Here is a 72,089-nt window from a genome sequence, read left to right as displayed (position 1 = left end):
GAATCACATGTAGTGCCCATGGATATCGATGAAGGAAACCCGGGGACTGCACCGGCAAGCTCGGGGGCTGTTGCAGCTATACCGGAAGAGACAATGCTGGTGGATAACATGGAGATAGACACACCGGTGTTTCTAGTTCGGGAAGCACCATCGTGGGTTAAACCTATTAAGGAATTCCTGATCAACGGCACCTTGCCGGTTGACGAAAATGAATCCAGAAGGATCCAGAGGAGGTCGAAAGCATACACCATCATCAATGGCGAGGTGTACAAGAGAAGTGTTACCGGTGTCCTTCAAAGATGTGTGGAGCCGGCAGAGGGAAAAGAAATGCTTGAAGAAATTCACCAAGGGGAATGCGGGCATCACGCTTCATCAAGGGCGCTGGCAGCAAAAGTGTTCCGGCATGGGTTCTATTGGCCCACTGCTTTGGAAAATGCTGAGGATTTGGTAAGAAAATGCAATGGGTGCCAGAGGTACGCCAAGCAAAATCATACCCCAGCGTCCGGTTTAAAAACCATACCGCTAACATGGCCATTCGCTGTTTGGTGCCTTGATATGGTTGGCCCGTTCAAGACTGCAAGGAGCAGCATGTCTCACATTTTGGTCATGGTAGACAAGTTTACCAAGTGTCTCGAAGTGAAACCTATCGCAAAGTGTGATGGGCACACAACGGTGAAATTGTTAAAAGATGTCATCTTGCGGTATGGCTACCCGCATAGCATCATCACAGACAATGGAACCAATTTTGCTCAAGGTGAATTCAAAAGATTTTGTGAGGACAACAATATCCGGTTGGATTTGTGCTCGGTAGCACACCCACAAGGCAATGGCCAGGTGGAAAGAACAAACGCGTTGATACTTTCCGGTATCAAACCAAGACTCATCGAAGCGGTGGAAAAGTCACCAGGGTGTTGGCTCGATGAGCTACCATTAGTGCTATGGAGTATAAGAACAACTCCAAACCGGTCCACCGGATACACTCCATTCTTCATGGTTTACGGAGCAGAAGCAGTCATACCAACCGACATCATCCATGACTCACCAAGAGTGCAGCTCTATACCGAGCAAGAGGTCAAAGAGGCTAGAGAAAACGATGTGGACTTGCTAGAAGAAGCAAGATAATTGGCATTGGCAAGAACGGCCATTTACCAGCAAAACCTCAGACGCTATCATAGCCGGAAGGTTAACCCGAGAGTATTCCGGGAAGGAGATCTGGTGCTACGCCTGGTGCAGCGCACTGAAGGCCGGCATAAGCTTTCACCCCCATGGGAAGGTCCCTTCGTGGTGAGCAAGGCTCTCCACAACGATGCTTATTACTTGATCGATGCACAGGAGTGGAAAAAAGGAAAGGCGGACAGGTCCGGAGAGGAGAGCAAGCGTCCATGGAACGTAGCTCTGTTGCGTCCTTTCTACTCTTGAAGTTGTGGAGTAAGAAGTTCCTTTTTTGTACCTTATGTGCTATGAATAAAAAGATGTCAGAACCTCGAATGAATCTCGGGGACTACCCCTAAAGTTGCATGCAATATGTTTATTTTTTCAGTTCACCGGTTGCTTAGTGAACATTTTCTCTTTCCGGTTTAGTAGCGTGCTAAACCTACCGGAGTCTTCGACTCTGCTGCTGTCCGCAAACCGGCTTCATGGCAAGCAAGATAAACCGGTAGCAATTAAGCACGTGAACTGCGAAAAGAGAGAGTGGGAACAAACAATCCGGAAAAGCTTAACTAACCCCGGTTAAACCGGTTTTTTGCAAAAATTTCGAGTTATTTCTAAGTTCAAGAAAATGCTTGTTTGGCAAAAGAACCTTGTGCTCATACGCCAAAGAATGCCCAGAGAAGGCAGGCAGAGCCAAGGCAAAAGAGCCAAGTGTGCATCGAATTGGATGCAGAAACAATTTTGAAATCTTTGCAGTGCAGGATAAAATCAAAACGATAGGCAAATATGCTAAGGCAAACATAAGATAATTAACTACCGGTATAGCATACCGGCATGAACTGTTGTGCCACAACCAAAAGGGAGTTTAAAGTTTTACATCACGAACCCCGGCATACCGGGGTAGAATTTAACCAACAATGTTTTGAGTCAGACAGGACCAACAAGCATTTCATAAGTAAACAGATAACGGTAGAGGCTCATGCAGCAGGGGCTTCCGGAGGAGCGTCGCCAGCACCAGGACCATCCAGAGGCTCGTCGTCGGCTCCGGCCTCCTCGTCGCCTTCACCTTCCTCCTCGTCGCTCAGATAATCTTTGACGTCTGGAGGAGGGGGGATGAAGGTGCGCACGTCGGCGTACTCCGCGATGTGGTATGCACGATCGTGCCGCTTAGCGGTGAGGACCGGGTCCATATCGGTTTCAGCATCTTCGCGCACTCCGACAAGGGCGTCCAGGTCCAGCTCCGGGTACCAGGAGCAGGCGACGCGAAGCGCAGAGTCTGCCCCGGCGCGGGCAGCAGAGCACTGCCACTCCCGAATCCTTCTGCCGGCACCCTTCAGGCGGTCGCTGATGAGGGAGAAGGTGTCTGGCACCACTTCTCCAGGCCAGAGAGTCCTGAAGAGCTGGGTAGCCACGTCAGGGATGTCGGAAAGGTTCCGATCTATGGCGCGCATATGGGAAACCCGCGCATTCAGCGCAACCAGATGGTCATAGGGGTCCCATGGCGCACCAAGATTCTCATGGGCCTGGGCGACACGGTGCTCTACAACCCTCTTCATGGCAAACACCTGGGAGTCCGGGAAGAGACCTACCCAAAGAAGGAAAGAAGCTAAGAAAATGCAACCGGAAGAGACAAGCTTATAAGCAGAAACCGGAAAAGAAAAAGGAAGAAACTTACGGAAGGCAAGCGCATCAGTCTGCGTGATCAGGAGGTCATGCTGCTTCCGCTCCGCCTCCAGCCGCGCGGCCTTGTCCTCAGCAGCCTTCCGCGCCTTGGCAAGCTCCTCCAGCTCAGCCTACAACACCGCATTGGCATTGCCGGCATCCTCCAGCGCTTCGTGCAGCTTGGTCGCCGCATCGGCTTCGGCAGCCTTCAACGCCTTGGCATGGTCAAGACCAAGCTGGATGAGCTGACCCTTGAGCTCCTGGTAGCTGGTTCTCTGGGCGCTCAGCTCCTCTTGATGCTGCCAGATGAGCTGGTCCTTCTCCTCTCGAACCCGGAAAGAAAATGTTAGCAAAAGTTGCACTGGTATAAAGAACAAGGAACAAGCCAACCGGAAAACAGGAAGCCGTACTTTGGGCGGTGGCAAGCTGCGTCCTGAGGGCCTCAATAGAAGCTTCCGGGATAGCTGTTAAAGCAGAAAATCATAAGTGTTAAGACAAAGAAAGCTTTCCGGTAAGAAGATGCCGGAGATACAAAAAGTTTACCTTGGCACTTGTCATGTGCCTCAGCAAGATCCCGGTGCTCCCAGAGAAGCTCCTCAAAGAGGACCTTCCGAGCATCAGCCGTGGTCTGTTCAAGAAAAAGAGATTAGTTAAAGATTCGCGCTAAGAGCAAAGATCTTAACCCGAAACTCGGGGACTGGCTATGCCAGTTTCGCGCGTTTCTAAGTTAAAGTTTTGCGCTAAGAGCAAAGATCTTAACCCGAAACTCGGGGACTGGCTATGCCGGTTTCGCGTGTTTCTAAGTTAAGTTTCGTGCTAAGAGCTACGCTCTCAACACGAAACTCGGGGACTGGGAAGATAGACAAGATTCAGCAAAAAGAGAAACCGGCATGAAGCTAAAAGTTGAAGAGAAGATACAAAAGATCCGGAAGGAGAGAAACCGGCAAGAGTTGAGAAAAGTTGGTGGAACTTACCATCAGATTGTTCGTGGCATCATACCACACGCTGTCCAGCTCTTTGACAGCCCGCCGCAGCCGCATGAAGTGCTCCTCGGCAGACCGGTCTCCAACAGGGTTAGGCGCCGGCAGCCTGTCCTTGCCCATGCCGCGCGTCGCCGGGGACATGTCCGCGGCGTTCCACTTCTGTGCGTAGGGCAGCAGGTGCCCCAGCTCCCGGCTTTCGCGCTTGAATTCGGTGATCCGGCCAAGCAGGCCGGTGGCCTTCTCGCCGACAGTGCTAGCGGCGCGGGAAACATGCAGCACCAAGGGCTGCTGGCTGCCGGAGGGGGCGCTAGAGCCTGCAGCCTTTCCCTTGACAAGCTTCGAGGTCTTGGGCGGCGGTGGAGTTGGAGTGGCGCCGGCTGGCTCGGTGCGAGGAGCTTCCGGCGGCGGCGTTGGAGCAGTTTTTGGAGAAGGGGGAGCGCTAGGCGCGTCACCCAAGTTGGAGCTTTCCGGCACGGAAGTTTCCGGCACGGAAGTCTTCTTCTTCTTCTTCTTCTTTTCAAGGACGGGAGGAACCAGAGGTTCCGCCCGCCCGGCAGCTTCTTCCTCGGCGCCGATGTTGCTGGTGCCGGTGTCTTGATTTTCAGGAGGGGAGACAAAGTCCTCCTCCGCGTGGTGTTCTGGCGGTGTAGGGGCCGCGCGCCCCGAATTTGAAGTGCCCCCAGAGGGGAGGCAGAGATGTTGCCGGCACCAGATGGTGCCGGGCTTGAGTGAGGGGGAGGGGTTGAGGTCCTCGCGGTACCCTCAGAGCCCTCAGGCCTTGGGCCAAGCTTGAGCGCAGGGCTAAACGAAAGAAAAAGAAAAGAGTTGGAAAAAAGCAACCGGCAAAAGAACTTGGTAAAAAGAAACAAGCAAGAAAACGTGAGCTTACCCAGAGGAGGTCGGCATCTGCTTGCGCTATTAGCGCCTCACACCTACTTCCTTCTTCGCCAAAGGCTCCGTCCGGAAGCGCTTCGGGGGAGGGGCCTGGCTGGAACCGGCGTCAGATGCCGGCACCTTGTTCTTCTGGCCCTAGGCCATGAGCTTGTCCACGAACTCTCGACCGGCCTCGGCTCGCAGGGGCGGCGCATGCTCGTGGATCTGCGGGTTCGAGCTAGCTAAGAGAACATCTACTAAGGAGCAATAATGAAAAAAGTATAAGAAGTTGAAAAAGAAAAGTACCTCGAGCAAGGTCAGGTCGTCCGAGGAACCGGATGGTTCCGGCACGGACCCGCCAAGGCGCGAAGCTTTGGTCTTGCCCATCTTCAGGTCCTGCCAACGGATGAAAGGATCCGGGTCAACAGAATCTAGGGCACGCTTCACGCAGGGGCCTCGTCGCTCTGCGTGAATAGAGGGGAAGCGGTCCTTGGCCTGAAACAAGTAAAAAGAAGGTTAACAACAGCATAAAAGTTACCGGTAAGCCGACCCGAGTTGCGTAATCTCTTACTTCTTGGGACGGAGGGTTAGTAGTACTGAGAGGCTGGAGGCCCCATTCCCAATCATCCGGCATGGCAGTCTGGCAGATCTGCCTAGCCTTGCGGACGACGTCCTTCTTGCTGAGAGGAAGGCCGGTGATCTTGGTGGGATCACCAGGACCATACATCTCGCTCATCTTGTGCTGCCGGCTCTTGAGAGGAAGCACCCGGCGCGAGATGAAGGTGCGGATAATATCATCGGAGCAGATGTTAGTCTCCTTCATCAGGTTCGCCATGAAGCGTACCACCCGGTTGGTTTCGATATGATCCGACTTCGGGTTGTAGCTCCAGTTGGCTCTACTGGGCGACGCCGGGTTGAAAGGCGGCAGATCGATGAGATTTGCGGCGCCGTTGTTCTTCACGTAGAAGAAGGTCCCTTGCCATAGCCGGTATGACTCGAGACCGGAAAACTTGAAGAAAGGGCTCCCTTGGCGGGAGCCGATGATACAAGACCCGCATTGAATGGGGGGTTTGGGCTTAGGGATTTACTTGCCCTGAACGGAATTGATCCGTAGAGCAAAGAAGCGGGCAAATGTCTCGCGAGTGGGACGAATGCCGATATAAGCCTCCATGAAGGTGGCAAAGCAAGAAAGGTAAAAAACGGCGTTGCCGGGAAGATGATGAGGTTGAAGTTTGTAAAAGTCGAGGAAACTCCGGAAGAAAGGAGAGGCGGGAAGGCCGAAGCCGCGCTCAAAGTGAGCGAGAAAAACGACATGTTCACCGGGCTGAAGCACCGGTTCAATCTCGTCGCCAGGAAGCTGGCAGGTTACTCCCTCCGGAATCCTTCGAGATCGGTAAAGCCAGTCAATCTCATACTCGGTAACATTGGAGCCCATCCAGGCTCCGCGTGTGGTACCGGCAGGATCTACACCGGAAGCTTGGCTAGAGCTACCGGATTCTTGGTGGCTACCAGAGTCGGTATCCATCGGAACAAGATCGGCGGTTGATCTATCAGAGGATTGGCTATGCCGGCTATCGGAGGAGCAGGCAGAGGAAGATGAAGCGGAAGAGGACTCTTCGCTAGACATGAGTGTGGGTGCGGAAAAACAAGAATCCCAAGATCTACCCCCGCGTGAGGATCTACGAGTAAGAGAAAAAGCAAAAGAAAGGAGAAGTAAATACACTACCGACCCAAGATCTGGAAAGCAAGCAAAAGAGGAGCAAACTCAGATTAAACCTAACCTGAGGCGGTGCAGTCGCTGCAGAAGGGGTTCGCCGGTGAAGTAGCGAGCCTGCGGTCGCCGGGGAGTTCCGTCGATGGCGGAGCGGAGAAGAGCTCGAAGAAGAGTGAATGCAGCGGTCGCGAGAGGAGCGCTGCGAAGAATCTCCGCGCGGAGAAGTCCGGCGAAGAAGTGGAGCAAGTTCACCGGGCGGCGGGGCTCGAGCGGAGAACGGCGGACGGAGAGCAGCGGAGGCGCAGAGAGCAAATGGCACTGTGCGCGAGAGAGCGGAGAATGCGAGAAGAGGAAGAAGAGGGGGCGGTTCTGCCTTATAAAGGAAGAAAGAGATGGGCCGAAAACCGTCGGGCCGCAGCGGTTCACTCCGCGGGCCGCGACGGTTCGCACCACGGGCTGCCACGTGGCGCGGTGATACACGCGCAGAAGGGGGAAAGCCACAGGGAGGCGCACACGGATCCGGAATGGCGACTGGGATCCGCTGTGGAGCAGTTAATGAGCGCGCGGAAGTCGAAGGGAAGTGACCCCTGACACTGGCGCGTCAGTCACAGTGCGCATGTCACTGACAGGCGCGGGGCCCGAGAAATTCTCGACTTCGCCGAGGAGGTAGTTAATGACTAAGATGCCGGAAGATAAGATACCGGAGAATACTCTGCAGAGAAAGAAAGAGTGAGTCCGGGCAAAGATGCCGGATCTAAGCTGAGCGACGGAGAGATTAAACCGGTATCCTAAAAACAAGAGAACCTGGCATGGTCTGTTGGATAGAATCCACCAGACTATACCAGCTTCGGGGACTAATGTTGGGGGGATGACTGATACGTCTCCGACGTATCGATAATTTCTTGTGTTCCATGCCACATTATTGATGATATCTACATGTTTTATGCACACTTTATGTCATATTCGTGCATTTTCTGGAACTAACCTATTAACAAGATGCCGAAGTGCCAGGTGCTGTTTTCTGCTGTTTTTGGTTTCAGAAATCCTAGTAACGAAATATTCTCGGAATTGGACGAAATCAACGCCCAGGGTCCTATTTTGCCACGAAGCTTCCAGAAGACCGAAGAGGAGACGAAGTGGGGCCACGAGGCGGCCAAACCCTAGGGCGGCGCGGCCTGGCCCTTGGCCGCGCCGACCTGTGGTGTGGGGCCCTCGTGTGGCCCCCTGACCTGCCCTTCCGCCTACTTAAAGCCTCCGTCGCGAACCCCCCCGTACCGAGAGCCACGATACGGAAAACCTTCCAGAGACGCCGCCGCCGCCAATCCCATCTCGGGGGATTCAGGAGATCGCCTCCGGCACCCTGCCGGAGAGGGGATTCATCTCCCGGAGGACTCTTCACCGCCATGGTCGCCTCCGGAGTGATGAGTGAGTAGTCTACCCCTGGACTATGGGTCCATAGCAGTAGCTAGATGGTTGTCTTCTCCCCATTGTGTTTAATTGTCGGGTCTTGTGAGCTGCCGAACATGATCAAGATCATCTATCTGTAATTCTATATGTTGTGTTTGTTGGGATCCGATGAATAGAGAATACTTGTTATGTTGATTATCAATTTATATCTATGTGTTGTTTATGATCTTGCATGCTCTCCGTTACTAGTAGATGCTCTGGCCAAGTAGATGCTTGTAACTCCAAGAGGGAGTATTTATGCTCGATAGTGGGTTCATGTCTCCGTGAATCTGGGGAAGTGACAGAAATCTCTAAGATTATGGATGTGCTGTTGCCACTAGGGATAAAACATTGGTGCTATGTTCGAGGATGTAGTTACTGATTACATTACGCGCAATACTTAATGCAATTGTCTGTTGTTAGCAACTTAATACTGGAGGGGGTTCGGACGATAACCTGAAGGTGGACTTTTTAGGCATAGATGCATGCTGGATAGCGGTCTATGTACTTTGTCGTAATGCCCAATTAAATCTCACAGTACTCATCATAATATGTATGTGCATTGTTATGCCCTCTTTATTTGTCAATTGCCCAACTGTAATTTATTCACCCAACATGCTGTTTATCTTATGGGAGAGACACCTCTAGTGAACTGTGGACCCCGGTCCTATTCTTTACATCGCATACAATCTACTGCAATACTTGCTTACTATTTTCTGCAAACAATCATCTTCCACACAATACGGTTAATCCTTTGTTACAGCAAGCCGGTGAGATTGACAACCTCACTGTTTCGTTGGGGCAAAGTACTTTGGTTGTGTTGTGCAGGTTCCACGTTGGCGCCGGAATCTCTGGTGTTGCGCCGCACTACATCCCGCCGCCATCAACCTTCAACGTGCTTCTTGACTCCTACTGGTTCGATTAAACCTTGGTTTCTTACTGAGGGAAACTTGCCGCTGTGCGCATCACACCTTCCTCTTGGGGTTCCCAACGGACGTGTCAACTACACGCATCAAGCAAATTTCTGGCGCCGTTGCCGGGGAGATCAAGACACGCTGCAAGGGGAGTCTCCACATCCCAATCTCTTTACTTTGTTTTTGTCTTGCTTAGTTTATTTACTACTTTGTTTGCTGCACTAAATCAAAATACAAAAAAAATTAGTTGCTAGTTTTACTTTATTTGCTATCTTGTTTGCTATATCAAAAACACAAAAAAATTAGTTACTTGCATTTACTTTATCTAGTTTGCTTTATTTACTGTCTTGCACTCTATATTAAAAATACAAAAAAAATTTTTTTGTTACCATGTCTAGCTCTGAACCTGTTACTTCTTCGCCTGAAGAATTAGTCTTCACTTTTAAACAAGGGGATGAGGAGAGTTTTAAGGATGCTTGGTCTAGAATTTTTACTTCTTATCGTAAAATTGAACCTCAAATGACTCTAAGTTTGTTCCTTAGTAATTTTTATTTTGGTCTTATGATTCGCTATAGATATGCTTTGGATACTTTAGTGGGAGGAGATTTCCTTCATTGCAATGGGGATCAAGCTTTTAATGCCATAAAGAAGTTGGTTGCATCACATGATTCAGCTAATAACTTTGATTCAGCCCTTATTAGCATTTATAATAGATTAAACAATCTCGAGATAAGTACATCTCGCTTGGATGACAACTATCACCATGTTCGTAATCGTCTTGAACAAGTTTTAGTGAACTCTAAACCTTCATTATGGGATCCTACTGTTAAAATTGTTATCGGTGATCAAACTCTTCGTGCCAACTGTGATATTATGTCTGAATTTTGCCTTATACCTGAGAGCATTTATAAATCTTTGAAACTTTGGGGAGTTGATGAAGGAGGAGAAGAAATAACTCTCATTGATAACTCTGTTATAATTCCTAAGGGAATAGCCGCAGGTGTGCATACAACCATTCTTGGAAGAACAATATCCATGGATTATCTTGTTATTGAATGTGTAGGGACAGGAAAAATCACACTCGGAAGATCCCTGCTGAAACTATTGGGAGCAGTCATAGATGTGGGAGAAGGCACCCTGGAATTCACCTCTACACCGGGGGGGAATCATATATTTCCTAAGTCAAAGAGAAAGAAAAACAACAAGAAAGGTAAGGGTAAAGCCCAAGGTAAGGTTGATGCACCACCCTCCGATAATACTTGATATAAACTTTCTGCGCCTAGCTGAAAGGCGTTAAAGAAAAGCGCTTATGGGAGACAACCCATGTTTTTACTACAGTACTTGGTTTTTATTTTGTGTCTTGGAAGTTGTTTACTACTGTAGCAACCTCTCCTTATCTTATTTTAGTGTTTTATTGTGCCAAGTAAAGTCGTTGATAGTAAAGTTCATACTAGATTTGGATTACTGCGCAGAAACAGATTTCTTTGCTGTCACGAATCTGGGCTGTTTTCTCTGTAGGTAACTCAGAAAATTATGCCAATTTACGTGAGTGATCCACAGATATGTACGCAACTTTCATTCAATTTGAGCATTTTCATTTGAGCAAGTCTGGTGCCTCGATAAAATTTGTCAATACGAACTGTTCTGTTTTTGACAGATTCTGCCTTTTATTTCGCATTGCCTCTTTTGCTATGTTGGATGAATTTCTTTGATCCATTAATGTCCAGTAGCTTTATGCAATGTTCAGAAGTGTTAAGAATGATTGTGTCACCTCTGAACATGTTAATTTTTATTGTACACTAACCCTCTAATGAGTTGTTTCGAGTTTGGTGTGGAGGAAGTTTTCAAGGATCAAGAGAGGAGTATGATGCAATATGATCAAGAAGAGTGAAAGCTCTAAGCTTGGGGATGCCCCGGTGGTTCACCCCTGCATATTGTAAGAAGACTCAAGCGTCTAAGCTTGGGGATGCCCAAGGCATCCCCTTCTTCATCGACAACATTATCAGGTTCCTCCCCTGAAACTATATTTTTATTCCATCACATCTTATGTGCTTTGCTTGGAGCGTCGGTTTGTTTTTGTTTTTGTTTTTGTTTGAATAAAATGGATCCTAGCATTCACTGTATGGGAGAGAGACACGCTCCGCTGTTGCATATGGACAAGTATGTCCTTAGGCTCTACTCATAGTATTCATGGCGAAGTTTCTTCTTCGTTAAATTGTTATATGGTTGGAATTGGAAAATGATACATGTAGTAATTGCTATAATGTCTTGGATAATGTGATACTTGGCAATTGTTGTGCTCATGTTTAAGCTCTTGCATCATATACTTTGCACCCATTAATGAAGAAATACATAGAGCATGCTAAAATTTGGTTTGCATAATTGGTCTCTCTAAAGTCTAGATAATATCTAGTATTGAGTTTTGAACAACAAGGAAGACGGTGTAGATTCTTATAATGTTTACAATATGTCTTTTATGTGAGTTTTGCTGCACCGCTTCATCCTTGTGTTTGTTTCAAATAGCCTTGCTAGCCTAAACCTTGTATCGAGAGGTATTACTTCTCATGCATCCAAAATACTTGAGCCAACCACTATGCCATTTGTGTCCACCATACCTACCTACTACATGGTATTTCTCCGCCATTCCAAAGTAAATTGCTTGAGTGCTACCTTTAAAATTCCATCATTCACCTTTGCAAAATATAGCTCATGGGACAAATAGCTTAAAAACTATTGTGGTATTGAATATGTACTTATGCACTTTATCTCTTATTAAGTTGCTTGTTGTGCGATAACCATGTTTCTGGGGACGCCATCAACTATTCTTTGTTGAATATCATGTGAGTTGCTATGCATGTCCGTCTTGTCTGAAGTAAGAGAGATCTACCACCTTAATGGTTGGAGCATGCATATTGTTAGAGAAGAACATTGGGCCGCTAACTAAAGCCATGATTCATGGTGGAAGTTTCAGTTTTGGACATATATCCTCAATCTCATATGAGAATAATAATTGTTGCCACATGCTTATGCATTAAAGAGGAGTCCATTATCTGTTGTCCATGTTGTCCCGGTATGGATGTCTAAGTTGAGAATAATCAAAAGCGAGAAATCCAAAATGCGAGCTTTCTCCTTAGACCTTTGTACAGGCGGCATGGAGGTACCCCATTGTGACACTTGGTTAAAACATGTGTATTGCGATGATCCCAGTAGTCCAAGCTAATTAGGACAAGGTGCGGGCACTATTAGTATACTATGCATGAGGCTTGCAACTTGTAAGATATAATTTACATAACTCATATGCTTTATTACTACCGTTGACAAAATTGTTTCATGTTTTCAAAATCAAAGCTCTAGCACAAATATAGCAATCGATGCTTTCCTCTTTGAAGGACCATTCTTTTACTTTTATTGTTGAGTCAGTTCACCTATTTCTCTCCACCTCAAGAAGCAAACACTTGTGTGAACTGTGCATTGATTCCTACATACTTGCATATTGCACTTATTATATTACTCTATGTTGACAATATCCATGAGATATACATGTTACAAGTTGAAAGCAACCGCTGAAACTTAATCTTCCTTTGTGTTGCTTCAATGCTTTTACTTTGAATTATTGCTTTATGAGTTAACTCTTATGCAAGACTTATTGATGCTTGTCTTGAAGTACTATTCATGAAAAGTCTTTGCTTTATGATTCACTTGTTTACTCATGTCATATACATTGTTTTGATCGCTGCATTCATTACATATGTTTACAAATAGTATGATCAAGGTTATGATGGCATGTCACTCCAGAAATAATCTTTGTTATCGTTTTACCTGCTCGGGACGAGCAGAACTAAGCTTGGGGATGCTGATACGTCTCCGACGTATCGATAATTTCTTGTGTTCCATGCCACATTATTGATGATATCTACATGTTTTATGCACACTTTATGTCATATTCGTGCATTTTCTGGAACTAACCTATTAATAAGATGCCGAAGTGCCGATTCTTTGTTTTCTGCTGTTTTTGATTTCAGAAATCCTAGTAACGAAATATTCTCGGAATTGGACGAAATCAACGCCCAGGGTCCTATTTTGCCACGAAGCTTCCAGAAGACCGAAGAGGAGACGAAGTGGGGCCACGAGGCGGCCAAACCCTAGGGCGGCGCGGCTTGGCCCTTGGCCGCGCCGACCTGTGGTGTGGGGCCCTCGTGTGGCCCCCTGACCTGCCCTTCCGCCTACTTAAAGCCTCCGTCGCGAAACCCCCAGTACTGAGAGCCACGATATGGAAAACCTTCCAGAGACGCCGCCGCCGCCAATCCCATCTCGGGGGATTCAGGAGATCACCTCCGGCACCCTGCCGGAGAGGGGATTCATCTCCCGGAGGACTCTTCACCGCCATGGTCGCCTCCGGAGTGATGAGTGAGTAGTCTACCCCTGGACTATGGGTCCATAGCAGTAGCTAGATGGTTGTCTTCTCCCCATTGTGTTTAATTGTCGGGTCTTGTGAGCTGCCGAACATGATCAAGATCATCTATCTGTAATTCTATATGTTGTGTTTGTTGGGATCCGATGAATAGAGAATACTTGTTATGTTGATTATCAATTTATATCTATGTGTTGTTTATGATCTTGCATGCTCTCCGTTACTAGTAGATGCTCTGGCCAAGTAGATGCTTGTAACTCCAAGAGGGAGTATTTATGCTCGATAGTGGGTTCATGTCTCCGTGAATCTGGGGAAGTGACAGAAATCTCTAAGATTATGGATGTGCTGTTGCCACTAGGGATAAAACATTGGTGCTATTTTCGAGGATGTAGTTACTGATTACATTACGCGCAATACTTAATGCAATTGTCTGTTGTTAGCAACTTAATACTGGAGGGGGTTCGGATGATAACCTGAAGGTGGACTTTTTAGGCATAGATGCATGCTGGATAGCGGTCTATGTACTTTGTCGTAATGCCCAATTAAATCTCACAGTACTCATCATAATATGTATGTGCATTGTTATGCCCTCTTTATTTGTCAATTGCCCAACTGTAATTTGTTCACCCAACATGCTGTTTATCTTATGGGAGAGACACCTCTAGTGAACTGTGGACCCCGGTCCTATTCTTTACATCACATACAATCTACTGCAATACTTGTTTTACTGTTTTCTGCAAACAATCATCTTCCACACAATACGGTTAATCCTTTGTTACAGCAAGCCGGTGAGATTGACAACCTCACTGTTTCGTTGGGGCAAAGTACTTTGGTTGTGTTGTGCAGGTTCCACGTTGGCGCCGGAATCTCTGGTGTTGCGCCGCACTACATCCCGCCGCCATCAACCTTCAACGTGCTTCTTGACTCCTACTGGTTCGATTAAACCTTGGTTTCTTACTGAGGGAAACTTGCCGCTGTGCGCATCACACCTTCCTCTTGGGGTTTCCAACGGACGTGTCAACTACACGCATCAATGACCCCCGGTATGCCAAAGGCATGCCAAACCGGATGGTTTGGGCCATCAAGATACCGGTTTAATGTTTATACCGGAGCATAAAGATAAAAGTTTGGCTAAGTAAAGCTAAGCCGGTATCCCCAAGAGGGGTATACCGGAACCGGATAAAGAAGATACCGGGCTACCGGAAAGAAGAGCATGTCAGCAAGACTGGTCAAAGATTCTCTTCAGAGCTAGAAGACAAGGATGAGCTAAGCAAAGCAACTTTAATCGGAGCCCTGGCGCCAAAGAGAGGGGTGACGCTGAAAGAAGCCGGAGGACGTCAGCGTCCCTGATTAAAGAAGACCCCGGCGTCATCCATGATTAAAGTAGCTTTGTAAAGTAGTTTGTCCAGTCAAAGATGCCATTAGGGTGTCTTGTTTCGTAGTTTTCACCCTCTCCCCTATATAAGGAGAGGGGGCACCCCTGTATCGAGAGGTTGGATAACGCTCATGTACGCCCAGAAACCTGTAACCATGTTGAGATCAATGAAGCTAGCGATCTAGAGCAGAGTTCTTCCTCTTGTCTTTCTTCTTGCATACCTGCCTTTGGTTGTGTTCTTGAGGAAAGCATCCGGAAGTTCATCCCATCTAATCGCAAACCCTCCCCCGAATCCTCTAGCGCCCATTCGGCCCCAACTTAAGCCATCCCATGGCATCTGCTCGTTCACCACGACGATAGTATTCCTAAGAATTCTACCTTGCAGTCTTCTGTAGCTTGTTCTTCAAGAATTCTGATAAACCTGCCTCTTGTGGCATGCCTCCACCTCGTAGCTGCTTCATCTTGATCCTAACTATTTTATGGAGAGGCTCAATGTGTTGGTTTTCTTGCATCATGGTGCAAGATGATGAAATGGATGAAGTGTGAGGCTCCCTTTTATAGGCTTGAGCAAGCTCTAGTATCATGACACATAGGTGGGTGACTCTTGTTTTGATTTGATGAGTAAGGTGCTTGGTTGTCATGCTCTCATCCATAGCAATCCTTTAAGCATGAGGTGGCATAGCTTAGGATTCAAGCTATGTAGATATTTTTGTCCTATGTGGCATGGATATTATCCTCTCATGTGATTTGTTTTTGAATAGCCAAGTGGCTTTTGTTACTAAATATCTTGGGAATGATTTTATGCTTGTGGGTGAGTCACTATATCATATGTGATTGTATTTATAATCTAATTGGGATAAAAATGTCAAAGACAAGGATTATACCCCAATTTTGAATGGTGATGTTTGATTTCAACAAGGCATGATCATATGAGTTTCAAAATACTCACAGTTTATTTTATTCAAATAGTTTGAACTATAATTCGTAATGTAAATGAATTTAGTTTTGTGATATTTCACATATTTAATAAGTTATGCTTAAAATAAGAATGTGTGGCTTTTATGCACTTAGGTCCTTGTGTTTTACCATATTTGGTAATTAGTTTTAAAGTGAATTAAATTGTACCTCAATTGTAGTTTCTTAACTTTTAAGTGTTAATAACTTAGAGTTTGATTATTATCTATTTGATGGTTATAGGCCTCTCCCATCTCTGGGGTTTAATGATAAGCTTGTGTTGGTGTTAAACTCCAAAGTTTAGCTCAAGAAATAACATGGGTTTCATGGTATGACTATTTATTTGTTAAAGACATGGAAAAGATAAGTCAAGAATGGTTTCTCCATTTTATTATTTCTTGATATCCAATTGAATAGATGTTCATATGTTATGGCAAGGAATATCATGTTATGATCTTTCATAAGATCAAGCAATTGATCATTGATTAAAGTGTTCTCTACCCAAAACAAGGTTTTAAACAAAGGTCACATTGAGGTTTATAACACTGGACTTGATGAGTTACTTCAATTCCACCAAGGTCAAGTGAAACTTCAGTTACTGTGACTGTTTTACTTTAAAGAGCGAAAATTCCCCGGATTTTCTATGCATGAATGCGGTGCACACATCTATTTCATGTATTTTTGTAACCCCAAATCCTGGGATATTACACAGGGGTAGGGGGCAACCCATTGGACATGAAAATCAAGGAAGCACAAGTGTAGATTCTGCTGAGGAGAATCAATCTCAGGCTGAGTCCAATAATAGCCTAGACTTGCCAATTGCAATAAGGAAAGGGATAAGGAAAGTTGGGCCCCAAAGCGACTGAGTTATGATGACTATGACGTAGGAAATTATATTTCTTACGAGGCATTGTCACCCTCTTTTCGGGCTTTTGTTGCTTCACTGCAAACTGTATATGTTCCTAAGGATTGGAAGGCAGCTAGGTTGGATCCGAGATGGTGCAATGCTATGATGGAAGAATTAGAGGCCTTGAAGAAGAATAAAACATGGGAGTTGACAGATCTCCCTAAATGAAAGAATACAGTAGGCTGTAAGGGGATCTATTCTGTAAAACAAAATGCAGAAGGAAAAGTGGAGAGATATAAGGCAAGACTTGTGGCAAGAGGATATAGTCAGACTTATGGCATTGACTATGATGAGACGTTTGCACCAGTGGAAAAAATGAGCACTGTCAGAATATTGACCTCTTGTGCAGCAAATTTCGGATGGGCCTTGCATCAACTTGATGTCAAAAATGCATTTCTGCATGGTGATCTTCAAGAGAAGGTGTATATGGAGATGCCACCAGGATTTGTCAGACCTGAAACTAAAGGGAAGGTATGTAGACTGAAGAAATCTCTATATGGTCTCAAACAATCTCCACGGGCCTGGTTTGATAGGTTTAGACAAGTGGTGTGTGGCATGGGATATGGTCAATGCAATGGAGACCATACCGTATTTTACAGACATTCTGAGCAGAAAATCACTATCCTTGCTGTGTATGTTGATGATATTATTATCACGGGAGATGATGATGCGGAAATCGCAAGACTGAAAGGATGCTTGAGTCAAGCCTTTGAGGTGAAAAATTTGGGAAAACTTAAATACTTCCTTGGAATAGAAGTTGCAAGATCGTCAAAAGGGATATCACTATCTCAAAGAAAGTATACATTGGATCTCTTAGATGATATGGGCATGCTAGGGTGCAGAGTGGCTTCAACACCTATTGACCAAAATAATAAAATCACAACAGAGTCTGGAGAACCCATAGACAAGGAGAAATACCAAAGACTTGTTGGAAGACTAATATACTTATGCCACACGAGACCAGATATATCATTTGCAGTGAGTGTAGTGAGTCGCTATATGCATGATCCGAGGGATGGACACTTGGAAGCTGCTCAAAGAATCTTGAGATACTTGAAGGGCACTCTAGGAAAATGATTGTGGTTTAAAAGTAATGGACACCTAAATGTAGATGGATATTGTGATGCAGATTGGGCTAGCTGCTTAGATGATCGAAGATCCACCTCAGGGTATTGTGTTTTTGTTGGAGGAAATTTGGTGTCATGGAGAAGTAAGAAACAATATGTTGTCTCGAAATCAACAGCCGAAGCAGAGTACAGAGCTCTGTCACAGGGCCTGGGTGAAATGTTGTGGGTACGAAACCTTCTAAGAGAGCTGAAAGTTTTAAGGCAAGGAAGACAACCCATCTTGAGGGGGAGTGTTGGATAACTGTTGGTGTATCTGTTGGGTTGTCTTCTTGTTCTCTGTTGTGGCCCATCTGGCCCAGCCCAGTCCTGACCTATATAAGGTGCTTCTATCTCTGTAACCCTAAGCTGAGAGAGATCCTCCCTGCAGCCTCCTTCTACCTCAGGTTAGGCCCTCACCTCTGTCCGCACGGTTCGTGCGTGTTGTTTATTTGGTCGCGGTAGTAGTGAGATGGACGCGCAATCACCGTACAATGCAGCGTGAGATGGACACGCAATCAGCGGTCAATGCGGTTCCGCAGTCTCACCATCTCCACCGCCTAGAATTAACGCGAAGTGTGGTGCTCTCTTGCTTCCCAACCCCATCGTTCATGATGAAAAAAGTTCTCCATTGGTTCACATATTCCCCAACCTGGTACCAGTGTCCCCCTCTATCCCCACGTCCCCACCCGGCCACCCCACTCCCTGGGCCGAGCTTCTCTGTGGCTGCCGACTGCATCTCCTTAGTACCTCGCCAGCTGGCTGATACGTCTCCGACGTATCGATAATTTCTTATGTTCCATGCCACATTATTGATGATTTCTACATGTTATATGCACATTTTATGTCATATTTATGCTTTTTCCGGAAGTAACCTATTGACGAGATGCCGAAGGGCCAGTTCCTGTTTTCTGCTGTTTTTGGTTTCAGAAATCCTAGTAAGGAAATATTCTCGGAATTGGACGAAATCAATGCCCAGGGTCCTATTTTGCCCGGAAGCATCCAGAACACCCGAGAGTCGCCAGAGGGGGGCCACAGGGGCCCCAGATGATAGGCTGGCGCGGCCCAGGCCCTGGCCGCGCGGCCCTATGGTGTCGTCGCCTCGTTGACCTTCTGACGCCGCCTCTTCGCCTATTTAAGCCCCCTCGACCTAAAACCTCGACACGAAAAAGCCACGGTACGAGAAACCTTCCAGAGCCGCCGCCATCGCGAAGCCAAGATCTGGGGGACAGGAGTCTCTGTTCCGGCACACCGCCGGGACGGGGAAGTGCCCCCGGAAGGCTTCTCCATCGACACCACCGCCATCTTCATCAACGCTGCTGTCTCCCATGAGGAGGGAGTAGTTCTCCATCGAGGCTCGGGGCTGTACCGGTAGCTATGTGGTTAATCTCTCTCCTATGTACTTCAATACAATAATCTCATGAGCTGCCTTACATGATTGAGATTCATATGATGATGCTTGTAATCTAGATGTCGTTATGCTAGTCAAGTGAATTTTACTTATGTGATCTCCGGAGACTCCTTGTCCCACGTGTGTAAAGGTGACAGTGTGTGCACCGTGTGGGTCTCTTAGGCTATATTTCACAGAATACTTATTCACTGTTATGGATGGCATAGTGAAGTGCTTATTTATATCTCTTTATGATTGCAATGTGTTTTGTATCACAATTTATCTATGTGCTACTCTAGTGATGTTATTAAAGTAGTTTATTCCTCCTGCACGGTGTAATGGTGACAGTGTGTGCATCCGTGTTAGTACTTGGCGTAGGCTATGATTATGATCTCTTGTAGATTATGAAGTTAACTATTGCTATGATGGTATTGATGTGATCTATTCCTCCTACATAGTGTGAAGGTGACAGTGTGCATGCTATGTTAGTACTTGGTTTAGTCGTGTTGATCTTTCATGCACTCTAAGGTTATTTAAATATGAACATTGAATTGTGGAGCTTGTTAACTCCGGCATTGAGGGTTCGTGTAATCCTACTCAATGGTGTTCATCATCCAACAAGAGTGTAGAGTATGCATTTATCTATTCTGTTATGTGATCAATGTTGAGAGTGTCCACTAGTGAAAGTATGATCCCTAGGCCTTGTTCCTAAATACTGCTATCGCTGCTTGTTTCTTGTTTCTTTGCGTTACTGCTGCGTTACTACTGCTTGTTTACTGTCCTGGGCAAAGCACTTTTCTGGTGCCGTTGGTACTACTTATTTATACCACCTGTATTTCACTATCTCTTCGCCGAACTAGTGCACCTATTAGGTGTGTTGGGGACACAAGAGACTTCTTGCTTTGTGGTTGCAGGGTTGCATGAGAGGGATATCTTTGACCTCTTCCTCCCTGAGTTCGATAAACCTTGGGTGATCCACTTCAGGGAAAACTTGCTGCTGTTCTACAAACCTCTGCTCTTGGAGGCCCAACACTGTCTACAGGAAAAGGAGGGGGGCGTAGACATCAAGCTATTTTCTGGCCCCGTTGCCGGGGAGGAAAGGTAAAAGGCACTCATACTCCGGTTCCAGGTAACAGTACTTTTCTGGCGCCGTTGTGTTTGTGCTCGAAGCTTTTTCCTTTAGATCCTGCAATTGCATCTTTTTGTTTCTTGTTTACACTAGTTAGGCATAATGGAAAACAACAAAAATATGAGAGATCTTTATGAACTTTATCTTGAATTAGGACATGATGTGTTTGAAGAGAGAATTAAAAAACCCATGGAACTTTATATGCATGCTAATGGGAATGTTATTAATATGAATGCTTTGAACACTATTGTTGCTAATGCTATGGAAAATTCTAAGCTTGGGGAAGCTGGTTTTGATGAGCATGATATTTTTAGTCACCCAAGCATTGAGGAGAAAATTTACTTTCATGATACTTTGCCTCCTATTTATGATGATTATAATGATAGTAGTCTTTTGGTGCCACCTACTATGGAGAGTAAATTTGATTATGATTACAATATGCCTCCTATATTTGATGATAGCTACTTTGTTGAATTTGCTCCCACTATTACTAATAAAATTTATTATGCTTATGTGGAGAGTAATAATTTTATGCATGAGACTCATGATAAGAATGCTTTATGTGATAGTTATATTGTTGAGTTTGCTCATGTTGCTACTGAAAGTTATTATGAGAGAGGAAAATATGGGTTTAGAAATTTTCATGTTACTAAAACACCTCTCTATGTGCTGAAATTTTTGAAGCTACACTTGTTTTATCTTCCTATGCTTGTCACTTTGCTCTTCATGAACTTGTTTATTTACAAGATTCCTATGCATAGGAAGCATGTTAGACTTAAATGTGTTTTGAATTTGCCTCTTGATGCTCTCTTTTGCTTCAAATACTATTTCTTGCGAGTGCATCATTAAAACTGCTGAGCCCATCTTAATGGCTATAAAGAAAAGAACTTCTTGGGAGATAACCCATGTGCTTATTTGGCTACAGTACTTTTATTTTATTTTGTGTCTTGGAAGTTGTTTACTACTGTAGCAACCTCTCCTTATCTTAGTTTTTTGCATTGTTGTGCCAAGTAAAGTCGTTGATAGTAAGGTTCATACTAGATTTGGATTACTGCGCAGAAACAGATTTCTTTGCTGTCACGAATCTGGGCAAAATTCTCTGTAGGTAACTCAGAAAATTATGCCAATTTACGTGAGTGATCCTCAGATATGTACGCAACTTTCATTCAATTTGAGCATTTTCATTTGAGCAAGTCTGGTGCCTCAATAAAATTCGTCAATACGAACTGTTCTGTTTTGACAGATTCTGCCTTTTATTTCGCATTGCCTGTTTTGTTTTGTTCGATGGATATTTCGATTCCATTGACTTTCAGTAGCTTTGTGCAATGTCCAGAAGTGTTAAGAATGATTATGTCACCTCTGAACATGTATATTTTGATTGTGCACTAACTCTCTAATGAGTTGTTTTGAGTTTGGTGTGGAGGAAGTTTTCAAGGATCAAGAGAGGGAGATGATACAACATGATCAAGGAGAGTGAAAGCTCTAAGCTTGGGGATGCCCCGGTGGTTCACCCCTGCATATATCAAGAAGACTCAAGCGTCTAAGCTTGGGGATGCCCAAGGCATCCCCTTCTTCATCGACAACATTATCAGGTTCCTCCCCTGAAACTATATTTTTATTCCATCACATCTTATGTGCTTTGCTTGGAGCGTCGGTTTGTTTTTGTTTTTGTTTTGTTTGAATAAAATGGATCCTAGCATTCTTTGTGTGGGAGAGAGACACGCTCCGCTGTAGCATATGGACAAGTATGTCCTTAGGCTTTACTCATAGTATTCATGGCGAAGTTTCTTCTTCGTTAAATTGTTATATGGTTGGAATTGGAAAATGATACATGTAGTAGTTGCTAAAATGTCTTGGATAATGTGATACTTGGCAATTGTTGTGCTCATGTTTAAGCTCTTGCATCATATACTTGGCACCTATTAATGAAGAAATACATAGAGCATGCTAAAATTTGGTTTGCATATTTGGTCTCTCTAAGGTCTAGATAATTTCTAGTATTGAGTTTGAACAACAAGGAAGACGGTGTAGAGTCTTATAATGTTTTCAATATGTCTTTTATATGAGTTTTGCTGCACCGCTTCATCCTTGTGTTTGTTTCAAATAGCCTTGCTAGCCTAAACCTTGTATCGAGAGGGAATACTTCTCATGCATCCAAAATACTTGAGCCAACCACTATGCCATTTGTGTCCACCATACCTACCTACTACATGGTATTTCTCCGCCATTCCAAAGTAAATTGCTTGAAGTGCTACCTTTAAAATTCTGTCCTCTACCTTTGCAATATATAGCTCATGGGACAAATAGCTTAAAAACTATTGTGGTATTGAATATGTACTTATGCACTTTATCTCTTATTAAATTGCTTGTTGTGCGATAACCATGTTCCTGGGGACGCCATCAACTACTCTTTGTTGAATATCATGTGAGTTGCTATGCATGTTCGTCTTGTCTGAAGTAAGAGCGATCTACCACCTTATGGTTAGAGCGTGCATATTGTTAGAGAAGAACATTGGGCCGCTAACTAAAACCATGAATCATGGTTGAAGTTTCAGTTTTGGACATATATCCTCAATCTCATATGAGAACATTAATTGTTGCTACATGCTTATGCATTAAAGAGGAGTCCATTATCTGTTGTCTATGTTGTCCCGGTATGGATGTCTAAGTTGAGAATAATCAATAGCGAGAAATCCAATGCGAGCTTTCTCCTTAGACCTTTGTACAGGCGGCATAGAGGTACCCCTTTGTGACACTTGGTTAAAACATGTGCATTGCGATAATCCCGGTAATCCAAGCTAATTAGGACAAGGTGCGGGCACTATTAGTATACTATGCATGAGACTTGCAACTTGTAGGATATAATTTACATGATGCATATGCTTTATTACTACCGTTGACAAAATTGTTTCTTGTTTTCAAAATCAAAGCTCTAGCACAAATATAGCAATCGATGCTTTCCTCTTTGAAGGACCATTCTTTTACTTTTATTGTTGAGTCAGTTCACCTATTTCTCTCCACCTCAAGAAGCAAACACTTGTGTGAACTGTGCATTGATTCCTACATACTTGCATATTGCATTTGTTATATTGCTTTGCATTGACAACTATCCATGAGATATACATGTTACAAGTTGAAAGCAACCGCTGAAACTTAATCTTCCATTGTGTTGCTTCAATGCCTTTACTATGAATTTATTGCTTTATGAGTTAACTCTTATGCAAGACTTATTGATGCTTGTCTTGAAAGTACTATTCATGAAAAGTCTTTGCTTTATGATTAAGTTGTTTACTCATGTCATTACCATTGTTTTGGATTGCTGCATTCATTACATGTGTTTACAATAGTATGATCAAGGTTATGATAGCATGTCACTCCAGAAATTATCTTTGCTTATCGTTTACCTGCTCGGGACGAGCAGAAACTAAGCTTGGGGATGCTGATACGTCTCCGACGTATCGATAATTTCTTATGTTCCATGCCACATTATTGATGATTTCTACATGTTATATGCACATTTTATGTCATATTTATGCTTTTTCCGGAACTAACCTATTGACGAGATGCCGAAGGGCCAGTTCCTGTTTTCTGCTGTTTTTGGTTTCAGAAATCCTAGTAAGGAAATATTCTCGGAATTGGACGAAATCAACGCCCAGGGTCCTATTTTGCCCGGAAGCATCCAGAACACCCGAGAGTCGCCAGAGGGGGGCCACAGGGGCCCCAGATGATAGGCCGGCGCGGCCCAGGCCCTGGCCGCGCGGCCCTATGGTGTCGTCGCCTCGTTGACCTTCTGACGCCGCCTCTTCGCCTATTTAAGCCCCCTCGACCTAAAACCTCGACACGAAAAAGCCACGGTACGAGAAACCTTCCAGAGCCGCCGCCATCGCGAAGCCAAGATCTGGGGGACAGGAGTCTCTGTTCCGGCACGCCGCCGGGACGGGGAAGTGCCCCCGGAAGGCTTCTCCATCGACACCACCGCCATCTTCATCAACGCCGCTGTCTCCCATGAGGAGGGAGTAGTTCTCCATCGAGGCTCGGGGCTGTACCGGTAGCTATGTGGTTAATCTCTCTCCTATGTACTTCAATACAATAATCTCATGAGCTGCCTTACATGATTGAGATTCATATGATGATGCTTGTAATCTAGATGTCGTTATGCTAGTCAAGTGAATTTTACTTATGTGATCTCCGGAGACTCCTTGTCCCACGTGTGTAAAGGTGACAGTGTGTGCACCGTGTGGGTCTCTTAGGCTATATTTCACAGAATACTTATTCACTGTTATGGATGGCATAGTGAAGTGCTTATTTATATCTCTTTATGATTGCAATGTGTTTTGTATCACAATTTATCTATGTGCTACTCTAGTGATGTTATTAAAGTAGTTTATTCCTCCTGCACGGTGTAATGGTGACAGTGTGTGCATCCGTGTTAGTACTTGGCGTAGGCTATGATTATGATCTCTTGTAGATTATGAAGTTAACTATTGCTATGATGGTATTGATGTGATCTATTCCTCCTACATAGTGTGAAGGTGACAGTGTGCATGCTATGTTAGTACTTGGTTTAGTCGTGTTGATCTTTCATGCACTCTAAGGTTATTTAAATATGAACATTGAATTGTGGAGCTTGTTAACTCCGGCATTGAGGGTTCGTGTAATCCTACTCAATGGTGTTCATCATCCAACAAGAGTGTAGAGTATGCATTTATCTATTCTGTTATGTGATCAATGTTGAGAGTGTCCACTAGTGAAAGTATGACCCCTAGGCCTTGTTCCTAAATACTGCTATCGCTGCTTGTTTACTGTTTTACTGCGTTACTACTGCTGCGTTACTACTGCTTGTTTACTGTCCTGGGCAAAGCACTTTTCTGGTGCCGTTGCTACTACTTATTTATACCACCTGTATTTCACTATCTCTTCGCCGAACTAGTGCACCTATTAGGTGTGTTGGGGACACAAGAGACTTCTTGCTTTGTGGTTGCAGGGTTGCATGAGAGGGATATCTTTGACCTCTTCCTCCCTGAGTTCGATAAACCTTGGGTGATCCACTTAAGGGAAAACTTGCTGCTGTTCGACAAACTTCTGCTCTTGGAGGCCCAACACTGTCTACAGGAAAAGGAGGGGGGCGTAGACATCACTGGTCCGACGTGTGGCTGCTCCACGGGCAGCAGCGCCGCCTTCTTTTATCTCACAGATGGTGACAACGGCGGGATCCTCGATCCCCCCTCCCCCTTCCATTCGGAGGAAGCAGCAAGTAGGTGCCGACGTGCTAGACGGGGGCGTGGTCAGGGGAACGACAGCAGGCTCGATTCGGCGGGAGAGGATTGTGGCGATGTTCAGGGACAGAGCTAGGAATTATCTATAAGGGAGGCCAACTGAGCATTTCTTTTACATAGAGGGGGCCATATGGGTAATTTGGAGAATATTCTACATTTTTCACATAATTTATAGGGGTGTTTTAACAAAATTTCCATTGTTAGGGGGGGGCCATGGCCCTGGCTGGCACCCCCTGGCTCCGTCCCTGGCGTTGTTCGGTTTCTGTTGGTACCCATCTAGGGCGGGGCCGGTCTCCGGGTCGTAGTCGTGGCGACGGCCGGTTGGCTTCATCTGCTACCATGTCGCCCTACGCGCCACGGCTCCAAGAAAGACTTCATCAGCAAGGCAAGTTTTCTTCTGGTTGATCTATGTGTTTTCTGCTCTGTTTATCTCTTTTCTCCTTCTGTCGTTCCTTTTCTCCCCCTATTTTCAGATCTTCTTTGTTTTATCTCTTTTGTTTGTGCATTTTCTGCACCGAATCAAATCTCCCTCTAAACTTGAATTCTCACTTTTCATCTGTGTCGTTACGCTTTTCGTCTGATGCTGAAAAATTCCTCTTCTATGTAGATCAAGGGGAAGGCAACATGCAGACTTCACCGCTGAAAAAGGACGCGTCGCTGAAATCTTTTCAATGGAAATCCTTGCATGCATTTGGGAGGAGAAATCAGCAAACACGATACAATATATGAGCTAGGCTTCATTGTGGACCGTGAGGTAATCTCTAAAAAAAATCCTAAATGTTTTCCATAAAAAACATTGGGTCCTCTGTACATTGTATTTTATCTTGGAAATTTATGTATATTGCAACCGGTCTGTTCTGTTTTTCCCTCATCTTGACTGTTTTTTGGTTAAACTGTACCAACAATAAAACAACATTTCACTTGTGTCAAAACTTCTTGTGTGTTCAGGTCCAATCATGGAAAACAGAGATAGAGAGACTGGATAAATTGTATATTGATTATGTTTCGCCATGGTACATCGACAGGTACAGATTATACAGGGCATGTTTAATTCGATTTTCCTTCTTAAGAACAACTTTTTTTCATTGATGCCACTATTGGTAACGAATAAATTGGACTTTATAGTACACATTACTTTCTGATAAACCAATTGATTGGAAAGCATTATCATATATCCATGTGCATTTAATTTCCCTGCTCTCCCTGAAAATAGTCAGTTCAGCAACCAATACCATTTGTCTGGGAGAACACATAGGTCTTGGATTGATGTGTTCACAATACTTGGCCAAGGCTGATCCAAGGTGATCTTTTTATAAATTATTCTTTCATGAGTTTGTCGATTGTTGTTTCTAAATTTATTGAAATTTTCTTTCTAGCTGAGTTTTTTTCTTCATTTTGGCAGATCATTGACTCATACAATCACCCGCTATACTTGTACCGTATATCAATTAACCAATGTTCCTAGGGAGACAATCTGGTGGAGGTCTACTACGCCGCCAAGCCGGGGCTGATGATGTCGAGTGTCAATACCCTCTCTGCGCTACATCCAGCAGTTTATCGTCAGCTGATTCATTACCTTCACCATGCACATCTCCTGCTTTGTTGTAGTTCATTCACCGCCATGGCTGTTTCTTCTTCTACAGCTGTATCAGTTAGTTCACCATGAATTCGTCAATTGGTTCAGTAACCTGAAAAGTTTCAAACGGTGATGCAGAGTATAGATGCCAGCGCGCTGTTCAGACATGGAAGGCCTAATATATCATTTGAATGGTGGATCATGTGTCACAAGCAGTGCTGCTGTTGTACAGTCCATCATCGTGCGGTTACGTCACAGGCATGTGGTGCATGTGAAGGTCAGGATCCTCCCCCAAAGCACTAGATTAAGGTTGAAACAGGTGCCTACACATCTGATTTGACTGCAGTGTTTGCATTGATGTGAAACGTTATTTTTTGTTGTTGTTGTTCTCTTTCGTTCTCAACAAAACAATCGTCTGGTGCCATCACCACCATGAGTCATGGCCCAAATATAAGAATATCTCTTTAGTACCTCATTGGTCTGCCTATGTATTGGGCATCGATAGAGCGCTTCGTCTCGTGGATATACCTACTACTGTGTATCTACACTCCGTAGAAAGTACTGCAACAGAGCATTAATTAAAGCATTTTGTGACAGGCGTATAATGATTCCTTAATTTGTTGCCCATGCATGAGAATATCAAAAGAAGTGATTTCACATTCCACTGGATTCATTTTTCCTCTATTTGGGCCACACGAAAATGAATATTATACCTACCATGTACAAATTTAGAGCTTACGGAATAACTGTTCTATATCTAACGTGTCACTTGGATATCTTTCTAATTGTGGGCTTAGCAAGTTTCCTATCTAACTGTTTGTTTGCTACAATGATATTTCCTTGCAGCACATTGAAGAGGATGAGATACAAGAGGCAGATGATAGTGAGATGGATGGGTAAGTAGCACAAGAGCATGCTTATATTTTGTTCCTATGGAATTATATTTGTTGCACAGATCTTCAGTTGCTTTGCTAAGATTTCTGAGCAGTTATTTACTGACTCTCCTTTTCCGTTGTTGCTGTGAGAGAGGAACTTCCAGTATCAGATGAGCATTGTTGATTTGTTCCTTTTGCACTTCTTATGATGTATAATTAATTTGTGCAATAATTATAGGTGGCATTGAACAGTTTAACAATGAATTATTATATAATAATTACCATGATTTAGTTTTTTGTACGAAAGAAAGCATCCCTTATTTGTATGTGATGATCTGCTAATGAGAAGTGCCATCGAGTTGATGATGACTTGCAAATACACATCCTATATGTGTTAGGTTACATCCACTTGCTCTGTGAGCATATGTTACAATTACCCGTCAATTTTGGTTGACAAATCAGTGGTGTTTTCGTTAGTGTGATGTACAAACATGAATTGATTGCAGGAGGTTTAGTTGATGTGGCTGTGCCCGTCTAGGGGACTGGTGAGGTGGCAGCACATATTGGAGATAATACTCTTCTTTCAGGGTACTTATCAAAAACACGTACCATTTATCATCTATTTCATTTCCATTCTTTGATTACTACACTATTTTATTCCCATTTTTCGATCGTTTCTCCTCACTATATAAATAACCATGTTTGCAAAGTCGGGCTAGCAGCTCAATGTACACTCATTGTCTAAAGTGCAACAAATAAGAAGTTTTCCCACGGAACTATTGCCAGGTAAAATTTTACGACAGATTTCAACTAAATGGTATAGGTTGCAGTACATCAAATAAAATTAATTTCTGACTCTTTTTCCTGCAGCTAATATAATTAATCTACAACGAGTGAACTCCAGCTAAAGGTCAAACGAGCAAGAGCCCAGATTGATGAGCCAAGTAGTTTATGTGCAAAATTATATTTTGTCTCCAGGCACGCCATGAAGTCTTGGTCACCCATCTTCCGCTATAGCCAGTGTGAATTGCACGCAGCTAATGTAATATTGAGTGCCTATGCATAATTATGAAACTGTAATATAATGTATAACGCTAAGTAGACGTATGACCATGACAAGTGCCATCACGTGAGGTAATTTGTCCATCTGGGATGGGAGTTCCCTTTCCCAAACTGAAATACTGGCACATCATCTCTATTTCCAATTTTCTGTGGTATCTTTTCTTCTACACCGAGGAATAAACTGCCGCGCCAACCTTCCTAGTATGGATAATATTCATCTGCGTTTACCAGCTTACAAATTTTCAGTACCATAAACTTGGCCGGAGGCCGAAGCTAAGGTAGACATTGGCAAGACGGTAATCACACCTTCTTAAGGCCTAAGCAACTAGCCTATATACATTGTCACAAGCATAATAGTAGGTTCAGCAGCTACCCAGAACCCTAGAAGAACAACAGAACAACAACACGTCAGATACAACGTAAACAGAGAGTAAAGCCTCTAAGAACCGGCTTCTTAATCCATGACGCCTTGTTCCTGTCTCTCCTGCTAGTTTCCTTCGCTGCTGCATAAGAAAACAAGGTTTGAGTTGGATCGGTGTTGCCTTTGATATCGAAGAATTGCACAAGACGTACAACAACATGATCCCTCCGGAACTGAATAGTAACATATAAGACTGAATGAACCCTTCCACAATAGTATTAGCACGTTATCTTCATTTTAGCTATTAGATTGTATGTATCTGCCATCCAGCTGACACGTACCTTGCAATTTAGGAAGTTGATGAGCGCATGTTAATTCGGGAAACTAGTTGTCCTCGCCTCCAGGTGCTCGCCGGCGAAGGAAGACATGGGTGAGCACGGTCTTGGACTGCAGCGACGCCTTCAGTATCTCTGTACACTGCAGTTGCAAAGTCCAATAGAGGAATCAATCAGTTGCATTTGATAGTTTTGAAGTGTAAAGTGTAAACACCATGATAAATTTGCCCTATATGTTCTCCCAACCTCGGTGAGCCCAAGCTGCACTTCCAACTCCTGGAGCGCGTCGACGTTCCCCGCACCGAGGGCCGTCAACAATGCTATATGCTCACCAGCCGTCGTCGGCCCGGGCATGACGCGGAGGTCGTCCGTGACGACATACCTGGACCCTTGTCCGCCCCGAACGAACCCCACGTCGCCCGCCGCCGACGACCCGGGCGGCACGTACCGCGCCGACGCCGTCAGCGGTTTGCCGCAGGACGGGCAGATTGTGCCTGTGTCGTCCGTTACGTTCCTGGAGCTGCAGGTGAAGCGGTAGATGGAGTTGGAGCAGGTGTAGAGCTTCCTCTGCTGGTGGAAGCTGAGCTTGGCGCTCGCCGCTGGCGGGGAGAGAACGGTGGGCTGGAGAAGGGTCTCCCTGGCCGCCGCGCCGGTGTGGACGTGCGCCGGGTCCAGCTGCTCCACGCCACGCTGACGTAGAGGTTGCCGACGCAGCCGCCCGTGCCGCCGAGCGCGGCGAGCAGCCTGTCCGCCCTGCCGAGGGGCAGGGCGAGGAGGGAGAAGAAGAAGTCGACCACGTCCTTGCCGGCCTCCGCGAACACCACGCGCCCCGCGCCGACGTCCACGAAGAGCTTCATGCTCGCCGGCGAGCTTGTTACCATTGTGGTGTCGCTGGGGACTTGGGTCGACCTCGCACTGTCGTGCTCTGGCCTGTGGGCATCCTCGGTGCTCCCTGTGTTTCCCGTTTGCGAGGTGGAGCTTGGCATGGAGAGGACCATTCGTGCGTGCGACACGTGGGCAGCATGTAGTTCCAGGTGGCGAGTTACCTGTGAGTGGGATGGCAGTTAAATTCCCAGCGTGCGGTTCACGCGACAGACCAGTAAATGCGGAACTGCAAAATCGACAGTCAGGTTCATCCCTGCACCGTGCCTCGAACTCGGGCACATTCAGGACGCGTTTGGTAGGACGCGGTCTTTTCTTAGCTCAATTTAGAGAAAGTACAAGTAAGTTCTAATTAGCTAATTATAAGGATTAAAATAATTCTAGCAAAGATGTCCGTTCTTTGCAACGGTTTTAAAATAAAATAAAAAACTCACGGATCTAGAAAATATTATGGTGTAATTTTAGTACGAGTACTAATTTTTTTTTCATTTTGATTTTGTGTTTGTCCCATTTTAATATATTTTAACTTTTTTTTTGATTTTAAATCGTAGTAATTTTAAAATTGAAGTGAAAGATGAGAAGCACGTGCAGAACCCCACCTCTCATAAACAGATTTTTGTACCTGAAACAACTCGCTCTAGTCCAGCTCTCACTCATAAGATGCACACACATAGGCAGTCTTGGAGTGCCTGACGGGAACAACGTCCCCGCTCAAAGATGATCAAATCTGTCGCTGCAGAGCACCTTCCCTGGAAGTAGGTGTGACCTCGTGAGATTAACGGTGCAGCGTGCTTGGCACTGAAGAACATCGAGGCCTAACCTTCAGCATAAACATCGGGACCTGCTAGTCCAAGCTGGCCTCTCCCAATGCAGGGCCTCTGGGACGTTGACCATGCTATCGTCCAACGCGCATCAACAGCTGGTGGAAGTCCTCCATTGCGACCTGCTACGCCACGTGCTCTACCATCCCCAACACTGGTTGCCAAGTGCCAACACAATCGCACGTACTGACGCCGCTGAACCTGAAGATTCGGGTAGACACCAACCCGCGACGGGTCCTGTTTGTGCAGCGGCCAAGGTCGGCGAAGGTTCATCTTCTCCCTCCTGGCCCTTGCCGTCGGTACCACCGTGAGCTAGAAGCTGTTCAGGGTGGCCTCCATGGTCGACAGCGTCTGCGAGGCTGCGAAAACTCGCCGCCACTAACGTCCTTGCTCGAAGAATTCATCCAACGCACTCACGCTTAAGGCCAGCAGCCTCGACCTCTCGCATGGTCCGTGTTATTGTCTCAACAGCTTTTTGGTGATGGGATCTGGACGGTGTTCGACGATTTGTTGGTGTACACGGTGGCGGCTCTACCGTTCTGGACAGCGTCGTGCAGGAAATCGCCTCCGCCAATTCAGCGCCTGCCGTGCCCTCCACCAATTCATGCAGCTGCTACATGCACGATAGCTAGTTGAGAACAAGCAAGTGCGTGTGGGTGGGGCGGGCTCTGGGGCTGTCCACGATAGCGCGTTACGCGCGTGGGTTCGCTGCTTGATTTGTCTCCTGGCGAGAAGAAAAAATGTCCCCGCGAGGAGAAAAAGGGCCCAACCCTACCACGGGAACCGCACCGCCTCCCTATTCCCCTTCCTCTCGTCCTCCTCAGTCCTCAGAGCATCTCCACTCGTCTCCCCGACGAGGTCCCCAGGACCGCGTTTTGTCATCCGGACGGCGAAATTCGGCCTAGTCGCGCCCCCGGTTCCTCGATTTCGTCCGGATTTGGGCCTAAATTCATCCGGCGATCCCACGCCATCCCCGGCCCCCCGGGGAGCGCTCGGGGAATCCGGACGAAACGAAAGCGCGGGAAACACCGAGGAAACTTCCCGCGCATCTGGTGGCCCCAACTTGTCGGCGAGAGAAACTGATCGTCGTCCTCATCGCATCGTCTTCCGCGCGCTGTAAAAGCCTGCCGCCGGTCAGCATTCGCCGGCCGCGTAGCTTCCACGCGGCGAGTTAATGTCGTCGCATCGTCTTTCGCGCACACATCGTCTTCCGCGCGCAGTAAAGGCTGCCGCCGGTCAGCTCGCCACGGACGCGTCGCATTCCACGCGGCATTAATCCCCCGCGCCAGCCGCGCCTATATAGGCCGCTCCGCTCGCCGCGACGCGCACCCCTGCTCTCATCTCCCTCCACTCTCCGTCCACTTTCCCGATGGCGTTCTCCGACGACGACGGTGCAGCCAACAATGGCTTCCCCCGCCGCTCGCTCCACGCGTGGGAGGGGCACCTCCTCCACCAGGCGGGGTACTGATAACCCACAAGTATAGGGGATCGCAGCAGTCTTCGAGGGTAGTATAACCCAATTTATTGATTCGACACAAGGGGAGACAAAGAACACTTGGAAGCCTTAACAGCGGAGTTGTCAATTCAGCTGCACCTGGAAACAGACTTGCTCGCAAGAGTTTATCAGTAGTAACAGTTTTATAGCAGTAGCAGTAGTGAAATAACAGCAGCAGAGTAACAAAGACAGCAGTAGTGATTATAGTAAACAGCAGGATTAAAATACTGTAGGCACGGGGACGGATGACGGGCGTTGCATGGATGAGAGAAACTCATGTAACAATCATAGCAGGGCATTTGCAGATAATAATAATACGGTGTCCAAGTACAAAGCAATCAATAGGCATGTGTTCCAATTATAGTCGTACGTGCTCGCAATGAGAAACTTGCACAACATCTTTTGTCCTACCAGCCGGTGGCAGCCGGGCCTCAAGGGAAACTACTGGATATTAAGCTTTTAATAGAGTACCGGAGCAAAGCATTAACACTCCGTGAACACATGTGATCCTCACGTCACTACCATTCCCTCCGGTTGTCCCGATTTCTGTCACTTCGGGGCCATCGGTTCCGGACAGCGACATGTGTATACAACTTGCAGGTAAGACCATAAACAATGAATATCATGATGAAATAATAACATGTTCAGATCTGAGATCATGGCACTCGGGCCCTAGTGACAAGCATTAAGCATAACAAGTTGCAACAATATCATCAAAGTACCAATTACGGACACTAGGCACTATGCCCTAACAATCTTATGCTATTACATGACCAATCTCATCCAATCCCTACCATCCCCTTCGGCCTACAGCGGGGGAATTACTCACACATGGATGGGGGAAACATGGCTGGTTGATGGAGAGGCGTCGGTGGTGATGATGGCGATGATCTCCTCCAATTCCCCGTCCGGCGGAGTGCCGGAAACGAGAGACTTCGGCTCCCGCGACGGAGTTTCGCGATGTGGCGGCGTTACGGAGGCTTTACCGCGACTTCGACTTCTCCCCGTGCGTTTTTAGGTCGAAGGCAATTTATAGTCCGAAGGAGGGCGTCGGAGGCCGGCCGAGGGGGCCACACCATAGGGCCGCGCGGCCCCCCCCCTAGGCCGCGCCGCCTTATGGTGTGGGGCCCTCGGGCCTCCACCTTACTTGTCCTTCTGGCTCCGTCAGTATTCTGGGAAAATAGGGCCTTCTGCATAAATTCCGAGGATTTTCCCGAAAGTTGGATTTCTGCACAAAAACGAGACACCAGAACAGTTCTGCTGAAAACAGCGTTAGTCCGTGTTAGTTGTATCCAAAATACACAAATTAGAGGCAAAACAATAGCAAAAGTGTTCGGGAAAGTAGATACGTTTTGGACGTATCAACTCCCCCCAAGCTTAGCTTATTGCTTGTCCTCAAGCAATTCAGTTAACAACTGAGCGATAAAAGAACTTTCACGAACACATTTGCTCATATGATGTATATATTCTCATGCTATGGCTAATACTTAAGCAGTTCATAATGAGATACATGCAAATAAGATCATCTAACAGCTATGTCAATCATGGAGAGGTACCAAAATATAATAATAAGCATCATGAATCATGTATATAAGCAGGATTGCAATGTTCATAAGAGAGTATGATAAAGTGGTATCTCGCTTGCCCGTATTTGATCGGCAAAACATAAATGCCCAGGCACCTCTTGAGTTCATAGAAAGACTAGAAATAGTGATTGTCAAAGATAAAAGCATCAAAGTTATACCACAATCAAACATATTTTGGGACAAGCATATTATACTAAGAATGACAGTTGTGCTCTCAAGATAGTGCTCAAAGAAATAATGGAGACACAACATAAAAGTAAAAGATTGACCCTTCGCAGAGGGAAGCAGGGATTAACATGCGCTAGAGCTTTTCATTTTTGAAATCAGGAGTAAAATTATTTTGAGAGGTGTTTGTTGTTGTCAACGAATGGTAATGGGTACACTAACTACCTCGCCAACCGGACTCCCAAGAGCGGCTCCCATGAATTATTTGCATATTTATGTGGCACTCCTTCCAACCTTTCTTTCACAAACCATGGCTAACCGAATCCTCGGGTGCCTGCCAACAATCACATGCCATGAAGGAGTGCCTTTTTATTTTAGTTTTATTATGATGATGACACCCCCCCCAACCTTTGCTTACACAAGCCATGGCTAACCGAATCCTTCGGGTGCCGTCCATCAATCACAAACCATGGAGGAGTGTCTATTTAAGTTAATTAATTCGGGACTGGGAATCCCATTGCTAGCTCTTTTTGCAAAATTATTGGATAAGCGGATGTGCCACTAGTCCATATGAGAGTCCGTCAAAAGTAAATGACAAGGTTGAAAGCTAAACACCACATACTTCCTCATGAGCTATGAAACATAAACACAAATTGAGAAGCATTTTGAAGGTTTTAAAGGTAGCGCATGAGAATTTACTTGGAATGGTTTGAAATGCCATGCATAGGTATTTATGGTGGACACTTTGGAACAACTTGGTTTTCAGGTGTTTGGAAGCACGAGCAGCGTTCCCGCTCAGTACAAGTGAAGGCTAGCAAAAGACTAGGGAGCGACAAATCAAGAGAGCAGTAATTGTCATAATCATGCTTGCGGCAAAATAAATTAACGGAGGCATAAAAGTGATACTGGAACTCTGAAGCAATATAAATCATTGAGGCTTAATTGACTTTGGTTCAGTCATATGCATGCGTGAGCATGTGCCAAGTCGATATAAATGAATTATTCAGAGGAGGATACCACAATGCCATACTTACTTATGAATAAAACAATGCAAGCAAACATCCATGACATGCTACTCATATTAATAAATTGGAGCTAAACATGAGAGATCATAAACTACTAGACTTTCTCAAATAACATATACCTCACATGAACCAACTAAGCATGCTCACATGGATGAGTATATGTACAAAAATGAAAACAAATAGAGTTCATACCAGCCTCTCACCACAATCCAATTGTCGTAGATCGTCATTATTGCCTTTCACTTGTGTAGCTTGGATAATATGAAATGAAAATCACGCTCCAGCCACCGAAGACCATTGAACTCATAATGAACTTTACAAACCAAAGAAGAACAGCAAATATTTTTGGTGTTTTCGAATTGGAAACAAGAACAAAGAGAAACAAGCAAACAAAGCAAAATCTTTTTGGGTTTTCCTATAGCAAACTAGTAATAGCAAATAAAGCGAAACAAATGCAAGAAACCAAAGAAAACAAATGGTGAAGAGAAACAACAGAAATATTTTTGGTCTTTTTGTGTTTTGGAAAGGAAACAAAGCAAGAACAAGAAATAGCAAACTAGAAAACTCACATAAACACAAAGCAGCAGAAATTCGTCAAATTTGACAGCAGTACAGTACCCGATTTTTAATAAATTCTTCCACTGCTCAAATCGAAAAGTGTTCAACTAATGAAAGTTAGATAATAACCTGGGGAACATGCACAAAAATTGGCTTCGCCAAATACTGTTCTGGCTATTTTTGAGAATTTTTTTCGGTAACAGTCCAGAATCTGTTTTCAGGCAGCACTTCCCCAAATATCATCTTCCTCTCATTAGAAAACCACTCAAACAAACAAAACAAGTATATACAAGTATCCAGCAATCATAATATGCAAAGAATGAGTGATGCCGGTATACCTCCCCCCAAGCTTAGGCTTTTGGCCTAAGTGGAGTTCAACCCCAACGAGGGTCGCTGTTTCTTGCCGGTGGATAATGCATGGCGTAATCATAGTAAGGTTCCTGTGCAGAAGAAAAGCGTGGAGGCTCCACATGCCCAACATGATGATGCGAGGAACTTGCTGCATCGAATGATGAGTCGAGGTGTTCCTCGGCCTCCTCCGTGTTGTCTCTTGCATGATGGCCTCCTCCCTCTATGTGTGCATTCAGTGCACCTTCTGTGACCGACCAATCTTCCCTGGAATCAAGGTTAAACAGAACAGGCGTAGGCAATCTTACTAGTTTCTCAGTTTTCTTAGTTATTCTCCAGACTTTCTTATAAAATGTCATCTTGTAAAACAGGTTACCCAAGTTGGAGGAGTCAGAAACAAATTCATGTCTAATCATAGAGACTATGTCAAGTTTTTCTATGGAAAGTGGAATGTCAAGATGATGAGGTTCTACATTATGCAAAGCTAGTAAACGAGAGGCGATGAGACCTCCACAAATTCCACCTTTCTCACAGTTAGTAGCAAGTCTATAAGCTATCAATGCCCCCAAATTATAAGTCCTACTACTTTGCAGTGCCGCAGCTAGAAAAGCTAAATCCGAAATAGATAGTCTACCACCAATCTTTCTAGCAAGAACGCATTTAGTAATGAAATAAGCAAAGTAGCGGATAGCTGGGAGCTGAATACTAGTGATTTTACCACTATCCTCTGAGAAACTCCTTCCATAGCAAATCATCTTGAAGAGGCTTAAGAGTTCTTGCGGTGATCCCCTTATCTTCTCGCATGATCCCCATTGCGGTACTCTAATTGCTGCACAAAAATCACTGAATGGCAAGTTGACAGCTTTATTGTAAATTTTATACTGAACCGTGAGGTTAGATCGCGACCAATTGAACTTAAAGTCCTGCACAACAGACATAATTAATTTTGCATATTGGCTTGGCTCTCCTTCAACAAAATCACTCAGCCCTGCACGAGAAATTAGACTCTGAACATCTTCCAATATTCCCGTGCTTCTCATGAAATCCGCGCACGGGTAGTAAGAGGGGTATACTCCCTCTTCACGGTTCACCCTCATGACTTGTTGGACCTCCAATTCTTGTTGGTTAAGTTGATATCTATTCCACTCCATTTTCTGAAATTTTCAACAAACAATATAAAATTTGATTTGGTGACATATAATCAAGGGGAACTGCTATAGGAACTTGCTAGAGTACTAATCATGCATCAAAACTAGTTTATACAACTTAGAACAAGCATGCAAGCTCACTAAACATGTTACCTACAGCAGCAAAATATTCAAGATATACTCAACCAAACAAAATCCTACTTGGATAGGCGGAGGAGTCACATACCGGAGAGCAAATGTGCCAAATTTCAGACAGAAATCTGGGCTGAGCAAAGAGATCGAAAAATCCTGAGCTCTTGAGCAAAAACGCGAGTGAGAGAAAGCTGGTTCGAGTTTTTTCGGGAGAGAGAAGATGCTGGGAGAAAGAGATGAAGTAGTGGGGCAAGGAGGGGCCCACACCACAGGGTGGCGCGCCCCCCTCCTTGGCCGCGCCGGCCTGTGGTGTGGCACCCTGGGGTGCCCCACAGGTCATCCTCTGGTGCTCCCAGGTGCCTCTTCAAAAAATAGGACCAACGGTATAATTTTTGTGAATTTTTTAAAACTTTGAAAAATGCACATTTCTGGGTATTAAGTTTATTATTACTGGCCAGGAAAATTTTTGAAAACTCTAATTAACTAAGGAACTTTGCAAAACAAAAGTGCTACAGCAAATAAGACAAGTGGAGAAAGAAAGAGATGTTGTTTACCTCCTCTATGCATATAAAAGGTATTCGTTAACAAGGTTGATCAAGTCTTGCCACCGAATAATTTTTACATAGCATATGAAGAAATAAACGTCAAATCAATCATGTTACCTTGAATTGTATCGATATGGATCCAATCATAAGATTTTGATAACCTTCTTTAGGCTCATATATAGGACAATCAATAGTTCCAACTTTGATAGTTCTCACATTAGAAATAGTATTGACTCCACATACTTTATCAATCCTCTTGGGGAAATAGACGGTATGCTCCTTATCATCAACATTGAAAGTAACCTTTCCGTTATTGCAATCAATAACAGCCCCTGCGGTGTTAAGAAAAGGTCTCCCAAGAATAATAGACATATTATCATCTTCAGGCATTTCCAACACAACAAAATCAGTTAATATCAAGCAGTTTGTAGTAACTTGAACAGGAACATCCTCACATATACCAACAGGAATAGCAGTAGATTTATCAGCCATTTGCAAAGATATATCAGTAGGTATCAGCTTATCTAGATAAAGCCTCTTATAAAGAGAAAAAGGCATAACACTAACACCGGCTCCCAAGTCACATAGAGCAGTTTTAACATAATTATTCTTGATAGAACAAGGAATAGTAGGTATACCTGGGTCGCCCAACTTCTTTGGCACTTTTCCATTGAAAGAGTAATTAGCAAGCATAGTGGAAATTTCCTCATTGGGGATTTTCCTTTTGTTAGTAACAATATCTTTCATATACTTTGAATAAGGAGGCAATTTAATAGCATCAGTCAAAGGGATTTGTAAGAATAAAGGTTTCATCCAATCGCAGAATTTATTATAGTGTTCTTCTTCCTTTGATTTTAATTTCTTAGCAGGAAAAGGCATTTGCTTTTGCACCCAAGGTTCTCTTTCATTACCATGTTTCTTAGCAATAAAATCTTCTTTAGTATACTTTTTATTTTTATCATGCTTTTCAGGTTCATCTTCAACCTCTTCTTTATCAGAAGCATCATTCTTATCATTATCATTATCATTATCATGTTCATTACCACTTTCAGTTTCAGCATCGGAAATAGAAATACTATTAGGATCATTAACAGGTTCAGAGGATTCTACAACATTTTTATGTTTCTTCTTCTTTTTCTTCTTAGAAGGAGCACTAGGTTCAATGCGTTGAGAATCTTGTTCAATTCTTTTGGGGTGCCCTTCAGGATATAGAGGATCCTGGGTAGAGACACCACCTCTAGTTGTTACCTCATAAGCATGTTTCTCTTTAGAATTATTATTTAGCAAGTCATTTTGCACTTTAGTGAGTTGATCAATTTGAGTTTGAATCATTTGAAAATGTTTAACAAGCATCTTAACATCATTGGAGGTTCTCTCCACAATATCATGCAAATTGCTAATAGCTTGCGAATTTTCCATTAGATGATTCTCTACTCTCATATTAAATTTTTCTTGCTTAACAATATAATTATCAAACTCATCTAAGCATTGCGCAGGAGGTTTTGAATACGGAATATCTTCCCTAGTAAAGCGTTGAAGGGAGTTTACCTCAATCATGGGTGAAGGGGGAATTATCTCACATATATCTTCTATAGGAGGTAGATTCTTCACATATTCGGATTTAATACCTTTCTCCTTGAGAGACTTCTTAGCTTCCCGCATATCATCATCATTCAATTCAATTAAACCCCTCTTCTTCAATATTGGCGTTGGAGTTGGTTCAGGTGTTTCCCAATCATCATGATTCCGGCTTATTCTAGCCAATAAATCTTCAGCTTCATCTGGAGTTCTTTTCCTGAAAACACAACCAGCACAACTATCCAAATATGCTCTAGATTCAATGGTTAGTCCACTATAAAATATATCAAGTAGATCATTCTTTTCTAAATCATGTCCAGGTCGAGCTCTGATAAGAGAACAAAATCTTGCCCATGCCGCAGGCAATTTCTCTTCATCTCCTTGATCAAATCTGTAAATTCTCTGTAAAGCAGCATGTTGAGCACTAGCAGGAAAGTATTTTCGAAAGAAAACATCACGCAACTCAGTTGGATTTTTAATAGAACCAGGAGGCAAATTATTATACCAAGTTTTAGCATCATCCTTTAATGAGAAAGGAAAAAATTTAGCGACAAAGTAAGTACGCATCTTGATGTCATCAGAAAACAAGCTACTCATAGAAGAAAGTTCAATCATGTGTTCTACAGCACTTTCTTTTTCAGTACCACAAAAGGGTGTTTTCTCTACAATAGCTATATGAGATAGATCAAGAGAAAAATCATAATCTTTATCCTTAATGCATATAGGAGATGTGGCAAATTCAGGATCAGGAGATAGCTTATGTCTAACAGTATATTGTGCGAGAAACTTTTTAATGTTACTTGCATCAGTAATAGAATTGCATTTATCAATAAAATCATCATTAAGCTCCACATAATCTTCATCAGGATCATCACTAGAATAATCAAGTTCAGGTGAACTAACAGGTGTAGTGGCATTTTCATCAGGAGTTTCAGCATTTTCAATTTGTCTAGACCTAGCAATTGTAGCATCTAGAAAGGATCCCAGTGAACCACTATCATCAAGCACAGCAGAAACATTATCAATATTATGAGAGTTTTCAGATTCAGCAGACGTACCAACTTGTGGCGGTGAAACAAGTTGACTTATCACAGATGGTGAATCAAGTGTAGCAGAGGTACTCAGAGTGAACTTTAGAATCGCGAGCTTACCCATGATGGAGAATTTGCAGCGAACAATATCAATCCAAGTGAACTTCCAAATAAAGCTATGCTCCCCGGCAACGGTGCCAGAAAACGGTCTTGATAACCCACAAGTATAGGGGATCGCAGCAGTCTTCGAGGGTAGTATAACCCAATTTATTGATTCGACACAAGGGGAGACAAAGAACACTTGGAAGCCTTAACAGCGGAGTTGTCAATTCAGTTGCACTGAAGCAGACTTGCTCGCAAGAGTTTATCGATAGTAACAGTTTTATAGCGATAGCTTGAGTAGTGAAATAACAGCAGCAGAGTAACAAAGACAGCAGTAGTGATTATAGTAAACAGCAGGATTAAAATACTGTAGGCACGGGGACGGATGACGGGCGTTGCATGGATGAGAGAAACTCATGTAACAATCATAGCAGGGCATTTGCAGATAATAATAATACGGTGTCCAAGTACAAAGCAATCAATAGGCATGTGTTCCAATTATAGTCGTACGTGCTCGCAATGAGAAACTTGCACAACATATTTTGTCCTACCAGCCGGTGGCAGCCGGGCCTCAAGGAAAACTACTGGATATTAAGGTACTCCTTTTAATAGATTACCGGAGCAAAGCATTAACACTCCGTGAACACATGTGATCCTCACGTCACTACCATTCCCTCCGGTTGTCCCGATTTCTGTCACTTCGGGGCCATCGGTTCCGGACAGCGACATGTGTATACAACTTGCAGGTAAGACCATAAACAATGAATATCATGATGAAATAATAACATGTTCAGATCTGAGATCATGGCACTCGGGCCCTAGTGACAAGCATTAAGCATAACAAGTTGCAACAATATCATCAAAGTACCAATTACGGACACTAGGCACTATGCCCTAACAATCTTATGCTATTACATGACCAATCTCATCCAATCCCTACCATCCCCTTCGGCCTACAGCGGGGGAATTACTCACACATGGATGGGGGAAACATGGCTGGTTGATGGAGAGGCGTCGGTGGTGATGATGGCGATGATCTCCTCCAATTCCCCGTCCCGGCGGAGTGCCAGAACGGAGACTTCTGGCTCCCGCGACGGAGTTTCGCGATGTGGCGGCGTTCTGGAGGCTTTCTGGCGACTTCGACTTCTCCCCGTGCGTTTTTAGGTCGAAGGCAATTTATAGTCCCAAGGAGGGCGTCGGAGGCCGGCCGAGGGGGCCACACCATAGGGCCGCGCGGGCACCCCCTAGGCCGCGCCGCCTTATGGTGTGGGCCCCTCGGGCCTCCACCTTACTTGTCCTTCTGGCTCCGTCAGTATTCTGGGAAAATAGGGCCTTCTGCATAAATTCCGAGGATTTTCCCGAAAGTTGGATTTCTGCACAAAAACGAGACACCAGAACAGTTCTGCTGAAAACAGCGTTAGTCCGTGTTAGTTGTATCCAAAATACACAAATTAGAGGCAAAACAATAGCAAAAGTGTTCGGGAAAGTAGATACGTTTTGGACGTATCAGGTACCCCTGCCCGCCGGACACGAGGCCTCCCGGCGGCGGGTGGCGGCTAAGTCGTGGCGGCGTACCAATCCCGCCGCCGCCTCGGGGCCACGCCCTCGACGTCGCCATCGAGGAGGCGCGGATGACCATGACGGACGAGGAGCGCGCCGACCCGCGCCACCACCCCGACAACTACACGCGGTGGAACTCCTACTTCCTCCGGCGGTGGGAGCGGGAGCTGGCGGCCTACGACGGCCCGCCGCCTCCGCCTCCGCGCAACAACACCGCGGGCCGCCGACGTTGGTGGAGCGCGCCGGGCCGGACACTCGAGGCCGTCCTCGCGCACGTCGAGGGCGGAAACTTCCCAGTGCTCACGATGCCCCCTGCATCGAGGGCATCGGCGAGCCGCCACCGGGGGAACGTGTGGCAGCCACGGCGCATGGCTGCCAGCTCGTCGTCTTCCGGATCGGCGCCGAGGCCATCCTTGGCGCCGGTGAAGAAGGAGGCGACGTCTCCGTCGACGCCGGTGCGCGTCAAGAAGGAGCCGGCGTCTCCACCGCCGACCAGAGGGCGCAGCAGCGGCGCCCTCGTCATCCGCGACCAACCCTCCTCCCCGCAGCATGGGCGGAAGAGGAAGGCGGCGAAGAAGGAGGACGCCGCGGCCGCCACCAACGCCGCCGCAAACAGGCTCGCCGAGGAGGAGGCGAAGCGCGCGGAGGACGCCGCCGTGGCGGAGGCGATCGCCAGGTCGCTCAACGCCCTGGTGCCCGCCGACAACGCCCTCCCCGAGGACGCCGCCACGGCGTGGTCGAGGCGCGACCGGGAGCGCGAGGAGGCGGAGCGGCGGCGGCCGTTGGACTGGCCGGCCGCACGCCAACTCGCCGCCCGCGCCGCCCGTGCCGCTCCAACCACCGCCGACGACGTCGCGCGCTACCGCCGTCTGCGACACCTCCATCCGGCGTCGCCGTCCCCTTCGTCGACCTCGAGGCCTCGGACGACGAATGGTACAAGCCATCCCCGCGCGGCCGGTGGGGAGACGCCGGCCAGGGCAGCAGCAGCCAGGCCGCGCCGCCGCAGGTCGACGACGACGGCTCCGACGACGACGGCGGCGACTACACGGTGTTCTACCGCCATTTCGGCATGTAGAGCGCCGTGTTTTAAAATTAGCAGTTGAATTACCCTAGCCGAATTCGAAATATAGTCGAATTCGGCCTCTATGTATGAACTCCGCCCGTTATATAGTAAATATCATTAAATTTAGTCTATATTCGCCCGTTTTAGCCGTAGTTTGTCAAGTTTCCGTTTTTCAAATTTGCATCGTCGTCTTCGCCCTGGGCACGCGGCTGGGAAACTACTCCTCCCCACTCCAAATCTTCCTCCGATCCGGACGAAAATTTCACCGGATTTGGGCGTGGGGAGCGCGGGGATGCTCTCACCCACAGGTTCTAGCCACCTCCGAATCCGGCCGCCGCCGGCCATCCAGGAGGTGAGGAGCAGGACGTCCAGGTCATTCCCCTCTCCCGTAATCCATTTTGTCTATGGATTAGTACACCGGATAAACGGGACGTGACCTAGAGCTACCGCCATGCCCTAGCCTACCGCCTCCGCTTCAACCCCATCAGCCCCTCATTTTTAGTTTGTAATCTGATACGAATGTTGATGAGCACATAGCCTTGGAGCTGAGAACAGGAGGAATCCGGGAAGACAGATGGAGATGGAGTGGGGAAGAAGACAGGGTGAGGTAGGAGGAAGAGGAGGTTGTGCGGCGCCCCGTGTTTGCCTTCTTCGTCAAACATCCACAGATGAAGGCCACGATTTCATCAACTAGGTACAAAATAAATTGGATCTTTGGCCTACTTTTTAAATTAATATATGTAGGCTGTGATCATACATATACTGAAGATTTCATGTTTGGTAATTTGATTCAGTAAAAGGCTCAAGGGCTTGCCATGTTGCAAGCCAATGTGTTTCCTTCTCTTCACTAGATCAGGTCCAAAGGTGATTACGTTCTATTTTTATATAGACCTCTCTTAGATTCATTAGGTGGATTATTTGTTCAAGTTAAGTTATACTAATGATTGAAATTAATGACTGTGTGTTCTTGCAGGGGGAAGCCAAATGGCAGAGATCTTGGTACCTATGAATTATCAGCAATGCTACTATGAATATAGTGGCAACCAGTATGTACTATAGAACATATCATGAGCTTTTTACCCTTTTTAATTTATTTCTATTATAATAAAGTGTGGAACAATGTCGCAGCACAAAGAAGCCTAAGCTGTAGCATGTACTCATCATGAACGAAGTTAAGAGTATGTCTGCTGGTGATAGAGGTGGAGCTGTTGATCTTATTGGCAGCATCAAGATATCCAAGATCCCTATAGTTTCATTTATAATGACTGTTATATCCATAAACTGAAGAGTATTGTAAATTTCTGATTGTTGCTCAACTTCACGAAACTAAAAAAAAAAAGTTGCACGTTATAGATGTTAGTTTAGTCCTTGTCCTATGGCAATTAGCATATCATTCTTGCTGTCAGGAGAGAACAAGCTGAAAGTTTCAGTTAAAAGTTAATTCCATTGTCGATAGAAATGCTAGAAGGAAATAAATGGGAGCTTTAGACTTTGTGCATTGTTCATTGTATATATTTCATATACCACTCCTTCAGCTATATGCCCTGATAAACGATTATTAACTAATGTACCTTTTCATTTCTAGGATGACTTTTGATTTTCTCTAGGAATTGAATCCCCAAGTTAGTTTATAGGATACATTAGACATTCTATTTTTTCCAATGCATTAAAGGTTCACTTTCCATTCTCTAGCTCCTCAAATGTACGCAACATAATCAATAAATTGTGTTTATTTGCACATGGAAGTATGATTTTATTGTTCGCCTACCAAGTTTTTTTCATAATTGATGGGAAAAGATCTCTTTCATGGCTATGTGATATATCTATATGTCTATTTTATTTCATCGCATAATTAACTCACTATGTTTGCACCTATCCGAATTTCCTTCACCATATCTGATATGTGAAACTCGTTTCTAATAGGAGAAAGAATGTTGGAAGTGAATGAAGCCTCCACCAATCAGCAGGGAGCCTTTGACTCAAGGATCATGAAACTGATACGAAGATGGCCTGACTGCTGAAGAATATGAAGCAAGATTTAATTGCTCAGGTACTTTTCTCTTCCCGACGGATTTCAACTATGCGGCCCCTCTATTGTTATATTCGTGTATGAATTCGGAACTTGTATGATACCTACTTTTAGGCTGATAAATTTATTTATGAAACTGGTATTGGTACGTTAGCTGTATGCATTTCAAATGTCAACGGAAAGTATTCTCCCAGTGGACTAAACCTCATACTTGACTTGCTAAAGGTCAGGCAAATGCAATCACACTATTCAAATCTTTGTGTGATCTTAGTGGCGGGGTATAAGATATTTTTCGAAGAAATCATCACAACATGGAATATTTAACTAGCAATTAGTTTGTTCTTATAGTAATTAATAATATATTTTAATCGTACTCACATCTTGGAAAAAACTTCATGTTTCCTTTTCGAATTTCCTGAGAAGCTAAAGGTTTTCTCAAACGTTATGACTTTACTAATCTTTTTACTTAATCTGCTCACATGACAAGGCTGCGAGTGTATAAGCGACAGTACCAGCCTTCTACTTGTAGTCCGAGCCATCTCAAAACTGCTTGAGTTTGGGCCAGTGGGTTAAAGTAAATGGATTGTTCATTCAAGGTTAAAAACATCAGGTTTAATAGTCAAGGTTGAAAGTGAACTTTTCAGTAGTTCATGGGTGGAAAGTTGGATTTTTCCCAACATCTTTGGAATTATTCCGTGAATGGGTATTAATTATTCTGTGAAAGATTGAAAGTGAATTTCATTTGAGGAAATAACTCAGTTTGTTTGAACCAATTTTCCCGACATAGTCTCCCCAGTTAGCTCTACGTAGTTTCTTATGTGTTCATGCGCGTGCACGTGCCCATTCAGTAATTTTGGTCCGCTAGGTAGCCCCGGTTCTTCTGCTACTAACACTTCATCATTGATTTATTTATACCGCGTTGTTTTGAGTTAATGATCCATTTATGAACTTGTATAAATGGCCAGACCCATTATTAATTCATTTTATCCATCAAATGCACAATAAATTTTGAAGAGAGGTGTGCAAGTATTTATTAATTTCAGTTTCATATGATAGGAAATGTGAGATTTGTTTTCCAGTTTGAAGTATCAAGGATAACTCTTATAAATCTATACTTTCTATAGAGACATGGAGTGTGTGTCTCTGAATGATTATCTTACTATTTTGCCATGAATTTTCAGTGGAGGCAACAATACAGAAATCGCAAGCTTTGGTGTTGTTTATGGGGACATCAGAACATTGCTTCTTTATGTATACAGAAGTCAGACAGCATTCTATGTACTTCCCTGATATTTTAGACCTTCTCAGGAAGGTAAACTTCTTTTTATGCAGTATGGTAAATTTTAAAAATACCAGTCTTCCACTTTTTGAGAATTTTATTACTTCTGCCACGTGGTTGCTTTATTGTTTTGGTGATCCTGTTATGCTCACGTGGCCCTTCAGCATGTACCTCATACATGACCCTCCATCCAGGTGAGACCCCCGATATATTCTTGGATCTTTAAGAGATGGTGCAGAGAGCAATATTGATTTTCTGTTTCATTGTTCTATTAATAGAAGAAAACAAGCTTTTTTGTTCAGGTTTCATATCTCTTGAGTTCAGTGGAATTCATAGAAGAAAGGAAACTTTCTGTTCTATGGTGTCCCACTGTTCCAGGTTTTAGGGATGATCACTAGACTTGGAAGTGTGAATTTATTGTTCTCGCATGTGGGTATGTACCTAATGACGTGTATAAAACCACGACTTTTTTCTTTGACAATTCTTTCCTTTCACATTCATAGCAAGAATAAATAAGTGTACCATGACCTGCGTTGTCCATGCCATTTATCTCTATTGTGTGTTTAAGATAAATGGCATTTATCTTAAAATTGTTAAAGAAACTATTTTGCAACAAGTTTCCTTCAAATTGTTAAAGAAACTATTTTGCAACTGTAAGAATGTAAGTTAATAAGTTTCGGGATGGTTTTTTTGGAAACATGGATGATATAGGTGAAGAGTTTGGCACGACACACTGGTCTGGGCAGTCGCAGCCCATACCTTTCCTTTACCAATATTCTTACTTCCCACGTCAAATGTTGCTTTCCATGTAGGAGTACATTCCCATTTCTCTAGGATGCTCGATATTTTGGCCACCCACGATAGGGTTCTAAGAATTGATATCACAATTACTAGGTTTCCAAGTATTACATTCATATTTTGTCTTTGAACCGTGCTATTTTTCAGTTTAAGTTTGTTCTTGGTACATCATTTATTTACAGATTCTCCAAATAGACGAGCAAGGCAACCGACCCGAGGAGAGACCTGCTGATTTGGGTTTGCGGGAGCATGTATGTGGCTTGACTATGATGACCGCAATATGGGGATTTCTAGGTTTCCTCTTCATGTGTTATTCAAAAGTCGAGTTGATTGCAGTGTACCATTGCATTGTGATATGTGTTTACCAATATAATGTTATAGTAGCTAAATTTACTTTGTGCGATGTGTTTACCAACTCATGGTATGCTCGGTAATTACAGGGACTTCATGGTAGATTTGCTCAAAAGACAAGCAAGGCAATTGAGCTGCGGAGAGACCCACTGATTTGGACTTGCGGGAGTGTGTCTTGGATGGCTTGGCTATGATCTCCGTGTTATAAGGATATCTGAATTTCCGATTCATGTCTTACTCAAAGTCCAGATGACCAAAATCTAACTTTGTACTGGTTCGTATGTGTTTACCAAATCTGCAGTAGGTAAATGAGTTTTACTTGGCATACAATTTTGATCTTATAGCATTAAATCTCCTCATGATATACTTAGTAATTTACACATATTTCATTTATGCTATAGTTTTGATTCTGCATGTGCACTTGAACTCTGTTTGATCGTCTACACTGTTGTCAAGAGACTTGAAACATATGATAGTGGGATTATATTTGAATGATATGATTGTTGATTGATAGCATTTTTTCTGCTACAGCTCGCCATTTTTATGGTCTGAACACATGCATCTTAAAAATGTCCTTCTTATATATATTTACTTCCTTTTTTTTCTCTCTTAGGTGTGCTACAAATTCTTCAACCAACAATTTAGTGTACATGTGTTTTGCTTGTAGCTTGCTCAAGGCGCTGCTGGCATGACAGGTCCTATGCTCAGATCAAACATTCCATTACCCATGTGTATGAATCTATATTATTTTATCTTTATCTTCTGCTGTGGCTATTATGAGAAAAAAATGCAACACATTGTTTGTAACATTGAAGAAAGCTTTTAACAGTTCTAATCAACGACACATGATTTATTTCTTAGCAAGCAGTTTGTGACTTTTTTTCTAAAATGTAATAGGTAGTAACTTTTGAGGTTCATGTGCTTATAGTGTTACTTAATTAGTGAGTTAGTGCTAGATCAGTGTCCCAACACAGTGATGATATGCCTCATATAAGAGCAATATTCTTCTCTGAGGAAAGCTGAACCGCAAGACTCAAAACCAAACTTGAGTCTGAATGAAAAGTTCATTCTGCACGGTTTAAGTTCGTTTTGAAGTTTAACTTATCTATTGACTTGTCCTCTGTACATGTTTCAAGCAATAGCTTTGATCTTAAATGGAGACTATTAATTGGAGTGTTCCATCTTATTGTATTGTATGTTGATATATGGAGAGAGCATTTGGTAGATTATTTTTGGGCAATACTGCTCAATCATGTCTATAGAAATTGAGAATCATTTTTGGGCTACCAGATTTTTTCTAAAGGCACATGATGTGCTAGAACCTTACATTTATAAGGAAACTTTAAAATTTATAAACAGATCATCGTCTGGCACTTCCACATATCAGATGTATTGAAAGAACAAGATAAAGGTTTTTCTCTTCCAAGTTCATGATTCCAACTTCTGTGCTTTCACTCTTTTACATATATTTACAAGTTGTGATTTTGTTCTTTCGCAGTTTCTGCACTACATGTGAACTGCTAGCCACTTGACCATGTTGCCAAATGCTGAAGTGTACTTTTACTCTCATTTTTGCATGTGGTTAATGTTCTCATTTTGTTCCCTTCTTGAATTGATACCTAGAAGAACCTTGTCTTCGGGTAGTTGTCTTTTTTATTTTGGAATTCTAATCTGTATCGATTTTGTATATGAATACCTTATATCAAATCCAGAAGTTTTAAGGCTAGAATCGAAATGAGGACTTGTGGCTCATTTGTGATTGGTCCTTCTATATATTATACATTGTATCAAATTGAGAGCACTGAGTAGTGTTGGTTGCCGAAAAAGGCTTTGTACCGGTGCATGACACATTTTTTGTTATCATGTTGTGATTGGGGCGCACAACACCAATGAGGAGGCGCCCCAGGGGGCGCCCCAGGGGGCGCCCCAACCACTAGTACTAGTAATGTGTGTAGCAATGTGTGTAGCAATGTGTAGTGAGAACTAATAGGGAGTAGTATGGCTATTTGAATGGAACTAATGAGTAGAGGATCGGAAAGTGTGTTTGACACATGAGCATCAATGCTCTCTTCAGTTTTAGACTTTTGAAAATTTTAAAATCTCACGTTTCTAAGTCCTAAAAAATTATAGTTTTAAATATATAGATAGATATATATGGGAGTGGTGTATGCAAAAAAAACTTTTGTTAAAAATACTGTATTTTCAACTTTTATCAGAAATTTGTCTTTTTTGTATTTCCCAAAATTTAAAGTATTTTATATCAGGACTTTTTTGCACATACTTTTTATGTGCATATATATCTACATATTTAACACCATAATTTTTTCAAGAAATAAAAATATAAGATTTTAGAATTAAAAAAAATGAAGGAAGCACTGGTGTTTCCTTCATGTACACTAAATTCCTGTCCGTAGAGGATGAAATACTCACCAGGGCGGATGACAGCCGCAGCAGTAGCAATATGGGTTTAGGGCGGATTTACCAATCTCTCTCAGTGGATCGAGTATACTCCATATACTCTGTTTCTGGTCTGGTAGCCAGCGATATCGCTGAGCAAGCATTTTTTTTAAAAAAAAAAGAGGAGCAGGGTTTGGTTTCCACTTTTCAGGAAAGGCCGAAAAGGTTTGACTTTGCACTTTCGAGCAGGCCCAACCGAACGGTTTAAAATCATCTCTTCCGCTGGAGCAGGCCTCTTTTAAGACACTGCCCCTTATTTGGGCCTCCACTGTGTTGCTTCTTCATGCTCCATTTTGTCCCCGTCGCATGTAGTCAAGATAACCAACGCAATAGGCGTCAAATAGGAATCACCGTTGCCGGGTGGCCGTACATTATCTAGGCGACGCGCGCATTCTTGTTTTCTCTACTACTTAAAAAGACTCAATTGGTTCCTTATTCTGCCAATACGTTTGGTCGTTTTCGTCGTCCCTCCGTCCCCAGACGTACAAGGAATCCAGCAATCAATCAGCATGCAATCCAGCAGTCAATCAGCTATCAGCCGAGACATACAAGGAAAAAAATCAGCCTAGACATACAAGGAAACCAATCAGCGCAGACGTACAAGGAAACCAATCAGCCCAGACGTATCCCTATGAATCAGCTGGGCGGAATAGGAAATCATCTCTCCCCTCACGCTGCCGTCTCTTCTCACTCTTACGCTGCCATCTCTTCTCCGATGCCTTCCGTACGGCAACCACCTCGCCGCCCAGTGGTCTGCCATCTCTTCTCCGACGTCTGCCTTCTTGGCAAACACTGGTTGCCAACACCGACGCCCCGAGGTCTGCCGCCTCGCCGACGCCCGAGGTCTGCCGCCTCGCCGATGCCCCGTGATAACACTGGTTGCCAACACCGATGCCCCGAGGTCTGCCGCCTCGCCGACGCCCCGTGATCTGCCTCATTGGTCTGCCGCCTCTTCTTTGACGCCCAGGTTGGCTCTCCAACCAGTCGAAGACATCGCCTCTTCTTATCCTTCATCTTCATGCTGCATGCAAAAATCAGTTCTGTACAGAGCTGTGGCACTGTCTACATTCATGAGAGCAAACTTGTAGATTTTAAAAATTAGAAATCAATTGCTACATGCTATTAGTCTGAAAAATAAACATACATTCAAATTCAGTATACAAGAAATCCACTTGTGGCCCAGCAAACATCGCAGACCCATCCACTTGTGCCACTACTTGATTGGTGATAACCACAACAACTCCAAACTGCAGCAGCAAGCAATTATTCAACAGGGGTAACTGTAACTCAACACTTTTGCGTAAAACAATACAAGCCCAAGTTGGAAAAAATTATTCAACAATTACTTTAAAAGCACTTGAGCCAACTATCTAGCATGAACTTAGTGTACTTTGAACGAGTAACGAATTAACAATGCCTTGATTTTTTAGAAAATAAGAAGTGTTTCTTGTCTTTACTTAGTTGTAACTAAAATTTGACCACATTATTTTTGACAAGTATTACTGCTTTTGTGTGTGCAGTCTGAGAATTTATAAATACATCAAGGTTTCGATTCTACTGTTAAGTGTCATCACCTTATAGTATCATGCCGAAATGAAAAGTAAATGCTTGGATGTGCAAAATGTTATAATAATTACTCACGGCTAATGGTGTGTTTTTCTTAGAGCAGTGATAGTCGAGGCTAAGCTGCAATAAATATCTGCCTCTATGCTTTTCACACTGAAAAAATGGGAATGGAATAATACTCATGTTTCAGAGGGGCAACATCAAACATGTATGACTGGCAGAAAACATATTCTTCTTCTATGCAGGGAGGCAGAAAATAGACTGTTGCTTGCTGAACTTGTGCATTGGCATGTAGTATTTGAGAAGGCAGGAAAGCATGTTCAATGTCTGGCGTTGATCCAGTGATTACTTCAGATAAAGTTTCAATTGTCATACCTGGTGTTTGGTTATCATTGAGTGAGTGGTTATCATTTAGCATTTGCCTGGGGGTGCAAATTTCATAAGCCATCATTAGATCTTGACATTCAATAACAAGTGAAACCAACAATTTCTTAGTGGTTAAAGCACATTATTTTACCTGCTCAGTCGTTTCATATGAGCCATCATGAAATTGTTTACGAGACAATGCTCCCAGTGATGTAAAAAATGACTGAACCTGCCAAACAAATAGTTAAGTGTTAGAAGGCAACAACTGAATATCACTTTTCAACAATTTTGCACAGATGCACAAATATTTTGGTGGTGCAAATTTTATAGACTCTCACATCAGAGCACAGATGCACATGCATGTTTTTAAAATTCAAAGTACTCTAACTTCTGTAAATAAAGATTGTAGGAGACATCAACTGAACGGCTTGGGGGTGGCTTGAGTAGTGTAGATAGACAGAGGCTATTTGTCTGAAGAATACACAATAGACACATGCTATTTGTCTGAAAAATAAACATGATGTGTAAGCAGAACTAAATACAAGTAGCATTTGAAAAACATAGAAGGTGCCAATAGAGATATGCGTGAACTCTGTGAGTATAAACCATCAGTAGTATAAGCTCCATGTTGTAACTATCGCATTTCAATGTACAGAGAAATATGAGTCACACAAGGGTGGTCAAATTTAGAATTTCATTTTAAAATGGAAAGATTTCCAAGACATAGACGCAGTAATACCTTCTTGGCACCTTATTCTCCCAATACGTTTGGTTGTACTTGGTCCTCGTCGTCCTTCGTTGCCCACCCGCCTGGGCCAAGCGTTAACATGGGCCGAATGTAATCTCGCCAGGAAATATAAATCACGCCAGGTATGCAATCTCGCCAGGTATGTAATCTCGGCAGGAAAATCTCGCCAGGAAATCTCGCCAGGAAATATAAATCACGCCAGGTATGCAATCTCGCCAGGTATGTAATCTCGGCAGGAAAATCTCGCCAGGAAATCTCGCCAGGAAATATAAATCACGCATGAATGGAATCTAAACAGGAAATAAATCAAGAACGACCCATGAATTAGGAAATCTCGCATGGAAATAAACCAAGAACGACCCATGAATCAGGAAACACCCATGACGCATGGTATGAATCAGGAAACACCCATGATACATGGTATGTAATCCTTCCCAGTAATCACGCATGAATCCTTCCCAGTAATCGTGCGCCTGTAATCACGAAATCTCATTACTATAAATTAAAGGACGCAGGTTAAAATCAGGATTCACGCCAGGAAATAAATCACGACAGGAAATAAATCACGCCAGGTTAAAGGAATGAACCATCTTACCATAGCTCCAGGCTAAGGTCATCTTCTTCTCAATCGAGTTCATCCATCTTCAGTCGCCATGCTGAGTCAATACCTGCTCAGTCGCCACGCCTCCAAGAGGGTAATGGCACCAAGGTAAGTTCCAGCATCACGTTTTACTCATGTTCTTAGCATCACATTTTACTCATGTTTCTCCGTTTATAATGCAGTCATGTTACATTCTACAATGTGGAACAATTGCATATCTACAATAGATCCTGGGAGGCAACTGCGAAACTTATTTCTGGTCGAATAAAAAACAATAGAGGAGGTGATCTAATCTACCATGCTATCCTCGTCGACGAAAATGTAAGTATTCCAACAATTATGATATGTGTAAGAGGTGAATAATGAGTTGGCACCAAATTTAGGGAACTACCGTCAACTCCAAATACCTAGCCCTTTATTTCCATTGAATTACTTCAAACATGATTTGTTGGTGTATGAACAGAGGGCACTCAGTTCACCTATAACTCCATGGATACCTTAATGTCTCATGTCTCCAGTAGCTTTAGGTGAACTTGAGCATCACAGTGAATTAATTAATCTAGAGCAGCTCAAGTCTCTCTCTGATTCAGGGGCAGCTTAGCTTAGCATGTGATATATAATTCAGTTAAGCTTCTGTGTTATGACTACTTCCAAGTGTTATGACTACAAATAGCTAATCCTTGCCACGACAAAACTTTTCTAGGCAAGCACACATCAGATGTGATAAACATCAGAAAGTGCAAGCATGCCAAATGCAACCTGCTCAACATACTTAAACTGAAATTTCTACACAACACCATGCTATTTGTCTTTGAGAACCCTTGAGCTGGTTATTAGTGCATATTCAGGAATTTTATAAAATCTGCAAGCATGCCAAATAGCACGAATAACAAACAATAGATAATTACTCACCTTGTCAATCCTTGATGGCAGACTCGATTTCTGCGGGTGCTAGATTTGCGCCAGGCTGTAGTGGCGAGTTGCTGGAGGCGAGCACACCGGAATTGGTAGGCGCGAGATGGCCGTGGTCAGCACACCAACTCTCACCGCTAACCAAATGCAATTAGCGTAATGCAAACAATAAAGCTCACAGCTAGGAAACAAAATGAAGACAAACAATAAACTGAGCCAAACTAAATCAGGGTTTCTTACCAGAGAACAAAGAAATCAATGCACTTCCTTGTCATGAACCAACCAGCTAATATGGACCAACCAGCTAATATGGAGTATGTATCATGCATTCCTGCAAGCATGCAAGCATGCAAGCAATGATATTAAACGTAATATTACTATTTGGCGTAGTACCATGCAACAGAGTAGTATTCAGGTTTCTTTACTGTACAGTAGTATTCAACACAAATTCATCACAGGAGGTGAGGAAGACATCCTGCACACAAAGAGCCAATGTTTCAGATAGTCTCCTATAGCGGAGTGTATAGTTAAGTCACGATTTGGAGTGGTAAAATCAGAAACAATAGAAATCCGTAAACACACAATAACCCTCAAATATTTCAGAGATCTCTTAAAGGTAAACTGATGTTCTGAGATGCCGATGCGAGTTCTCCTTAGCCTGACATAGAGTGCGGAAAAGTTCTAAAAAACCAGAAAATAATATCAAGAAAATCCCACCCGAGTCTCTAACTCTGTATTACATGGGCATGCACATGTGCACACACACAGACTAGCATACAAAGGCTCAGAAGATCAGTCTACCTTGTGAGCTTTCTGAAGTGCATTGCCACCTTTGATAAGAACACCTAGAGAAGCACCTTTTCCGGTGGCAACCATAACAGCAGTAGGAATCCATTGCTGAGGGTAGAGGTGAAGTTGCCCATTTATGAACCAGCCAAGCCATGTAACAAATGCAGCCACCACAACCTTGAAATAAGATGAAACAATGTGAGGTGGAAAAGGTTTTTCCAAAGAGCTACCCTGACAGCAAGAACACACTGGAATATTTGCAGGTATCAGTAAGGAACAGTTTTAAATTTGAGTTCCCAAAACGAACCTATTTTTTACTGCTGGAAAACTAATAAGATCAGTAAGGAACAGTGTTAAATTTGATTCTCACAAGTTCATCAAACAGGAGTATACAGTAGAAGATAGGTTAGACGGTAGTTCCGTACAAAGTTCCCAGCTGAATCCCTTGAGCTGGTTATTAGTGCATATTCAGGAATTATAAAGTAACAGATACTTGGAACAAAATACCGTGAAATTTTGTCTGCCAACCTTTGCACTGGAGCTCTTGCAAGTTGAGCGGCTTCAACTAGCTGTACTATCTGTGACAGAGCCGTTTCTGATCCAACATGAGTGGCCTTAACCATTATCGTTTACAGTACCACCAATAACCTTTAAAACAGAGCAACTGAAGTGTCAGAGCACTCGATAAAAATAAAGACAATCATCAGAATCTGAGAGGAGTAAGTGATAAACAAAACAAAATGAAGACAATCATCAGAATCTAGAAGTACCAACCTTGTCTCCTGGTTTCTTTGCAATGGGCATTGCTTCCCCAGTTATCATACTTTCATTAACATAGCTTTGGCCTTTGATGACGACACCATCAACTGGAACCTTTTCACCAAGGAGAATCTTAATGAAATCGTTTGCTCAACTCACCTGAACACTTATTTGCACCTTGAGCATTATAATGATGTTAAGCTAGGAGCTAACAATAACTATGGAACAAAATCTTATTGGACGATTCTTAACAAAATTGTGCTTCTGATCATTATTTCAAAAACATTGTTTTGGCAAACCATTCTTTCTTACAAGACAGTATGGAAAACATTCGTATTCTTTCATATTGTGTGAACATTGCTATTATTTCTATCCGTTTGACATTGGAATTTTCATAGGGTGATAAGATGGAAGCGATAGCATATGGACAAACAGCGTTGCGTGTGAACAAGGAGTTGCGAACGGGCCATGTATACTACATCAGAGGTATTGGGTTCCAGCTGGCTGAAACACTGGCAAGACGATTGTTACACAATGATTATTACACCACTATGCACTCTTGGACCCAAATTGATTTAGCTGGGCCTACCATTTCCATACCTATGCTGCCAGACCGGTTCATGACTTTCAGTTGTGTCGCAACACTGACAAACAGACAACTTGCAGGTGCATAGAAATTTTTAGTAAAAACGATGGTTCACACTTTCGCACTTTTCTGGCTATTGAATTGATATTTTTAAGCATTTTCAGATGTAATTGGGATAGTCGTCTATGTTAGCCCCGTCCGATTCCTCCCGTCAACCAATCGTAAGACACCATGCCGAGAAGTCGTGCTGATGAACAATAGGTATGATAAAATAAACTTGAGTTTTTTTATCTTCTGATTATCTGTTATCTAAATTACTGTTTCTTTACAAGGTGGGAGTTCATATGTCTGCGCATATGGGACAAGCACGTGTCGCGCCACATGATGAAATGGCGACGTGCCGAGCAGGATATGTCTATCTTATCTGCCATCCTTTTTGAGGTCAGCACGGCACAATGTAAGTTGGGATGTACCATTTGACATTATAATAAACTTACATACATGACTATATTTACTCATATGTTGTTTTCACAAATTTCGTAGGGGCTTTGAAATCAACAGACAACAGCCAACTTGTTTTTGATCCGGACACTCTCCTAGCTTATTATGATCTTTCATCTTTTCGTCAAACACTTCGCCCAGCTTATAAAATGTCCACTCTAAAACGTGTCAGGGCCTTTGTGCGACAAAGGCTCAAAATGGGGTTGTATGTGAACCTCCGAATATGGAAGGCAATTCTCAAAGTTAAACTGTACCAAGGCACAGATCGTTTGAATGCCTAAGAGTTTTCAAGTAATAAATGGAGGAACAACAGCAGATGACATTGGTCTTTCATGTTTGGACTTTGGAAAAATACAGATAATGCAGTCGCATACCTCTACTCCAACTTTAGTCAGTGAAGAATCTTCAGCAAAGGGCGAGAGAACGGTTACTCCAGGTGGTAATCTTGTATCAAACATTCTAAGAGATAACTCAAACAGTTCTTCTAACTCGTTGTCTACTATACTCGATGTTTCCAAACCAAGTTCCCTGAAATATTATATGAATACATCAGAGAAACAAGAAATATACCAACAATAATTCACCAAGATCCATTACTCCATCTTGCCCTTGAATACAACCGTTTGTTAAAAAAAAAATTTATCTTGTCATAAAGTATTATGCAGCCCAGCATTGTTTTGTTACAAAGTAGCACATCAACATATTTAATTTTGCTTTCTAAACTATAAACTGTATGAGAGGCACTGGCAGTAAATTTTATTAAAATACAAACAGATATTTACAAGAGAGGAGGGATGCACAACCGGGAAGATGTCTAACCAAGGGAGTCAAACCAAATCTGTCAAGGATACACAAGACCCTCTATCATTCCAAATGAAAGGGCAAATGAGAAACCTTGGCGTTCCTTTTTTTTTCCAAATGTCCCATGAAGAAAGGATTTTGCTTAAGGCGATTTAGGCCATGCTGATCATGTGATTGCTGATGTCTAGCTGAACACCGACAGCTTGCCAGCAAGAGGTGCTGAAGGGGCAATTCCAAATAGATTACCACTGGTTTCTAGGCTGCCAGAGGTACAGAGGACACGGTTGGAGACGCGAAATGTATCTGTTTCATGGATTTCAGAGCTAGACAAATAGTTTCATGAGAACAGATGCGTGAACGGATGCCATGTTAGCTCGTTGAAAAAGAGCACAGTTTGTGCAACAAGTAAAAAAAAAACCACCCGAATGAGTTCCTAGCTGTTTACGCCACTGGAATTTCTTCATGAAGTGTACTGAAATTCTTCATCTACTGGTGCTAAATTCCACCACTGAAATTTCTTCATTAACTATACTGAACTCTCGTCCAGTGATCCTAAATTCGAGTCTATCAAACAAATAGAGAAAAGGCACATCTTAGAAAATTAAATTACCAATTAATTCACAAAATTTTAATGCTTAATTGCTTATGAGTTGAACAACAAATTTTTTGAGGATCGTTAATACCCACTAATCCAACACAAAATTCGAGTTTCTTGGCCTATTTGTGGAAACCAACAATGCATATATGGCAGGATATCATCAACTAAAATAAACACAAGTTGAAACCCTCAAGTTTCCTGAACACCCCAACCCAATCAAGTAAAACAAACGCATAAGAACTAATAATACAATATCTAAAAAAAATTGTCAAACGAGCACATCAACAGATCTTCAGAGCACTTAGCATGACCGCTTGTGAAAAAACTAACCAAACAATGTTCAGAAGATATAATTGTCTTAAGTGTACTGAGAAGGCAGCAATGAATAATCGGAGCACTAGAAGCATGTCAAAATATGAAAAGACACAATCCAAAATTCCAAACTGTACTAACAAGCGATTGTGCTTTACCAATGAAGAGGCTGCAGAGCTATGAAGCAAAACTGTTAATGGATTCAATAACTAAACCTTCAGACACTTCCCAATCCATAAAACCTGCAAAATAAGAAGTCATCCAAAATTTATAGTGCTTTGAAAGTGAAATTTAGCTTTACAAAATATCTTAGGATAGTGGACATATTACAACACTTGATGGTAAAAGGAAATACTGTCTTATAATAGTGAACAGATTTCAACAAAATCCCATATATTACTGGACAGTTAAATTATGTAAAGCAATAATATTGCTCGTGCAATTGCAGACATATAGCTACTCCGTGCAATTTAGCTACTGTTCACTATTATAAGCACCACCATTTTTTGTCGTCTCTCATCCGAAAATATGCCTCTGTTCACTATTATAAGATGCTTTGAAAGTGAAATTTAGCTTTACAATATCTTAGGATAGTGGACGTATTACAACACTTGATGGTGAAAGGAAATATCAGACTGCTTAGTTGGTTACATGAATAAGCAAGCATGCAACTGCTGACGACCAGTGACAGGTAAGACATGAAATTGAAGTTCATCATCACATACCACAATACTATAATTAACCACGCAGGAACAAAATCTGATACTAAGTTGCACAGATCAATAGGAAAGCAAGCAATCACATGATTAACAGGAAAGCAATCTTCTACTAGATCTTTGAAGCCATGGAATCAATCATACTCAGACCCACGGACCTGAACACAATGCACGCGCATACACCATGGCTGGATGGGAAATTTCGCCGGAGGGAACTGTTCGTACTTGCTCACGCCCGCGGCCGCCCCTGGCTAGAGCTTGCCCAGCCGCGCCATGGCCGAGCTCGCCTTCGCCGCCCCTCGAGGAGCTCGCCCGCGCCGCCCCATCGCGGAGCTCGTCGGCGCCAGCATCTCGCCGTGGTCGCCCGCGCCGGCTATGGCGTACCTCGCCCGTGCCGCCCCTGGAGGATCTCTCCCGCGCCGCCCCTAGCTGGCTCGCCCGCTCCGTGCCATGGCCGAGCTCGCCCTCGCAGCCCCTCGAGGAGCTTGCCCGCAATGCCCCGTCGCGGAGCTCGTCTGGCACCTGGCCGTGGTCACCCACTCCGGAGCTTGCCCTCGCCGTCCCTGGTGGTTGGAGGAAACGCGGTGGGGGAATGGGGAATTGAGTGGGAGAGGGAGAGACTGGAGTGGGAGAGAGAGAGAGTGGTTTTTTTTTACAAAGCATTTCATGTTACAAAGCGGAGGAGGCACCACTTCTGTGCGAGAGATTTTTTTTAGGGTTGTTTTTATTTTACAAAGCGGAGGAGGCACCACTTCCATGCGAATTTACAAAGTATTTTCTATTATATTATACCCCTACACTACCGTGATTCCCTTTATTTATTCGGAACGCGAACTACTTTTTTTTAGATGAACGTGAACTACTTCTCGCATGAGAAAACAAAAACATATACTGTACATGCAAAAACAAATCAAAATGAAGACTTAAATTAGTCCTTACTCCCCTAAACTTTAATGACAGCGAGGAGCGTATCCGCCTCGGAACGTTCGACACCACGCACAAGGCGGCGCGGGCCTACGACGCCGTCGCCTGGCGCCTCGGCCGCCCGCGCCAGCAAATGAACTTCAACGACATTTGGACGCGCGAGCAGGAGGAGATGCTCGCGCCGCCATCGCCGGCCGTCACGACCGAGCAGCGGCGGCGCGCTCGCGAGCTCGAGCAGCGCCTGCACGTCGCGGAGCAGGACGAGCGCCTCCGCCTCGAGTGGGCGCGCGCGTTCCCGGAGGACGTCACCGCCATGGAAGCTTTCTATGCTCAGAAGAAAGAGGAGAAGGCGAAAGCGGCGACAAAGAAGAAGGCCGACCGCGAGAAGCGCCGCGCTGAGTCGGCGGCGAGGAAGGCCGAGAGGGCGGAGAAGGCGGCGCGGATGGCGAGGAGGGCGGAGGAGAAGAAGAGAGGCGCCGGACCGTCCACGAACATGCCCACCTCCTCCTCCTCCTTCGAGTGGACGACCACTCCGGTCTCCGACACGACTCCAACTAGCGGATCGTCGGACCACGACTGGAAGGACTCGGAGTAGATTAGTTTAGTTTAATTTAAATAAAATGTGGGTGTTTGTCGAACTTCTAATATATTTCGTAATTTTCAGTTAAATTTTCGTACTTTATTTGATTCATTTTGAACGATATACAATCAAACTAGCCGGTCGCGTGGCCGCGCGCGCTGTATTTTGCCGCATCCGCCGGAGGGCCAATTTTACCGCCCGTGCACGCGCTGCATTTTGGTGCGTCCGGCGGAGCAAAGTTCGGCCAAACGTGCGCCAACCGTTTACAGCGCGGCGGAAGAGAGGTTTAGCACGCCGAATTTTTGAGTGTTTTCTCTTACCCCATGCAGAAATTTCAAACCCACTTCAACAGTAAAACAAAATGTCAAATGGTTATCCGTGCATAGGAAAACCAAATCTCCATAGCAAATGAGGTATTTGACGTATGCCAAATCAAAAAAACCCGCAATGCTTCACCATGCTCATCCTTAGATAAAAACAACATATTTTTCTGAAGCTCAAACTGCATTAAATTGAGACTAACACACTGAATAAATTTGCAAGTGACTAAATTTAGTTTTAAGATAACAATTTGTTTACACAAAATATCAAATGAACAACAAGCAGCAACACAGTGCCTCCCTTATTTATGCAGCTTGCACCAATGCGCAGTATATCCCCTTCGTTGTACTCTGACAGTGATATTCTGCAATACAAAAATATAATTAAACAAACTCAACACCAAAAACATGAAAATTGTAAGTACGGGCATTGTTGTGACTATGTATTAAGTTCTTCTATGATACAGTTCAACCAACATTCGGTCCTTTTTTTATTGTCTACACTTTGCTACTCTATGTACCCACCTATAAATCTATTTTCAAAATTTCATATATGATATTTGAATTATATATGTGTATTGAGAAATATAATTTGAGGACCCGTAGCAACGCACGGGCATTTGTACTAGTTTTTTAAAAAAAGAAAAAGATGGATACTCGGCTCGTCCACTGCGTGGAAGCCTGCCTGATTAGGGCAATTCAGTCATTCGCAAAAAAAAAAAAAGAGACCATCAGTCGTGACCAGAAACGGTCAGCTGCTTCCACCAGAAACGGTCTTCTTCTGAATCGTGATGACCGATCTAAGTATAGAACCTTCGAGCTAGGCGTCGCCTCAGCTGCCTGCAGCCCATTCGGCTCCTGCCTTTTGCTCCGTGTTACTGCTACCCTCTCCTATTTCTGCATTTTTATTTATTATTATTTCCCTTTGGTTATTGCCGTTTTCCTTTGGATCAACGTGGACGTATTCCTGCATCCCCTGAGGCGTACTCATCGTCTCGGAAGTTAAAGTTTCACTAGTCAGAGCGAAATTCTAAAAGGTTTATTCGTCGTACAATATGCCCGGCTCGACACCGACTGCAACTACAAAGCGATTCATCCTTTTGGAACTCACGGACGCCACCCGTACATACATACCAGCTACTGTTCCTCCACCGTGTTCTCGACTGTGGACACCACGTTCCCGCCAGTAAGTTCGTTTTGTGCAGCTTCTATCCGACGGCCGCGGAATCCTCTTCCTCTACCCCGTGGCAGAGACGGCACACTGCATGCTTCGCCCAGCTTTGATCTTACTCGCTAAGGCTCTCTCGACATGACCATCTATCTCACCGTTAACGAAGTCAGCAGCTGGTTTCTGAAACCACACGGGAGCTGCTAGGTTGGTTAATTCAAGGCTTCCCTTCACATGCATCGCTCTTGCAGTGGCGAAACGCAACTGGAAAACCATATTGGTACGGAGTACTACCCTTTTCAACCTTGATGAGGCAGTTAATCGGCGGCTGATCGATACGACATCGACGCACGATGTAGCAGGACTAGGATAGATGTGCTGCAGTGCTGGTCCAATTAGCGTGTTTTTCTTCGCCCATCTTTGCGATGGAGACCATCCCAGATTCGTGGCGGCCAAGCTATTGGGCTGCCATAATGCCAAACCACCAACATAAAACAGAAAATGAAAAAGGAAACAGAAAACAGAAAAAGGAAAAAGGAAAAAAAAAAGAGAAGCATACCTGGTGGACCTCAGCAGCCCATCAGCAGCTCAAGAGCAAGTCCACACCGCCAGTCCAACCCAGCCCATCGTACCCCTTCGTTTAATAGAAGAAAAACGGAGTCTTCTTCTCCCTGGAGGTCGACAACGCGACGGAGCAGCATCGGCCACGTCCGCGTCGACGATAAGAGCGACCCTGGACGCCGCAGCCCATCTCAGAACCGCGCCTAACTCTTCTCACGTCCGTCCTATCCGAAAAGCATCAAGATCAACGCCTAGAACCTCGCCAACGATGCCGCCACATCTGAGCCATCGCCGGAGAGGAAATGACCATGCCGACCTCCTCTGGCTCTATAAATGCACCTGAAGCATCACCGTGTCGGCCTTGTTCTTCGACGCCCATCCATTTCCTCTCAGTCGCCCTCTATCTCTCGTATTCTTCCACTCACTGTTGCCGGTGTCGAGGAAGAACTCGATGGTACAAGCCACCCCCGGGCCAACCGAGCAGTCCAGGCGACGCGCATCACCACTAGGAGCATCCTGGAGGAGCACCGCATCAAGGAGAGCAAGGAGGAGAGTGAATTTTGGCGTTCCCTTTCACTCGGGTTCGCCGAAAAATGCCTCGATTGTCGTTGTCTCCGACCACCCCAAGCATCGACAAGTTGTTCATCAGCCTCAGGTCAATCGTGCTCATCTCCAACACGCTTTATTTCTTCCTAAAGCACCTTCTATCGCACGATTGATTAGTCGCCAGAGTTCACCGCCGCGGTAGTGCTCACCGGAGTCCGGTGACCTTTTCGTAGCAGCGTCACCACCATCGTGCTCAGCATGATGAGGCCGTTCGTTTGGTATCATCCGCGCACCCGCGGGATAGCCAGAACACCGTCACCATCGTTCACCAGCGTGTTTTCCAGCAAGAGCGACGTGTCCCTACCCCGTCAGCAGCTTTGACCTGGTCTTCTGCCTGCGTGGCAGTTGACTGGTCAAAGGCCCCACCTGTCTGTGTCTAGGGGTAGAGTCTAACCGGTAAGTTTAGTATTTGTCCTTTAATTCAATAACCAGAAAATAACTGAAACTTTGTCGAAATAAAAAAATTCATGTGAACTCAGAAAAATACAAATAAGATATTAATATGCTCACAAAAATAAACTCTATCCAATAAAAATATAACATGAAAATGTTTTTCAAAATAAAAATTCAATTATTTCAACCTTTATTAATTATGCCTTTTCCTTTATCCAAAATACAAATAGAACTCAATAATTAGTTAAGTTTAAAAAAATAAATAATAGCTATTCAGTAAGCCAAGAAAATATTAAGATTAATTTTCTTTATCCTATTTTCATTAACTTAAATATTAGTGGTATTTATAAACCCTAAATTGCAACTTACCATTTACTATTTCTTTAAATAATAACAAAGCTAGAAAATATGAAAATCTAATATTATTTTGGTAGTTCTTGAATTAAACCTAAATAGTATTTATCTTAATTGTTAAATCTTTTAAAATAACAAAATGCTAAGATCATTATTATTTTTATTTGAAACTAATTAATAACTTCAACTCTATTGCCAATTATTATTTTATGAATTGTATCACAATTTAGAAACCTAGTTCCAATAAGAATAGAAACCATTAACCCTATTATTTTATGTTAGAACCCTAAGTTGTCCCACTTCTAAAACCCTAGGAAGTTATGAAATGTGATCATATGATTTGCACCCTTAATCATAGATTCATCCTAATAGAATTGATGCATACTCAAGTTCTACTAAAATAGTACAAACCCAAATACAAATAAAGTCATCATTTCATGTCTTCATTTTTGAATAAACCTTATATTATTCACTAGTGCCACCTAGGTGTAAACCCTAGCTTGTTACCCACATATTAGCACCATTGATCACCATTCCTAAATACCACACCATTGGAATCAACCGTAATCATTATTACTTAGTAGAACCATGATAATAAACCATAACACCAACCTTGGATAGTAATTCACACTACATGATCCTACTCAAATAAAATCTACTTGAGGATAATAAAACGCCTAGCTTAGGAACCCATTATAGTGAAGCAAATGAGAAGTCACAGTAAACCCGCATGTTTAACTCATGACACCACTTTGATAACCATCCTTTGATATGATACCTATCATCAACCATAGTAATAAATCTGCCAATACTTGCTGCATTTAGAACCATTCTACCTAAGAACTAACTAGTCCCTATTAGTGAACTAAATGAATCCAATACTAAACCCTAGAAGCACGTAGCTCCTATTTGTAGTAATTCTTGTTCTTTACTAAACATGTTCTTTAAAAGTTATTCTTTTGAAGTAAATATCAAGCAAACCATAAAAGCCAATAGTTCTTACCTGAAATACTTCTTATTTCTTATATAACATGTTCTTCGAAAGTTATTGTTTTGAAGTAATCATCAACAAGGCCCTGTAGAACTTAAAACTGACAACTACTCTTTACATATTATTCAACTACAATTTATTTGTGTGTATGCTTGTTATGATGCATTATATTACTTGTTTAAGATACTAAGATAATCAAACCCTAATAAGAACCTTGTTTCAGAAACCACTCTAAAAGTGCAACACACCCTAAAGAAAACTTTACAACTCACCAATCATAAATCATCGGGGTTAGGCTACGCTTAGAACGATTGCATCTCATACTATGCATTATAGCATCTTTGCCAGTTCTTTAAACATTGTCCTTACCGGACGATGATGGAATTTCAGAATTTAGAGTTATCACGTATCAAAGCTTTTGCCTGCATAATCTTGCAGTCAAGAAAGGCAAGTTCATCGCTTGCTCATGTCATTCAATTATTTTTATCAAATTATATGCAAAATACTTTATTTATCACTCCTGCATTGAAAACCAAAACATTACTTTACAATTATGAATATGGCTATATGGTGGGCAATGGAACCATGGTATGTGTTGATGGTGAAGGTTCCATTGCAAGGGTACAACTCATCTAGGACTAATCACCAATGACGTCTAGTGATTCTAGCTTCGTACATGTCGCGTTAACAATGAGATCTATAATGGCTCTAGGGAAGTCAGATGTATCTTTTTCCTCTCGCATATCAACGGATCAGTAATAAGGGTTGTCTGTCAGTCTATCTATTGGTAAAGGTGAGGACAACCGTAACAGTCTACCAATAGATATAGGAAAGGGAAGACTTGTTAAAGGTCTATGATGGATTGTAAGGGTTGTCCGGGTTAGTATATCTATAGTGTATAGGACCAGGCATGTGGATTGTTCATATCAGTCTACCTTAATGGTAAAAGAGAGAACAAATGTCCGTAGATAAAGGACATGACAAACTTACAAAAGGGTGGGTATGCAAGGTCGCGGAGAAGAACAATGATTGGCTTGGATCTTATACTGGGCCTCACACCAAAGAAAGTGTGTACAGGAATAAGCTGCCCGGTTGGCAACAAGGATAAGTTCTCATATGAAAAAAGTAACGCACCTCTGCAGAGTGTATTAAATTGTAGTTGTCACTTCCTGTTCCGGGAAGGGAACTACAAACACAGCAGGAAAGGAACTCTGTGAAGTTCTGCTCAACCGACTGACGGGCATAGTTTTCAGAATAAAATAGATGTTTTGAAGAAATGTTTACAAAAACTTGCATTCGCCTATGACTTTCTGGTCTATGGCTGTAGCTAGTGCATGATACAACTATTTCCTATAATGAACTTGCTGAGTACGCTCGTACTCATTCCCTCCCTTTTGAACCCCTTCTTAGATCAAAATAACCGGAGGAGGAACTACCGCGGAACTCGAATACCAAGGAGTCAACTACAACAAGATGGAGAACCCAATCAATGAAGTCAATGGAGTCAACTTCTGCATCAGCTAGAGTGGAAACCTAGACTAGTAATAGAAGGGAACCATTTCCCTAATCCTAGCACCTAAGTAGCTAAAATTTTATAGCAAGCCAAATATCTCTAGAGCTAGTGTTAGCAATAAGATAGGCTACGAGTTGTTCTTTTGGCGCTTTATTTGAAGTTTTACCTCACTTTAAAGTAGGAGGCTATGTTGATCTTCTGTAAACAGTTCATGTATCGTTCTATAGACATGCGTTGGACTCGCATATGTTTCTGTTGTACCACTCTGAGGGATGTAATATGAGTGGAATGATGTTTCCCTTGTGTTAGGTCAATGACTTCGTACTACACCATGCAGTGGTATGCTGGGTCACCGCATGAAGTCTGATCGTATTCTGGACTAGAGCGAAAATGGTTGCTGCTTCTACGGCGATGATGAAGAGACGGCAGCCGATTACATCCAGGTAGGAAGCCTCATTGAGTTCCTGCATAGATCTAAAAGTATATATGTGAAGGTCATCTGCACTAACAATTTTTCATTGTGGATTGCAGCGCTATCCGAAGCACCGTCAGTACGTCGGCACCCCGATCACGAACTACGCTCAGATGAAGACGATCTTCACACCCTGGTTTGTGTGCAAGGCGCAACTGTTCCAGCCTAACTTGCTGGTCAGGGCTATCGACTTCATTGCAGATAACGAAGCAGAGTATGCCGTGTACCGTAAGCTGCAGCCACCGAAAAGCAGGAGCTGGCTTAGGACTTGGCTCCGCAACCAGTTTCATGCTTAGTGCTTATGCTTCCTTCGTCATGATCTGCTGATTTTGGGAGGTGATCTTGTATCCCTCCAATAGATAGATACCCGGTCTGTAATAAAGTATTTGTTTGAGGTGGTATATATTAACCCCTCGTGTGATGAATATGTCATGCATCACGAAGTATAGTTGCTTCGCTCGTGATGCATCGCCCACTAAGTAGTTACTGTGTATTATCAACACCTTTTGTGATGAACTAAATCTGATATGTGTGTTGTTATTCTGTTATTCTGTACTGGGTAATCTCACCACTATAAGGAAAGGGATTACCATAGTACGCAACTATGTGCAACCAAACACGCTGTAGGCTACAACAACAGCGAAGAAAGTAGTAAAAACGAATAACCAAACGATAGGACCTGGCTTCTTTTTTCGACGCGCAAAAGACCGCATAGGCTGCCAAACCATCCGGCTTTCATGACCATGACCAGTTCGCGATGCGTAGGGCTCGCGCCCGTGTTGATCCGTCGGTCAGTTGCTTCGCGCGGTTGCCACCATCGAATCTTCTTCTCGATCGGTCGTGAAGATCGATCAAAGTATAGAACCTTCACTGGTAGAAAAACAGGCTTCGGGTGAGCCCCATAAGTCGCGAAGCTGCAGGAACCGCGACTAATGGTACCTTTAGTCGCGGTTCGGGAGGCGAACCGCGACCAAAGGCCTGGGCCCAGGGCGCTCGGTGGCCAGCCGGTGCACGTGGGGGGTCTTTAGTCGCGGTTGGCCAGGCCAACCGCGACTAAGTGCCGAAGGCCTTTAGTCGCGGTTGGCCAGGCCAACCGGGACTAAAGCCCCTCCCCTATATATACCCATCCAGCAGCCAACACTTAGCCATTTGGTGCCATTCTCTTCACAAGCTTCACAAGTGGGTGTTAGGTTTGCTTTTGGTTCCTCTTATGCACATAAGGTGTTTGATGAAATGCCCCAAGAGCATTAAACAAACATGATATGAAGTGTTGGAGCCACACTTGAGCTTTCTCATTTATTTTTTCCTCCTCGATCGCGGTTAGCAACTTGAACCTTTGATGTGTCGTTGATAAAATGTGCATGTGTGTGTAGTTCATTGTTTAATTTATATTGTTTGTAGCTAGTTAGTTTAACAAATGCATGATGGTTAATTATATATTTTATATTATAATAATGCAGATGAATCGACAATGGATGTACGGTAACCGACTCTCCGGCGAGTTCGGTGCGGGTTTGAAAGATTTCCTCGTAGTGGCTAATGCGAACAAGCGGGGGGTTTTGTTATCTTGTCCATGTGTTAAATGTAAGAATCGGAATGGTTACTCTTCCTCAAGAGATGTTCACATGCACCTGCTTCGGCACGGTTTCATGCCAAGCTATAATTGTTGGACCAAGCATGGAGAAAGAGGGGTTATAATGGAAGAAGATGAAGAAGGGGATGATTTCATCGATGAAAGCTATCTTGCTCATTTCGGTGATACTTTCATGGAGGATGCTGAAGGTGAAGGGGAAGGTGAAGAAGAGGCACGTGATGATCCCGTTGATGATCTTGGTCGGACCATTGCTGATGCACGGAGACGCTGCGAAACTGAAAAGAGAGGGAGAATTTGGATCGCATGTTAGAGGATCACAGGAATGCGCTGTACCCGGATGCGATGATGGTCTGAAAAAGCTGGGCTGCACACTTGGATTTCTTTGAGATGGAAGGCACAGGCAGGTGTAGCTGACTCGGCATTTGAAAACTTGCTGAAAATGTTGAAGAATATGTTTCCAACGAATAACGAGTTGCCCGCCACTACGTACGAAGCAAAGAAGGTTGTCTGCCCTCTAGGTTTAGAGGTTACGAAGATACATGCATGCATCAACGATCGCATCCTCTACCGCGGTGAATACGAGAATTTGAATGAATGCCCGGTATGCAGCCGCATTGCGTTATAAGATCGAGGCGATGACCCTGGTGACGATGTTGAGGGCCGAGAAACCCAGGAAGAGGGTTCCCGCCAAGGTGATGTGGTATGCTCCTATAATACCACGGTTGAAACGTCTGTTCGGGAACAAAGAGCATGCCAAGTTGTTGCGATGGCACAAAGAGGACCGTAAGTCGGACGGGAGTTGAGACACCCCGCAGATGGAACGCAATGGAGAAAGATCGACAGAGAGTTCAAAGATTTTGCAGCAGACGCAAGGAACATAAGATTTGGTCTAAGTACGGATGGCATGAATCCTTTTGGCGAGCAGAGCTCCAGCCATAGTACTGGCCCGTGACTCTATGCATCTACAACCTTCCTCCTTGGTTGTGCATGAAGCGGAAGTTCATTATGATGCCAGTGCTCATCCAAGGTCCGAAGCAACCCGGCAACGACATCGATGTGTACCTAAGGCCATTAGTTGATGAACTTTTACAGCTGTGGGGCAGACCTGGTGTCCGTGTGTGGGATGAGCACAAAGAAGAGGAATTTGACCTACGAGCGTTGCTTTTCGTAACCATCAACGATTGGCCTGCTCTTAGTAACCTTTCGGGACTGTCAAATAAGGGATACAATGCATGCACGCACTGCTTACATGAGGCCGAAAGTGTACATTTGCCAAATTGTAAGAAGAACGTGTACCTTGGGCATCGTCGATTTCTTCCGAAAGGTCATCCGAAGAAAGAAAGGCAAGCATTACAACGGCAAGGCAGATCACCGGCCGAAGCCTGCGGAACACACCGGTGCTTGAGGTATTTGATATGGTCAAGGATTTGAAAGTCATCTTTGGAAAGGGTCCTGGCGGACAATCAGTTCCGAAGGGAGCTGACGGGCACGTAGCCATGTGGAAGAAAAATCTATATTCTGGGAGCTAGAATATTGGAAAGTCCTAGAAGTCCGCTCTGCAATCGACGTGATGCACGTTACGAAGAATATTTGCGTGAACATCCTAAGCTTCTTGGGCGTGTATGGGAAGTCAAATGATACAAAGGAAGCACGGCGGGACCAGCAAAGTTTGAAAGACCACGATGACCGGTATCCGGAGAACGGTTTCAAGGTCGTGCAGCTACGCTACGACCAAAGAAGAGAAGGTCATCTTTTTTGAATGCCTGAGCGGTATGAAGGTCCCGTCAGGATTCTCGTCCAATATAAAGGGAATAATAAACATGGCGGAGAAAAAGTTCCAAAACCTGAAGTCTCACGACGCCACGTGATTATGACGCAATTGCTTCCGATTGCTTTGAGGGGGCTCTGTAGGAAAATGTTCGAGTAGCCATTGTGAAGCTATGTGCATTCCTCAATGCAATCTCTCAGAAGGTAATCAATCCAGAAGTTCTACCACGGTTACAGAACGATGTGATCCAATGTCTTGTCAGTTTCGAGTTGGTGTTCCCGCCATCCTTCTTCAATATTATGATGCACCTCCTGGTTCACCTAGTCGATGAGATTTCCATTCTCGGTCCTGTATTTCTACACAATATGTTCCCCTTCGAGAGGTTCATGGGAGTATTAAAGAAATATGTTCGTAACCGTGCTAGGCCAGAAGGAAGCATCGCCAAGGGCTATGGAAATGAGGAGGTAATTGAGTTTTGTGTTGTCTTTGTTCCTGACCTTAAGCCGATTGGTCTTCCTCAATCGCGGCACGAGGAGACTAAGTGGAAAAGGCACGATCGAAAGGAAATCAATGATATGTATGGACGGCCATTCTCTGATGAAGCACACCACACGATTCTGACCAATTCCAGCTTGGTGGCTCCGTACTTTGAGAAACACAAGAATATTTTACGCTCGGACAACCCTGGGAAGCCTGAATCCTGGATTAGGAAGGCCCACATGGAGACTTTCGGCAGTTGGTTGAGAAAATATTTAATGAGTGACAATAAGGTTGTAGATCAATGTACATGTTGGCCAAGACACCATCTTCGACTATAACGACTTTCCAAGGGTACGAGATAAATGGGAATACATTTTACACGATCGCCCAAGATAAAAAGAGCACCAACCAAAACAGTGGTGTCCGCTTTGATGCGACAACCGAGAATGGGCAAAAGGTCACATATTATGGTTACATAGAGGAGATATGGGAACTTGACTATGGACCCTCCTTTAGGGTCCCTTTGTTCCGGTGCAAATGGTTCAAGCTAACGGAGGTGGGGTAAAGGTGGACCAGCAATACGGAATGACAATGGTGGATTTCAACAATCTTGGTTACCTTGATGAACCATTCGTCCTAGCGAAAGATGTCGCTCAGGT

At 43.9% G+C, this 72,089-nt stretch overlaps 1 protein-coding gene and 2 long non-coding RNA genes across 7 annotated transcripts; 1 reads left to right on the top strand and 2 right to left on the bottom strand.

Annotated features, from left to right (window-relative positions):
* Nucleotides 1-29,547: 29,547 nt before the first annotated feature.
* On the bottom strand, nucleotides 29,548-30,496 carry LOC127310055 (uncharacterized). Its single transcript, XM_051340756.1, has 3 exons — nucleotides 30,114-30,496; nucleotides 29,745-30,018; nucleotides 29,548-29,640 (listed from the first exon to the last, which is right to left on the bottom strand). Exons 1-3 carry the CDS (start codon nucleotides 30,494-30,496, stop codon nucleotides 29,548-29,550), a joined length of 750 nt encoding a protein of 249 aa, XP_051196716.1.
* A 13,338-nt stretch (nucleotides 30,497-43,834) lies between these two features.
* LOC127306175 (uncharacterized) lies at nucleotides 43,835-49,339 on the top strand. Of its 5 annotated transcripts, none has more exons than XR_007854495.2 (7): nucleotides 43,835-43,909; nucleotides 44,075-44,231; nucleotides 44,332-44,401; nucleotides 44,511-44,736; nucleotides 45,461-45,587; nucleotides 46,748-47,039; nucleotides 47,148-47,958. It is a non-coding gene; the product is annotated as an uncharacterized lncRNA (long non-coding RNA). The 5 variants fall into 5 exon arrangements; XR_011747608.1 differs by lacking the exon at nucleotides 43,835-43,909 and adding an exon at nucleotides 48,608-49,339 and having other exon boundaries at nucleotides 43,964-44,231; nucleotides 47,148-47,278; XR_011747607.1 differs by lacking the exon at nucleotides 43,835-43,909 and adding an exon at nucleotides 48,084-48,250 and having other exon boundaries at nucleotides 43,964-44,231; nucleotides 47,148-47,278.
* Nucleotides 49,340-50,934: 1,595 nt separating this feature from the next.
* On the bottom strand, nucleotides 50,935-60,376 carry LOC127306176 (uncharacterized). Its single transcript, XR_011747605.1, has 11 exons — nucleotides 59,865-60,376; nucleotides 59,149-59,232; nucleotides 56,208-57,807; nucleotides 55,962-56,081; nucleotides 55,446-55,610; nucleotides 54,885-55,119; nucleotides 54,645-54,781; nucleotides 53,727-53,816; nucleotides 53,123-53,604; nucleotides 51,596-51,698; nucleotides 50,935-51,472 (listed from the first exon to the last, which is right to left on the bottom strand). It is a non-coding gene; the product is annotated as an uncharacterized lncRNA (long non-coding RNA).
* Between the last annotated feature and the right edge of the window lie 11,713 nt (nucleotides 60,377-72,089).

Source organism: Lolium perenne, chromosome 6 (assembly GCF_019359855.2).
Source record: "Lolium perenne isolate Kyuss_39 chromosome 6, Kyuss_2.0, whole genome shotgun sequence".
NCBI classification, from domain to species: Eukaryota; Viridiplantae; Streptophyta; class Magnoliopsida; order Poales; family Poaceae; genus Lolium; species Lolium perenne.
The sequence above is the reverse complement of the archived record's forward strand: the minus strand, read 5'-3'. Positions and strand labels throughout refer to the sequence as shown.

What these genes read in the sequence shown, in the direction of transcription:
- LOC127310055 (XM_051340756.1), bottom strand. Translation starts at nt 30,496, where the DNA reads ATGGTCCTCTCCATGCCAAGCTCCACCTCGCAAACGGGAAACACAGGG. An exon ending in AGACCCTTCTCCAGCCCACC is followed by an intron (nt 30,019 to 30,113) that starts GTTCTCTCCCCG and finishes CTTCACCTGCAG; the next exon opens with CTCCAGGAACGTAACGGACG. An exon ending in TGCAGCTTGGGCTCACCGAG is followed by an intron (nt 29,641 to 29,744) that starts GTTGGGAGAACA and finishes TTGCAACTGCAG; the next exon opens with TGTACAGAGATACTGAAGGC.